We start from the raw sequence: 72,089 nt of genomic DNA on the forward strand, positions 1-72,089 counted from the left end.
TTTCATAGGTCTTGTCTGATACTAGTCTTCCCAAAGTAAGTATCTATGCAAATGATTATGACATTGCCATGTCCACATAGTTCAAGAAACAGAACTACTAGTCATCTTGCATTCTAATCGTCTAACGTTTTGTATGCGTCCAATTTTATAGAAAACTCCGACTAGGGACCATTTTCAACCTTTGACATTCAAGTTCACTTGATAGACATTTCTTAGTCACAGGACTGGTCCTGACAGTCTATCTTGAATATATCGCCAAATTGAAGGGACTCATCATTTAATAAACCACAAATTAAATGGAAAAATGAATTCTCTTCATTTATTGTGAATGATTAACCAATAATGTTTTACAAAGATTTAAACTCTAAAACTTTAAAACATTAAACAAGGATATCAAAGCCATTCTCCAATATGCTTGATTCCCATAGCTGCAGTGTGCGAGTTGTGCTTCGCCTGCGGCAGAGGTTTAGTCAATGGATCTGATATGATTTCATCAGTTCCAATTTTGCTTATTTCGACTTCCTTTCTTTCAACGAACTCTCGTAGAAGGTGAAATCTACGAAGTACATGCTTGACTCTCTGGTGGTGTCTAGGCTCCTTTGCCTGTGCAATAGCTCTGTTATTATCACAATACAGGGCTATTGGTCCTTTAATGGAGGGGACTACACCAAGTTCACCTATGAACTTCCTTAGCCATATAGCTTCCTTTGCTGCTTCATGTGCAGCAATGTACTCCGCTTCAGTTGTAGAATCCGCAATGGTGCTTTGCTTAGCACTTTTCCAGCTTACTGCACCTCCGTTGAGGCAGAAGACAAACCCAGACTGTGATCTGAAATCATCTTTGTCGGTTTCGAAACTTGCGTCCGTATAACCTTTAACAATTAATTCATCATCTCCACCATAGACCAGGAAGTCATCTTTGTGCCTTTTCAGGTACTTCAGAATATTCTTGGCAGCAGTCCAATGCGCCTCTCCTGGGTCTGACTGGTATCTGCTCGTAGCACTGAGTGCGTACGCAACATCCGGGCGTGTACATATCATAGCATACATTATTGAACCAATCAATGATGCATATGGAATCCCATTCATTCGTCTACGCTCATCAAGTGTTTTTGGGCACTGAGTCTTGCTTAGAGTTATTCCATGAGACATGGGTAGGTAGCCTCGCTTGGAGTCTGCCATCTTGAACCTATCAAGCACCTTATTGATATAAGTGCTTTGACTAAGTCCAATCATCTTTTTAGATCTATCTCTGTAAATCTTGATGCCCAATATGTACTGTGCTTCTCCTAGATCCTTCATCGAAAAACATTTCCCAAGCCAAATCTTGACAGAGTTCAACATAGGAATGTCATTTCCGATAAGTAATATGTCGTCGACATATAATACTAGGAAAGCAATTTTGCTCCCGCTGACCTTCTTGTATACACAAGATTCGTCTGCGTTCTTGATGAAACCAAAGTCACTGACTGCTTCATCAAAATGTATATTCCAGCTCCTGGATGTCTGCTTCAATCCGTAGATTGACTTTTTTAGCTTGCATACCTTTTTAGCATTCTTTGGATCCTCAAAACCTTCAGGCTGTGTCATAAACACAGTTTCTGTTAAAACGCCGTTTAAGAAAGCAGTTTTGACATCCATCTGCCATATTTCGTAATCGTAATATGCAGCGATTGCTAACATTATCCGAATAGACTTTAGCATTGCAACTGGTGAAAAGGTTTCATCGTAATCCACACCGTGGACTTGCCTGTAACCTTTTGCAACCAATCTAGCTTTGAAAACTTCAAGTTTCCCATCCTTGTCCTTTTTCAGTTTGAAAACCCATTTGCTTCCAATGGCTTGGTAGCCATCTGGAAAATCGACCAAATCCCATACTTGGTTTTCAGACATGGAGTCTAATTCAGATTGCATGGCTTCTTGCCACTGCTTGGAGCTAGGGCTCGTCATAGCTTGCTTGTAAGTCGCAGGTTCATCACTTTCAAGTAATAGAACGTCATAGCTCTCGTTCGTCAAAATACCTAAGTACCTTTCCGGTTGAGATCTATATCTTTGCGATCTACGCGGGGTAACATTTCTAGATTGACCATGATTCTCACCAGATTCTTCTAAAGATATCTGAGTTTCATCCTGAATGTCATCTTGAGCATTCTCTAGAGTTTGTTGTTCGACTCGAATTTCTTCGAGGTCTACTTTTCTCCCACTTGTCATTTTGGAAATGTGATCCTTCTCCAAAAAGACACCATCTCGAGCAACAAACACTTTGTTCTCAGATGTATTGTAGAAGTAATACCCCTTTGTTTCCTTTGGATAGCCCACAAGGATACATTTGTCAGATTTTGGATGAAGTTTGTCTGAAATTAATCGTTTGACGTATACTTCACATCCCCAAATCTTAAGAAAAGACACATTTGGAGGCTTTCCAAACCATAATTCGTATGGAGTCTTTTCGACAGCTTTAGACGGAGCTCTATTTATAGTGATTGCAGCTGTATTTAGTGCATGTCCCCAAAATTCTAATGGAAGTTCGGCCTGACCCATCATTGACCTGACCATGTCTAGCAAGGTTCTGTTCCTCCGTTCCGACACACCGTTCCATTGTGGTGTTCCAGGAGGAGTCAATTCTGATAGAATTCCACATTCTTTCAGATGGTCATCAAATTCATAGCTCAGATATTCACCGCCTCTGTCAGACCGCAGTGCCTTAATCTTCTTGCCTAATTGATTCTCTACTTCACTCTGAAATTCCTTGAATTTGTTAAAGGATTCAGACTTATGCTTCATTAGGTAGACATAACCATATCTACTGAAGTCATCAGTGAAAGTGATAAAGTAGCTGAAACCACCTCTAGCTTTTGTACTCATTGGTCCACATACATCTGTATGGATTAAACCCAATAGTTCATTTGCTCTTTCTCCAACTTTAGAGAAAGGTTGCTTTGTCATTTTTCCAAGTAAACATGATTCGCATTTACCATAATCCTCTAAGTCAAATGGTTCTAGAATTCCTTCCTTTTGAAGTCTTTCTAAGCGTTTCAAGTTTATATGGCCTAATCGACAATGCCACAGATAGGTGAGATCTGAATCATCCTTTTTGGCCTTTTTGGTATTTATGTTATATACTTGTTTGTCGTGATCTAATAAATAAATTCCATTGACTAATCTAGCAGATCCATAAAACATCTCTTTAAAATAAAACGAACAACTATTGTCTTTTATTAAAAAGGAAAATCCCTTAGCATCTAAGCAAGAAACAGAAATGATGTTTTTAGTAAGACTTGGAACATGGAAACACTCTTCCAGTTCCAAAACTAGCCCGGAGAGCAACGACAAATAATAAGTTCCTACAGCTAATGCAGCAATCCGTGCTCCATTTCCCACTCGTAGGTCGACTTCACCCTTGCTTAACTTTCTACTTCTTCTTAGTCCCTGTGGATTGGAACATAAGTGTGAGCCACAACCTGTATCTAATACCCAAGAAGTTGAATTAGCAAGTATACAGTCTATAACGAAAATACCTGAAGATGGAACGACTGTTCCGTTCTTCTGATCTTCCTTTAGCTTCAAGCAATCTCTCTTCCAATGCCCCTTCTTCTTGCAGTAGAAGCATTCGGATTCAGAAGTGGGTTGACTGACCTTCCTCTTTACAGATTTGGCGCCAGTTTGCTTAGTTGGGCTGGCCTTGTTGCCACCTTTCTTAGCATTCCTCTTCTTTCCAGATTTCTTGAACTTGCCCCCACGCACCATAAGCACATCCTGCTTATCACTTTTGAGCGTCTTTTCAGCGGTCTTCAGCATACCGTGAAGCTCAGTGAGCGTTTTGTCCAGACTATTCATACTGTAGTTCAGTTTGAACTGATCATACCCGCTATGAAGAGAATGGAGGATGGTGTCTATAGCCATTTCCTGAGAAAATTGCTGATCCAGCCGACTCATATTCTCAATGAGTCCAATCATTTTGAGAACATGTGGACTTACGGGCTCGCCTTTCTTAAGCTTGGTCTCAAGAATTTGCCTATGAGTCTCGAATCTTTCGACTCGAGCCAGATCTTGGAACATGTTCTTCAACTCACTGATGATTGTGAAAGCATCTGAGTTGATGAACGTTTTCTGCAGATCTGCACTCATGGTGGCGAGCATTAGACATTTCACATCCTTGTTGGCATCAATCCAACGATTGAGGGCTGCCTGAGTGACCCCGTCGCCTGCGGCTTCGGGCATCGCCTCTTCTAGGACATACTCCTTTTCTTCCTGCATAAGAACTATTTGCAAGTTCCTTTGCCAGTCAAGGAAGTTTTTCCCGCTCAACTTCTCCTTTTCGAGAATTGATCGAATGTTGAATGAATTGTTGTTTGCCATATTTAAAACTACAATTGAAAAGAATAAAAAAATAAATAACCATTCACTGTTTCTCTTAATAAACTTAAATTCTAGCATACATGCATAATTCAATGTTCATTAAGCATTTTATTCAAGTTATGTGTTCCGGCAGGTGTGAATAAAATGATTCCAAGATCCTAAAATCATTGAAGAACTAAGCACAGTTTGTCGACTTAATCCTAAAACATCTTAGGTAAGCAAAAGCCTTTTGCTAATAGTCTAGAAACTATTCTTGGTTGATAGGTACGTCTAAGAACTTATTAGGTAAACCTATCGATTTTGCCACGACATAAAAGGACTCCTTACTTATATCGTTGAGTTTCACCAAACCTAACATGTACTCACAATTATTTGTGTACCTTGCCCCTTTAGGACCAATAAGTAACACCTCGCTGAGCGAAAACTATTATTAGATTGATGTAAAGGATATCCAAGCAAGTGTATATTTTGGCATGGCACCTTTTAACTCAATTTTTAAGTTTGGAACTTAAGGCTCTTACTATGTTGGTTAGATTTTAAGTGAACTAAAATCCTTAATCATGCAACATAATCAAGCTTTTATCTCATGCATTTTAAGACATATTTAAAAGCAATAAATAACTTAAAACATGCATAAGATAAATGTGATCTAGTATGGTCCGACTTCATCATGAAGCTTTAACTTCAAAGTCCGTCTTGAAAATCTCCGTGGGAGGCACCATTTTCTTCAAATAGGATAAGCTATAATTAAAACTAATTACAACTATTTGATGGTACGCAGACCATATTTGAATTGAAAAACAACTTTGGTACTTTAGACCAATTACATTCAAATTAATGGTACGCAGACCATATTTTCTATCCTATTTGGGCCATACTAGTCACTTCATAACCTGCAAAACAGTACATATACAATATATACCATTCACCCATTCATTATCATGAATGGCCCACATAGCTGGTTAGTAAAACACATTATGCATCACATAAACATTTGCAGCAATTAATCAAGGGCACCAATAATCTACAAATTATTCAGTCCTTATTAATTCTAATCAAGTTGTTTTAACCTTAAGGATTTGTAGACCTAATCAAGAGTATATGACTAAAAAGGGCTCCCACTTAAACCAATAAATTCATATGATTTACTAAATTTAAACATAAAAATGTATTTCTAGTCTAACCGGAAACATACAAATTTAATTAAAATTTAAAGCTCATATAAATTTATAATTGAATCCATAAATTTAATTTAATTTCAGTCGTATTTAAATTAATTCACGATTTTAATTTTAGTAAAATAATTAGAATAAATAAAATTTATTATAATTACAATATTCAAAATTAAAATCCAAGAAAATAATTTAAATTATTAATTTTAAAATTAATTAAAATTACGTAAACTGAAAATCTCAAATTAAAATTTCAAAACGATCTAATCGCAACGCAACAACCCCACGCAACGCACGCCCATGGGCCACACGCACACAGCCATCGCTGGCCATGTGCGCGCAGCCCATGCGCTGCGTCGCATCGCTGCTGCCCCCATTTCAAGGCATCAATCGAACACGCGAGACAGTGCTCGCTGCGCGCGCCAGCGCTCGACGCAACAAGCATGCTGCCGCAGCCCATCGCTGGGCCCAGCGCTCGTCGCACGTCGCAATAAGCAAGCTGCTCGCCATCGCTGGGCGCAGCGCTCGTCGCACGTCGCAACAAGCACGCTGCACGCCATCGCTGGGCGCAGCGCTCGTCGCACGTCGCAACAAGCACGCTGCACGCCATCGCTGGGCGCAGCGCTCGTCGCACGTCGCAACAAGCACGCTGCACGCCATCGCTGGGCGCAGCGCTCGTCGCACGCACACATGCGCTTGATGCGCGCGAGGCTCCGTGCGCTTGCGCGAGGCAGTGCGCGCTGTGGCGCAGCACGCTTGCTGCCCACACGCGACTGCTCGCTCCTTGCTCTCGCCCTTGCCCATGCGCCCATTGATCACAGCCCACGACACAAGGCAGGGCTGCTGCCTTGTGCTCGTGCACCATGCCCTTGCTCGCTGCATTCGTACCGCATGGGCGACTAGCTCCCTTGCTCGTCGTCGCATGCCCGCACAATACAACACCCCTTAAGGGTAACACGTAGCGTCCATTGCTTTGTGCGTGCAAGTTATATGAGCGAATCGCATAAAATTAAAAATTATATTCAAAATTAATGACAAATTAATAAATAATATTAATTTCATAATTTTAGGGCGAAAAATCGAAAATTTATTATTTAATTGATTTCCGATTAACATGGATTCAAGTCTAGGTCATAAAAATTTAAAATTTAACATAAATTTACAATTTTTATGGTGGTTTTTAATCATAGGTATCTAATTAAATTATAACTAATTATGAAAATCAAATTAATTCTAAATTATTCCAATTTTCAACAATTTAATCATAATTACAAATTAGATTGCATAATTAACAAGGCTAGGCATTCAAACTTGTTAAACATATACAGTAGGTCAATCAAAAATTCAAGATTTATCAACAAGAATCGCAAATATTTAATTTAACATCTTAAATTTACGAAATTTTGCATTCGAAAAACTAAAACCTCCGAAAAGTCATAGTTAGGCTTCGAATTTGAGAATTCTGGGTTCGGCCGACAAAAGTTATTTTTGTCAAAATTTTAGAATGCCTTTTACATGCGTAATTGACACAAAAATCACTCGATTTGGATGAGTAACGAAGAAACTGCCGAAAAACTGCGTACGTATAATTAAATAAACGCAATTTGCAATTAATTAACAATTACGAAAATTAATCACCCCTTTTTAATTCTTGCAAATTTGTAATATTTAACCATGTTTATGCAATTTAGATTATGAAAATAATAAGAGGCTCGTGATACCACTGTTAGGTTATGATTCATATGACAATTCATAAATCATGCGGAAAAACCATAAAGCCAGGAAAGCATATTATATTCACATAATCATTTAGCATAGAATTGATGCATACATGTTGTAGCGTGCCTTCCCTAGCTGCGCCCGAACCGAACAAGAACAAGTCTTTAGGACTCCAAATGTCGTCCCTCCGTAGATAGTCCACAGTACGTCCGGATCCGCCTCAAGTTAGACCAACTAGAATCGCCCTTAAGGTTACTAGGAATTTCGGCTAGTGTTTGCAAGTGTATGATTAATTTTATTTCAAAAACTTACCCTTTGAATACTTCAATCGTTCCTGCAAATAATGACCCTAGGCCCTTATTTATAGAGGTATGGAAAAGGAACTGGAATCTTATTAGGATACTAATTAGTTAAACTAGAATCCTAGTAGGACTCTAATTAATTAATTTTATCCTTTTAGGATTAGGAATTTAATCATCAAACAAATCCTACACAATTTAGGTTTCGTATGTGAACACAAACTCTACACGAGCATGACCCACGAGCGTGCAGGCCATGCCCGCGCACAGCCCACACGGCCGCTCGGCCCACGCGAGCCGCAAGCCCACGCGAGCAGCAGCACAGCTCGCAGCCCATCGCTGCGCGCGCTGCCATGGCCTGCTGGGCCTGGCCTTGCGCTGGGCCTGGCGTGGCCTTGGCTGTTCGTGTGGCGCGCTTGGCTTGCTGGGCGATGGCCTGGCTTCGTGATGGGCCCTCGTCCGGCAGGCCTCGTCCGATGCTTATTCGTACGATACGCTTCCGATTAAATTCCCGGTTCTGGAATTCATTTCCGATACGAACAATATTTAATATTTCCGATTCCGGAATCAATTTCCGTTTCGAACAAATATTTAATATTTCCGTTTCCGGAATTATTTTCCGATTCCGATAATATTTCCGATTCTGACAATATTTCCGTTTCCGGCAATATTTCCGATTCCGGCAATATTTCCATTTCCGATAATATTTTCCGATACGTACCATGTTTCCGTTTCCGGCAACATCTACGACTTGGATAATATTTATATTTCCGATACGATCCATATTTCCGTTTCCGGCAATATCATTGTTTCCGGAGTATTCATTTCTTGCTTGTGACGATCTCAGCTCCCACTGAAACCAAGATCCGTCGATTCCGAATATCCATAGATAGAGTATTTAATGCCATTAAATACTTGATCCGTTTACGTACTAGTTGTGTGACCCTACGGGTTCAGTCAAGAGTAAGCTGTGGATTAATATCATTAATTCCACTTGAACTGAAGCGGTCTCTAGCTAGGCATTCAGCTCACTTGATCTCACTGAATTATTAACTTGTTAATTAATACTGAACCGCACTTATTAGACTTAACATAGAATGCATACTTGGACCAAGGGCATTATTTCATTCAAATCCTTGCCATCAATTTGCTTCATTTTTAACTTGTAGCAGTAGTTTAGATGATCAATCATCGTATGACCAACACAGTCGTCTCCGCCAGTTTCTGTTGACATATACCTATAAGACTCCATTGGTCTTAGACCACATTCTGACATTGCCTCAATAGCTTCTTTTTTAGGTTCTGTCATTTGTCGTTCCGATCGGTGGAGATAATTACTTATTTCTCTTGTCAATGGATGATTATGTACCACTACATGCTTTTCTATTTCAAAATCTCCATTTTCATTTTTCTTTGCAAATATTTGAGCTTCACATTTTGTTCTTGTTATCATAACCCTCTTTCTCCTTTCTTTCTTCTTTGCATCTGATTGATCATCTTCATTTTTGAGTTCTTTGTTTTTAGGAGGGTCTCTTATTCCAGCAGCAGAACAGTAGAAGTATTTTCCATTAACAATTGTAGTTCCTTCTTTATATCTATTCTTCCCTTTTCGTACACTAAAACCAATAATAGCAGCATGTTTGCAATATAGATCATAAATCTCATCGGTTGTTTTCCTTGCTTCTCCAATTAAACTGCCATCTAATTCTTTATCAATGTTTTCTTCCTGCTCATTATTTGGATTTTCAAAGATGTTGTGGTTTGTATCAATTGAATGTATTATTCAACCTGTACAAATACAAATATAGTTATCATTAAATGTGATAGTTACTCTTCATTTTTATATAGTTATTCTTTATATGTTATACTTATTATATATTTAACATGGTTACTTAAGACATATTGATTGTTATAATTACTTTATTTTAAATATAGTTATCATTATATGTGATAGTTACTCTTCATTTTATACAGTTACTGTTTATATATTATAGTTACTCACTGTTAATATAACTCCTTTTTATATGTGATAGTTACTCTACAGATATAGTTCCTCTTTATATGTGATAGTTACTCTTCATTTTATATAGTTACTTTTTATATGTTATAGTTACTCTATATTTAACATTGTTACTTAAGATCTATTGATTGTTATAATTACTCTACAGTTCATATAGTTACTCTTTATATGTTATAGTTACTCTATAGTTAACATACTTACTTAGGATCTATTATTTGTTATAGTTACTCTACAGTTACTATAGTTATTCTTTATATCTTATAGTTACTATAAGTTAAATGTAGTTTATTTCTTATATAGATTACTTCGTTATGTGAAGTTACTTTATAATTAATATAGTTACCTTTCATAAATTATAGTTACTTTATTTTAAATATAGTTATCATTATATGTGATAGTTACTCTTCATTTTAAACAGTTACTGTTTATATATTATAGTTACTCACAGTTAATATAACTCCTTTTTATATGTGATAGTTACTCTACAGTATATAGTTCCTCTTTATATGTGATAGTTACTCTTCATTTTATATAGTTACGTTTTATATGTTATAGTTACTCTATATTTAACATTGTTATTTAAGATCTATTAATTATTATAGTTACTCTACAGTTCATATAGTTACTCTTTATATGTTATAGTTACTCTTCATTTTTATATAGTTATTCTTTATATGTTATACTTATTATATATTTAACATGGTTACTTAAGACATATTGATTGTTATAATTACTTTATTTTAAATATAGTTATCATTATATGTGATAGTTACTCTTCATTTTATACAGTTACTGTTTATATATTATAGTTACTCACTGTTAATATAACTCCTTTTTATATGTGATAGTTACTCTACAGTATATAGTTCCTCTTTATATGTGATAGTTACTCTTCATTTTATATAGTTACTTTTTATATGTTATAGTTACTCTATATTTAACATTGTTACTTAAGATCTATTGATTGTTATAATTACTCTACGGTTCATATAGTTACTCTTTATATGTTATAGTTACTCTATAGTTAACATACTTACTTAGGATCTATTATTTGTTATAGTTACTCTACAGTTACTATAGTTATTCTTTATATCTTATAGTTACTATAAGTTAAATGTAGTTTATTTCTTATATAGATTACTTCGTTATGTGAAGTTACTTTATAATTAATATAGTTACCTTTCATAAATTATAGTTACTTTATTTTAAATATAGTTATCATTATATGTGATAGTTACTCTTCATTTTAAACAGTTACTGTTTATATATTATAGTTACTCACAGTTAATATAACTCCTTTTTATATGTGATAGTTACTCTACAGTATATAGTTCCTCTTTATATGTGATAGTTACTCTTCATTTTATATAGTTACGTTTTATATGTTATAGTTACTCTATATTTAACATTGTTATTTAAGATCTATTAATTATTATAGTTACTCTACAGTTCATATAGTTACTCTTTATATGTTATAGTTACTAGTGGAAAAAATACCTGTTGAGGTGGGCATTTTGGGTTTATTGAGGCGAACAAGGCCCGCTGCGACAGACGTAGCTTCAACAGCTCAGTGATCTGTTGAGGCGGGCTTTGTTCGCCTCAACAGGTGATCTGTTGTGGGGGGCTTTCAAAAGCCCGCCTCAACAACCTCTACAGAAACGCGAAAAATAAGGACCTGTTGAGGGGGGGCATTTAAGAAGCCCGCCTCAACAACCTCCTCTGTTGAGGCTCACTTCTTAAATGCCCCCCTCAACAGGTCCTTATTTTTGCGCCAATACCTGTACATTGGCGCCATAAATTCATATGTTGTTGAGGCGTACATTAAAAGCCCCCTTCAACAACATTAATTTTTTTTTTCCAAATTCTTTTAAAATATAAAATAGGCGGCAATAACCACAACTAGATATATACTCCATTGAGTATTGAAACCTGTACCCAATCAACACCAAAATAGCAAAGGTATGAATCTGCTTATCTTTGATAAATAAATCATTACATTAACTTCATTTATATTAACCCAACAGAGCAAAGCGTATATATAGTACGTATGTTTACAATTTTTAAACACCTAGCTAGTCTAACAAATTACAACTAATATTAACAACTAAAGACAAAAGGCTAGAGAGCTAATCTAACAAATGTCTCTAATCCAGCCACTTAGGTCCCTTTAGATCATGCATTACAAACCTTAAGTAAGGTCGTGTTGACTTTCTTCCAATCGACTCGATCCCTAGCCTGCAAGTTGCATGGAAGGAAAATATATATGAGTACCAAAGTTTACACTCACGATATTGTCTTTACATTCCATTGAAGCATAAAATTAAAAGATATAGTTGCAGACTATAGAGATAATTAAGTACGTTGTTGACCTATAACGACCCAATGAGCCTTAAATGTGCATACGTAGATTAGAATGAGTTTTAGAAAGTTAAAACTATGTATATTAGTCATGTAATAAGAATCAAATGAGTCCTTAGGTTCTTTAGTTCAAAGTTGGGAGCGGAAATGTCATTTTAGCTCTAAACATGACCTATAACGACCTAATGAGCCTTAAATGTGCATAAATAGATTCGAATGAGTTTTAGAAAGTTAAAACTATGTATATTAGTCATGTAATAAGAATCAAATGAGTCCTTAGGTTTTTTAGTTCAAAGTTGGGAGCGGAAATGTCATTTTAGCTCTAAACATGACCTATAACGACCTAATGAGCCTTAAATGTGCATAAATAGATTCGAATGAGTTTTAGAAAGTTAAAACTATGTATATTAGTCATGTAATAAGAATCAAATGAGTCCTTAGGTTTTTTAGTTCAAAGTTGGGAGCGGAAATGTCATTTTAGCTCTAATCATGACCTATAACGACCTAATGAGCCTTAAATGTGCATAAATAGATTCGAATGAGTTTTAGAAAGTTAAAACTATGCATATTAATCATGTAATAAAAATCAAATGGGTCCTTAGGTTCTTTAGTTCAAAGTTGGGAGCGGAAATGTCATTTTAGCTCTAAACATGACCTATAACGACCTAATGAGCCTTAAATGTGCATAAATAGATTCGAATGAGTTTTAGAAAGTTAAAACTATGTATATTAGTCATGTAATAAGAATCAAATGAGTCCTTAGATTTTTTAGTTCAAAGTTGGGAGCGGAAATGTCATTTTAGCTCTAAACATGACCTATAACGACCTAATGAGCCTTAAATGTGCATAAATAGATTAGAATGAGTTTTAGAAAGTTAAAACTATGTACATTAGTCATGTAATAAGAATCAAATGAGTCCTTAGGTTCTTTAGTTCAAAGTTGGGAGCGGAAATGTCATTTTAGCTCTAAACATGACCTATAACGACCTAATGAGCCTTAAATGTGCATAAATAGATTCGAATGAGTTTTAGAAAGTTAAGACTATGTATATTAGACATGTAATAAGAATCAAATGAGTCCTTAGGTTCTTTAGTTCAAAGTTGGGAGCGGAAATGTCATTTTAGCTCTAAACATGACCTATAACGACCTAATGAGCCTTAAATGTGCATAAATAGATTCGAATGAGTTTTAGAAAGTTAAAACTATGTATATTAGTCATGTAATAAGAATCAAATGAGTCCTTAGGTTCTTTAGTTCAAAGTTGGGAGCGGAAATGTAATTTTAGCTCTAAACATGACCTATAACGACCTAATGAGCCTTAAATGTGCATAAATAGATTCGAATGAGTTTTAGAAAGTTAAAACTATGTATATTAGTCATGTAATAAGAATCAAATGAGTCCTTAGGTTTTTTAGTTCAAAGTTGGGAGCGGAAATGTCATTTTAGCTCTAAACATGACCTATAACGACCTAATGAGCCTTAAATGTGCATAAATAGATTCGAATGAGTTTTAGAAAGTTAAAACTATGTATATTAGTCATGTAATAAGAATCAAATGAGTCCTTAGGTTCTTTAGTTCAAAGTTGGGAGCGGAAATGTCATTTTAGCTCTAAACATGACCTATAACGACCTAATGAGCCTTAAATGTGCATAAATAGATTCGAATGAGTTTTAGAAAGTTAAAACTATGCATATTAATCATGTAATAAGAATCAAATGAGTCCTTAGGTTCTTTAGTTCAAAGTTGGGAGCGGAAATGTCATTTTAGCTCTAAACATGACCTATAACGACCTAATGAGCCTTAAATGTGCATAAATAGATTCGAATGAGTTTTAGAAAGTTAAAACTATGTATATTAGTCATGTAATAAGAATCAAATGAGTCCTTAGGTTTTTTAGTTCAAAGTTGGGAGCGGAAATGTCATTTTAGCTCTAAACATGACCTATAACGACCTAATGAGCCTTATATGTGCATAAATAGATTCGAATGAGTTTTAGAAAGTTAAAACTATGTATATTAGTCATGTAATAAGAATCAAATGAGTCCTTAGGTTTTTTAGTTCAAAGTTGGGAGCGGAAATGTCATTTTAGCTCTAAACATGACCTATAACGACCTAATGAGCCTTAAATGTGCATAAATAGATTAGAATGAGTTTTAGAAAGTTAAAACTATGTATATTAGTCATGTAATAAGAATCAAATGAGTCCTTAGATTTTTTAGTTCAAAGTTGGGAGCGGAAATGTCATTTTAGCTCTAAACATGACCTATAACGACCTAATGAGCCTTAAATGTGCATAAATAGATTCGAATGAGTTTTAGAAAGTTAAAACTATGTATATTAGTCATGTAATAAGAATCAAATGAGTCCTTAGGTTCTTTAGTTCAAAGTTGGTAGCGGAAATGTCATTTTAGCTCTAAACATGACCTATAACGACCTAATGAGCCTTAAATGTGCATAAAGAGATTCGAATGAGTTTTAGAAAGTTAAAACTATGCATATTAATCATGTAATAAGAATCAAATGAGTCCTTAGGTTCTTTAGTTCAAAGTTGGGAGCGGAAATGTCATTTTAGCTCTAAACATGACCTATAACGACCTAATGAGCCTTAAATGTGCATAAATAGATTCGAATGAGTTTTAGAAAGTTAAAACTATGTATATTAGTCATGTAATAAGAATCAAATGAGTCCTTAGGTTTTTTAGTTCAAAGTTGGGAGCGGAAATGTCATTTTAGCTCTAAATATGACCTATAACGACCTAATGAGCCTTAAATGTGCATAAATAGATTCGAATGAGTTTTAGAAAGTTAAAACTATGTATATTAGTCATGTAATAAGAATCAAATGAGTCCTTAGGTTCTTTAGTTCAAAGTTGGGAGCGGAAATGTCATTTTAGCTCTAAACATGACCTATAACGACCTAATGAGCCTTAAATGTGCATAAATAGATTCGAATGAGTTTTAGAAAGTTAAAACTATGTATATTAGTCATGTAATAAGAATCAAATGAGTCTTTAGGTTTTTTAGTTCAAAGTTGGGAGCGGAAATGTCATTTTAGCTCTAAACATGACCTATAACGACCTAATGAGCCTTAAATGTGCATAAATAGATTCGAATGAGTTTTAGAAAGTTAAAACTATGTATATTAGTCATGTAATAAGAATCAAATGAGTCCTTAGGTTTTTTAGTTCAAAGTTGGGAGCGGAAATGTCATTTTAGCTCTAAACATGACCTATAACGAGCTAATGAGCCTTAAATGTGCATAAATAGATTAGAATGAGTTTTAGAAAGTTAAAACTATGTATATTAGTCATGTAATAAGAATCAAATGAGTCCTTAGGTTCTTTAGTTCAAAGTTGGGAGCGGAAATGTCATTTTAGCTCTAAACATGACCTATAACGACCTAATGAGCCTTAAATGTGCATAAATAGATTCGAATGAGTTTTAGAAAGTTAAAACTATGTATATTAGTCATGTAATAAGAATCAAATGAGTCCTTAGGTTCTTTAGTTCAAAGTTGGGAGCGGAAATGTCATTTTAGCTCTAAACATGACCTATAACGACCTAATGAGCCTTAAATGTGCATAAATAGATTCGAATGAGTTTTAGAAAGTTAAAACTATGTATATTAGTCATGTAATAAGAATCAAATGAGTCCTTAGGTTCTTTAGTTCAAAGTTGGTAGCGGAAATGTCATTTTAGCTCTAAACATGACCTATAACGACCTAATGAGCCTTAAATGTGCATAAAGAGATTCGAATGAGTTTTAGAAAGTTAAAACTATGCATATTAATCATGTAATAAGAATCAAATGAGTCCTTAGGTTCTTTAGTTCAAAGTTGGGAGCGGAAATGTCATTTTAGCTCTAAACATGACCTATAACGACCTAATGAGCCTTAAATGTGCATAAATAGATTCGAATGAGTTTTAGAAAGTTAAAACTATGTATATTAGTCATGTAATAAGAATCAAATGAGTCCTTAGGTTTTTTAGTTCAAAGTTGGGAGCGGAAATGTCATTTTAGCTCTAAATATGACCTATAACGACCTAATGAGCCTTAAATGTGCATAAATAGATTCGAATGAGTTTTAGAAAGTTAAAACTATGTATATTAGTCATGTAATAAGAATCAAATGAGTCCTTAGGTTCTTTAGTTCAAAGTTGGGAGCGGAAATGTCATTTTAGCTCTAAACATGACCTATAACGACCTAATGAGCCTTAAATGTGCATAAATAGATTCGAATGAGTTTTAGAAAGTTAAAACTATGTATATTAGTCATGTAATAAGAATCAAATGAGTCTTTAGGTTTTTTAGTTCAAAGTTGGGAGCGGAAATGTCATTTTAGCTCTAAACATGACCTATAACGACCTAATGAGCCTTAAATGTGCATAAATAGATTCGAATGAGTTTTAGAAAGTTAAAACTATGTATATTAGTCATGTAATAAGAATCAAATGAGTCCTTAGGTTTTTTAGTTCAAAGTTGGGAGCGGAAATGTCATTTTAGCTCTAAACATGACCTATAACGAGCTAATGAGCCTTAAATGTGCATAAATAGATTAGAATGAGTTTTAGAAAGTTAAAACTATGTATATTAGTCATGTAATAAGAATCAAATGAGTCCTTAGGTTCTTTAGTTCAAAGTTGGGAGCGGAAATGTCATTTTAGCTCTAAACATGACCTATAACGACCTAATGAGCCTTAAATGTGCATAAATAGATTCGAATGAGTTTTAGAAAGTTAAAACTATGTATATTAGACATGTAATAAGAATCAAATGAGTCCTTAGGTTCTTTAGTTCAAAGTTGGGAGCGGAAATGTCATTTTAGCTCTAAACATGACCTATAACGACCTAATGAGCCTTAAATGTGCATAAATAGATTAGAATGAGTTTTAGAAAGTTAAAACTATGTACATTAGTCATGTAATAAGAATCAAATGAGTCCTTAGGTTCTTTAGTTCAAAGTTGGGAGCGGAAATGTCATTTTAGCTCTAAACATGACCTATAACGACCTAATGAGCCTTAAATGTGCATAAATAGATTCGAATGAGTTTTAGAAAGTTAAGACTATGTATATTAGACATGTAATAAGAATCAAATGAGTCCTTAGGTTCTTTAGTTCAAAGTTGGGAGCGGAAATGTCATTTTAGCTCTAAACATGACCTATAACGACCTAATGAGCCTTAAATGTGCATAAATAGATTCGAATGAGTTTTAGAAAGTTAAAACTATGTATATTAGTCATGTAATAAGAATCAAATGAGTCCTTAGGTTCTTTAGTTCAAAGTTGGGAGCGGAAATGTAATTTTAGCTCTAAACATGACCTATAACGACCTAATGAGCCTTAAATGTGCATAAATAGATTCGAATGAGTTTTAGAAAGTTAAAACTATGTATATTAGTCATGTAATAAGAATCAAATGAGTCCTTAGGTTTTTTAGTTCAAAGTTGGGAGCGGAAATGTCATTTTAGCTCTAAACATGACCTATAACGACCTAATGAGCCTTAAATGTGCATAAATAGATTCGAATGAGTTTTAGAAAGTTAAAACTATGTATATTAGTCATGTAATAAGAATCAAATGAGTCCTTAGGTTCTTTAGTTCAAAGTTGGGAGCGGAAATGTCATTTTAGCTCTAAACATGACCTATAACGACCTAATGAGCCTTAAATGTGCATAAATAGATTCGAATGAGTTTTAGAAAGTTAAAACTATGCATATTAATCATGTAATAAGAATCAAATGAGTCCTTAGGTTCTTTAGTTCAAAGTTGGGAGCGGAAATGTCATTTTAGCTCTAAACATGACCTATAACGACCTAATGAGCCTTAAATGTGCATAAATAGATTCGAATGAGTTTTAGAAAGTTAAAACTATGTATATTAGTCATGTAATAAGAATCAAATGAGTCCTTAGGTTTTTTAGTTCAAAGTTGGGAGCGGAAATGTCATTTTAGCTCTAAACATGACCTATAACGACCTAATGAGCCTTATATGTGCATAAATAGATTCGAATGAGTTTTAGAAAGTTAAAACTATGTATATTAGTCATGTAATAAGAATCAAATGAGTCCTTAGGTTTTTTAGTTCAAAGTTGGGAGCGGAAATGTCATTTTAGCTCTAAACATGACCTATAACGACCTAATGAGCCTTAAATGTGCATAAATAGATTAGAATGAGTTTTAGAAAGTTAAAACTATGTATATTAGTCATGTAATAAGAATCAAATGAGTCCTTAGGTTCTTTAGTTCAAAGTTGGGAGCGGAAATGTCATTTTAGCTCTAAACATGACCTATAACGACCTAATGAGCCTTAAATGTGCATAAATAGATTCGAATGAGTTTTAGAAAGTTAAAACTATGTATATTAGTCATGTAATAAGAATCAAATGAGTCCTTAGGTTCTTTAGTTCAAAGTTGGTAGCGGAAATGTCATTTTAGCTCTAAACATGACCTATAACGACCTAATGAGCCTTAAATGTGCATAAAGAGATTCGAATGAGTTTTAGAAAGTTAAAACTATGCATATTAATCATGTAATAAGAATCAAATGAGTCCTTAGGTTCTTTAGTTCAAAGTTGGGAGCGGAAATGTCATTTTAGCTCTAAACATGACCTATAACGACCTAATGAGCCTTAAATGTGCATAAATAGATTCGAATGAGTTTTAGAAAGTTAAAACTATGTATATTAGTCATGTAATAAGAATCAAATGAGTCCTTAGGTTTTTTAGTTCAAAGTTGGGAGCGGAAATGTCATTTTAGCTCTAAATATGACCTATAACGACCTAATGAGCCTTAAATGTGCATAAATAGATTCGAATGAGTTTTAGAAAGTTAAAACTATGTATATTAGTCATGTAATAAGAATCAAATGAGTCCTTAGGTTCTTTAGTTCAAAGTTGGGAGCGGAAATGTCATTTTAGCTCTAAACATGACCTATAACGACCTAATGAGCCTTAAATGTGCATAAATAGATTCGAATGAGTTTTAGAAAGTTAAAACTATGTATATTAGTCATGTAATAAGAATCAAATGAGTCTTTAGGTTTTTTAGTTCAAAGTTGGGAGCGGAAATGTCATTTTAGCTCTAAACATGACCTATAACGACCTAATGAGCCTTAAATGTGCATAAATAGATTCGAATGAGTTTTAGAAAGTTAAAACTATGTATATTAGTCATGTAATAAGAATCAAATGAGTCCTTAGGTTTTTTAGTTCAAAGTTGGGAGCGGAAATGTCATTTTAGCTCTAAACATGACCTATAACGAGCTAATGAGCCTTAAATGTGCATAAATAGATTAGAATGAGTTTTAGAAAGTTAAAACTATGTATATTAGTCATGTAATAAGAATCAAATGAGTCCTTAGGTTCTTTAGTTCAAAGTTGGGAGCGGAAATGTCATTTTAGCTCTAAACATGACCTATAACGACCTAATGAGCCTTAAATGTGCATAAATAGATTCGAATGAGTTTTAGAAAGTTAAAACTATGTATATTAGACATGTAATAAGAATCAAATGAGTCCTTAGGTTCTTTAGTTCAAAGTTGGGAGCGGAAATGTCATTTTAGCTCTAAACATGACCTATAACGACCTAATGAGCCTTAAATTTGCATAAATAGATTCGAATGAGTTTTAGAAAGTTAAAACTATGTATATTAGTCATGTAATAAGAATCAAATGAGTCCTTAGGTTCTTTAGTTCAAAGTTGGGAGCGGAAATGTAATTTTAGCTCTAAACATGACCTATAACGACCTAATGAGCCTTAAATGTGCATAAATAGATTCGAATGAGTAGAAACAATAACATACAGAGCAGCAACAGAAGCAAATAGAGGAGAAACACACAGATGGAAGTGAAATTCTAAAGACCACCAGATCAGAATTCACATGCAGCAGCAGCAAGACCAGCAGATTAGTATTCAAAGCAATAAATTAGCAAATCCAGCAGACTTGTAATTATGGAAAAATTAAAGAACTTTACCAAATCCATGAAGATATAAACGCTTCCATCTTTGTGTCTAAACAACCTAAGTAAATAAATACTCGGTTGTAAAAAACTTAGCCCATTGCTCACGAACCACATCTATTTCCTCATCGGTATAAGGCGCATTTCTTGGAGTGTAAGCCTGAAATAAGTAACATGATAAGTAATGCTACTTGTAAATTAAGAATTCTACTACGTAAAAGTACTAGTATTAGTAGTTCAACTAACATATGGTAAAAGAACGAACATTGTCTAACCGCTCATCAGTGTTATGGTGTAACGTGACTATTTCATGCATGAACTTCATAACGTAATAGCCACACTCGCGGGCGCCGACTTGTTGAGCACACTGATTTGGAGATAAATCATAAATTATATATCCAAGTAGTTACCCAAAAAAAAAGTAAAGCTAATTAGTAAGCATGATATACCTTTACATGGAAGCCTTTCAACCCCTGCATAGTCGCTCTATTCGGACAAATCCCATCATTAAACTTGTACACTTGGTATGCCCTGGAAGTTGAGTAAAACTTCATGAATCTGATTCGGCACGAAAAGAAATAACTTAAAAAGAATTGAAAGTAACTTACAAACACAAGATTCCTCATGCACTATTTTCTCGGTTGGAACCTATCGCAGAGTCGAAAATATACGCACAACCTCTACGTAGGTCTAACACGTACAAAATCCAATGATTTCTGCATTATATATAAATGTTATTGCAACCTTATGCATGAAAATAACAATAACATAGCTATTTACCAAATATCGATCAATCTCTAACACTTACTCTTGATGGTATGGGATCAAAAACCACTTGGTAATGTTAGGATCACCCTTCTTCTCCTTTTCAATTTCAGCATTGAAAACTACTTTCAAATACATTGATGCAGCCTGAGGGTTGGCCTTGATTCTAGAGCTTGACATTGCCTCGGGACAAACAAACCCAATCTGAGAGTTGTCAAATGCAAAGGTGTGTTCGTGGAATAAACACCTACAAAGTAAATGTATAATGCAAAAATTTCAAAAACTATTATAGTTGACAAAACCAAAAACAAAAATATCGATGGAAAAGTTTACATCATATAGACTTGGATCACTGAAATGTTGAGGCACGCCCCTCTAAGGAACTCTTCAACGTCAACCTCATTTACATAAGTTTGTCGATCTTCGTCATAATGCCAAACCGAAGCGGGCAATGGGATTGAAGTATTTTTATATACATCACCGGGCGCCGTATTGATGATAAACTTCAAATAATTTCATGATGGGCCAAGACCTTGAATTGTGTCGTCTGCCAAATTTTGCTTCTTACTTTTGGCGGCTGATTCTTCAGTTTTACGATCACAACTACCTACCATCTCTTTGGATTTCTTAGAGTTCTTCGACTTCGATTTCGACTCCAACTTATTTGAGCATGAATTTTCCTGTAACAATAATGTTAAGCTAGCATGAAAAGTTCAGTTTTGATTTCAGTGTTGAAGCACAGGGGAGTGGGAAGCATATGGTTTACCTTGGCCGTTAACTTCAGTGTTGTCTTCTCTTTGGACCCTAAATCAAGTGTTTCCTTCTCTTTGACAATTAATTCTGTTGTCTTATCTTTGACAACTAATTCTGTTGTCTTCTCTTTGACAATTAATTCGTTTTTCTTCTCTTTGGAGCTACCAACCACCTCTTCAAAAATCTGACTCCTGGACTTCTTTGTTGGGCGTGGAGTAGAGTACTCCTAAACAGAGGTAGAAACCAAAGGAGTTCAAGGCTCTGAATCTAATTCTAAACAGATGCATAACGCAATGAATGACAATTAATAATAAAAAAGTTATACCTCGTCTTCTTCGAAAATCACCAAGTGAATTGGCCATTGCACAAAACTAGCAAGAGCCCTGCCTAAGTTATTGAATCCATCTCCAGTAGGTACCGGAAGAGTGTCATCATCATGTCCGTCGTGAATACAATCAACTTGGACCTTATAATGACTAGGCTTCATCGATCTAAAGTGTTGGTGCAACGAACCATCCAATGGGTACGCCATACCATCTGCCACTATCACTTTGTTACCCAAAACTTTATCCTCAAGGGCAAGACGACATGGAGTTATGGCCTTCACAAATAAATTTACAAAATTTCAGAAATCACTACAAAGTACAATATTAAAAACCTAGCTAGGGGTATTTTGAGTGTATGCACTATAGAGAATATATACCTTCTGCTCGCGTGGTTGCTGCGATGAACTCGGACAACAGGTTACGAGTGCACGGTTAACATCAAACTCATCACTTACAAGAGCAGAATCAAGTGCAGGGGTAGAGAGGGTGTTTAGTTGACCGGTTGCTTTCAATGTGGCTAGTTGGTTTTGGAGGGCCTCCGCCACCTTTCTCTCTAATTGATCTTCAAACTCCCTTCTCACCGAAGCTCTGATTGATTCGATAGCCTCCGGTGATGGTTCAATATGGCCACATCTACTACTTCGGTCTATTGGACCGAAAGCAACTTTGTAACCGACATTAACTCCACCTGTTGCCTTGACACGCCCACGGTGATCCTTTTTTCCCATAGCCTTGGTGAGGGCATCTTCTCCCTGGGTGAATGAAATATTTCCTTTTCCCTCTTCTTCTATGTACTCCAACTATAAGAATTAGGAAAGTAAAAATTAGATGGTATACATGATGGAAAGGAGAAGCAATCTTAGCAATAGAACTAGGAATTAGGAAAGAAAAGGATATAGAACGTAAAATTTCATATGCACTTACAGCCATCTTAGCAATATTTACGGCTTCTTTATCATTCGGGTCAACTTCCCACTTTCCCTCTTTGTTTTTAACTTGATGAGCCAAGATCCACTCTACTGATCTAAACTTCTTAAATCTATCTGGCGCTGTGGTGAGTGATGAGGTCACTGAGGAGGAGCCACTTGAGAGGGTTAAAGCTGCCTCTGGCGGTAGTCGCCCATCATTTATCCACTCTGGTCTCTTTCTAACATAACCCTTTTGGCCTGTGCGATGTGGGTGCTTGTTTTGTAATGCACTTTTACTTGCTTTTTCTCTACGAACCTGTCAAAAAACACATAAAGAACATGTCGAACATTTAAAGATGGCAACAACAAACTAATCATATAATTATATAAAAAAATATCTAGCAAAGTAAATTCATTATTACCAACATCTCCGGCTTGTTTCGTTCCATCACAAATGTTTTCCAATCATCCTCTGTGATTTGATGGTAGATGTCCCAAGGCATGTCATTTGTCTGATGTTTCGGCATTTTTTCTTTCTTAGTTATCCAACGCCGCGTTAACCTGGACTTGAAAGCTCCAAAGCGTTTCGCCACACACATATGAAAATATTTTTCTCTCCTTTTAGCCGGATCATCAATAATGTGGAACAGAAGCTGTTAATTTTATGGATAAGAGATTGTTAGAAACGTATGCTACACAAATAGATAATCTAGGAGAATACAAATCAAGTTTTTATTCAATGTTTACCTTGGTCTCCTCCCAAAACCCCTTCTTTGTGTGTTCATCTAACGTTGAATATTCTTTCACATTAATGTTAATTCTAGCAGCACAAGACCCAACTTGCTTCCCGTATTCTCCTGACCATTCTCCATCGGGGATTCCATATTGATTATACTGAAGATGCATAGGCTTTTTGGCTTGAACTCCTTTTGACGGACCACGGAATTTGGTCTTTTTACTAGTGTTGGTACCTTGTGATTCCCCCGTAGGATGACTAGCTCCATCAATTCCCTGTATTTCATTATCACGATGATCATCCATGGTAGCTACGGTCCTGCAACAAAGAAAAGAGAGCAATACTTAGTAAAGGGAGCAATACTTAGAAAAGAGAGCAATACTCAGTTTTCAGTTATAATAAAATTGATACATGTTTCAAATGAAGACTATGAAAGTCTGCCTACAAACGGGTAGGTTGTGTATACATTATGTCTTGTTTTTTTATATTAAGGGCAAAATGCTACAATTGGCCATTTACAAAGCTATACCTAAAATAATGGCCTTATGGTATTACACCTAACATGCAAAACAATCCCAAATCAAACCTCACCTAAAAAAACAACCCAAAAAAAAATCATAACTCACCAGTTCTACGCACTGATCTGCACAGCTCAGATCAGAACTGTGCAGATCAGTGCACAGAACTGGTCAGTTCTGATCAGTTCTGTGCACTGATCTGCACAGTTCTGATCTGAGCTATGCAGATCAGTGCACAGAACTGATCAGAACTGACCAGTTCTGTGCACTGATCTGCACAGTTCTGATCTGAGCTGTGCAGATCAGTGCACAGAACTGATCAGAACTGACCAGTTCTGTGCACTGATCTGCACAGTTCTGATCTGAGCTGTGCAGATCAGTGCACAGAACTGATCAGAACTGACCAGTTCTGTGCACTGATCTACACAGTTCTGATCTGAGCTGTGCAGATCAGTGCACATAACTGCACAGTTCTGATCAGTTTTGTCCACTGATCTGCACAGTTCTGATCTGGGCAGTGCAGATCAGTGCACAGAACAAAACTGATCAGTGCACTGAGAAGCTAAAACAGTACTTCACTGAGTTGATTAGTGCAATTGGCCAAAGAATCTCTGTTTATGTCTTGTTTTTTTATATTAAGGGCAAAATGCTACAATTGGCCATTTACAAAGCTATACCTAAAATAATGGCCTTATGGTATTACACCTAACATGCAAAACAATCCCAAATCAAACCTCACCTAAAAAAACAACCCAAAAAAAAATCATAACTCACCAGTTCTACGCACTGATCTGCACAGCTCAGATCAGAACTGTGCAGATCAATGCACAGAACTGATCAGAACTGACCAGTTCTGTGCACTGATCTGCACAGTTCTGATCTGAGTTGTGCAGATCAGTGCACAGAACTGATCAGAACTGACCAGTTCTGTGCACTGATCTGCACAGTTCTGATCTGAGCTGTGCAGATCAGTGCACAGAACTGATCAGAACTGACCAGTTCTGTGCACTGATCTGCACAGTTCTGATCTGAGCTGTGCAGATCAGTGCACATAACTGCACAGTTCTGATCAGTTTTGTCCACTGATCTGCACAGTTCTGATCTGGGCAGTGCAGATCAGTGCACAGAACAGAACTGATCAGTGCACTGAGAAGCTAAAACAGTACTTCACTGAGTTGATTAGTGCAATTGGCCAAAGAATCTCTGTTTATTTTGATGAATTTCAGTTGCATTGGAAAGAACTGATCAGCCTCTTTAATTTCAGTTGCATTGGAAAGAACTGAGAAGCTAAAACAGTACTTCATGCTGCTTTTCTGGTTATGGATGACACAAGTTACAATTTTTGTAAGTTTTGAAACTTCAGGAACAGGACAGTTTCTAGACATCACTCAGATTTCTATTCCTGGTCTAATTTGATGATTCTGGAGTTCAAATCTTCACCTTCAAACATGTAAATTACACCATACTGTAAGCAAAGTATCAAATTGTAAACAAAGTCATCTTCAAAACGGTTTTTATGTACTTATCCATCATCAACCACCAGAAAGCAAACATCAGAAACTAAGTTACCAATCCCAAAGCCATGCAAACAAGAACAGGTAATTGATATTATTAGACAAAATGTACTGAAAACTAACCTAGGAAAATTCAACTGCAATTTCTGCAACCTGTGCTTGGAACCTGGCTCACATAAGAGGATACGACATTCACCAAGTTTACACCTGTGTGAAAAAACCAGATAAAGTTAGTCAAGTTATTAGAAGTATCAGACTCTCAGTAACTTAAATAGGAGGGATAAAGTAGGAGACTATCACTGCAATTCCTCTTCACAATACAAGTGGCAATTGATTGGGGTTGAATTTTTAGAAAAAAAATATGAATTAATATCCACAAGTATCCTTCACTATTCAAATTTAAGTAGTCAAGATAACAAAAATTCCAAGGCGCACAGGCTTTCAGATATGAATAGAAAGAACAAAGTCAAAAACTTCAACAATGCATCAGAAGTGAAGCCCGAACTTACACATGTATGTTTCAATTACGATTCGTAACCCATATTCCTTCCGTATGATCTGTACGCATATGATTAGTATTATTTGCATCCTCCTCTTCTGGCAATGGTTGAACAACCATTGGTAACGGAGGTGTGTCATCATACTCATCATACTCATCTTCATCTACAACATCATCAATACCCAAAATATGTCTTTTTCCTTGGGCAACAACACGCCATCTAGGATCAATATTGTCAACCACATAAAAAACTTACTTAGCTAGTGATGCTAGAATGAATGGCTCGTCACTGTCACTTAGTCGATCAAAGTTCACCAAGGTTAAACCCGGGAAAATTTCATCTCGCTTCACACCATTTTGGTTGTTAGCCCACTGACACCGAAAAACAGGGATCACAAAATAGGTATAATCAAGCTCCCATATTTCTTCGATAACACCATAATATGATTGTGTTGAATCAACCGGCCTTTTATCCTTAGCGCTTGCATAGACCCTAGATGATGCAACAACCTTTACTCCACTATTTTGCACTACACTCTTTTCATCTTGCCTTCTAGTGTAGAATGTGAACCCATTGATATCATATCCTTCAAAAGATCGAACACATAGTCGAGGACCTCGAGATAACCACTTGATCGTATCAGAAACATCATGGTCTTGTTTCTTTCCAACTTCCTTCTTAAACCATTCAATAAATGTGCGATTATGTTCCCGCATCAACGCTCTTTCCTTCAACTTAGGATTACAATGTTGCAATTCAAGCAGATGCTTTTCTAAATAAGGATGAACCTCTGTAAGATGCTGCAACACACAAAGATGTGCCTTCTTCTTCCTCTCCGATGGAGGAGATATCACATTTTTACCAATTACTCCCTCCCCTGCGAGCCTACCAACATGTCGAGATTTTGGAAGTCCTATTGGTTCAAGGCTTGACAAAAACTCAGCTAGATATCCAGAAATCTCTTCTTTAAGGACTCCCCGAATGATACTACCCTCTGGATTAGCCGGATTCCTTGCTTTGTCCTTTAAAGTCTTAAAAAATCTCTCAAAAGGATACATCCATCTTAAGAACACCGGACCACATAACTTGACTTCGCGAACTAAATGGACAATCAAATGCACCATTATATCAAAGAAAGAAGGCGGAAAATACATTTCAAATCGACATAGAGTTTCAACAACATCATTGTGCAAAGCATCCAAAGTCTCCGGATCAATCACCTTAGCACATATGGAATTGAAAAACAAACAAAGTTTTGTTATAACATGTCTCACGTGTTTCGGCAATATCCCACGAAGTGCAATTGGCAAAAATACATTAATCAGTGCATGACAATCATGAGACTTCATACCAATCAACCTAAGGTCCGAGAGAGACACTAGGCGCTTAACATTCGACGAATATCCCGAGGGAACCTTAATGCCATGTAAGCACTCACAAAACTTCTTCTTCTCCTTTCTCGACATTGTGTAACACGCTGGAGGCAGAAAGGTCTTTGTACCATCCTTTTTTTTAACAGGCCACAAATCTGGTCGAATATTCTTCTTTTTCATATCTTTCCGCACATTCTCATTGTCCTTGGTCTTTCCTGGTATGTTTAGCAAAGTCCCGATGATAGCATCGCACACATTTTTCTCAATGTGCATTACATCGAGACAATGCCTAACCGACAAATCTTTTGTTAGGTTATGATACATATGATATTACATAAATCATGCGGAAAAACCATAAAGCCAGGAAAACATATTATTTACACATAATCATTTAGCATAGTTTAGATGCATACTCTTTGTTGCGTGCCTTCCCTAGCTGCGCCCGAACCGAACAAGAACAAGTCTTTAGGACTCCAAGTGTCGTCCCTCCGTAGATAGTCCACAGCACGTCCGGATCCGCCTTAAGATTGACCAACTAGAATCGCCCTTAAGGTACTATTATTTTCGGCACTTTATAGGCAAATGTGTGACTGAATTTTTCTCTCAAAAACTCACTTTGAATACTTTGAAAACTTGTTATAAATTGTGAGCCCTAGCCTCATATTTATAGGGGTATGGAAAGGGAATCGAAATCCTACTCAGATACAAATTAATTAAACCTAGAATCCTACAAGAACTCTAATTTAATTAATTTATCAAATAGAATTAGGAATTTAATCATTAACCGAACTCTGCATGTTTTAGGAAACGTGCACGAACACAAACACTTGCACACACACGCACGGCAGCCACGATGGGCCCCCATGCGTGCGCGCGAGCAGCAGCCCACGCAGCGCCCGCGCGCGCTGCGCGCTGCGCAGCCTGCTGGGCCTGGCCTTGCGCTGGGCCTGGCGTGGCTGTTTGTGCGGCGCGCTTGGCTTGCTGGGCGATGGCCTGGCTTCGTGCTGGGCCTCGTCCGGCAGGCCTCGTCCGATGCTTATTCGTACGATGCGCTTCCGATTAAATTTTCCGATTCCGGAATTCATTTCCGATACGAACAATATTTAATATTTCCGATTCCGGAATTAATTTCCGTTTCGAACAAATATTTAATATTTCCGTTTCCGGAATTATTTTCCGATTCCGGTAATATTTCCGATTCTGACAATATTTCCGTTTCCGGCAATATTTCCGATTCTGGCAATATTTCCATTTCCGGTAATATTTTCCGATACGTACCATGTTTCCGTTTCCGGCAACATCTACGACTTGGATAATATTTATATTTCCGATACGATCCATATTTCCGCTTCCGGCAATATCATCGTTTCCGGAGTATTCATTTCTTGCCTGTGACGATCTTAGCTCCCACTGAAACCAAGATCCGTTGGTTCCGAATATTCATAGATGGAGTATTTAATGCCATTAAATACTTGATCCGTTTACGTACTATTTGTGTGACCCTACGGGTTCAGTCAAGAGTAAGCTGTGGATTAATATCATTAATTCCACTTGAACTGAAGCGGCCTCTAGCTAGGCATTCAGCTCACTTGATCTCACTGAATTATTAACTTGTTAATTAATACTGAACCGCATTTATTAGACTTAACATAGAATGCATACTTGGACCAAGGGCATTATTTCCTTCAGTCTCCCACTTGTCCTTAGGGACAAGTGTGCATTTCCTAATTCCTTTGTCGCTCGATGCTTGCTCTTGAACATAAGGTAAGAGTTGTCATCCTTATTACGTCCAGAGGTGTTCCTCGGTTTCAGAGTTCAACTGATCAAATAAACAGATAATCATAGCCTATGATTCATCCGAGCACGGCCATGCATTTCACAGTTTCTAGCTCTCCGAGTGGCCTTGTACAACTTTTAAGCATCTCATCCCGATTTATGGGAGGACAATCCCAATCTTGCGATCTTGAGATTAGACTTCGTTTGATAGGTGATTACCTGAGCGTTGCCTTTATAGCCTCCTTTTACGGTGCGACGGTTGGTCAACGTCAAAGCAACCAGTTCTCAAACAAGTAATCTCAAATCACTCAGGTATTGAGGATTTAGTGTCTAATAATTTAATGAAATTTACTTATGACAGATTTTCATCTCTTACAGTAAAGTTTCATAGGTCTTGTCCGATACTAGTCTTCCCAAAGTAAGTATCTATGCAAATGATTATGACATTGCCATGTCCACATAGTTCAAGAAACAGAACTACTAGTCATCTTGCATTCTAATCGTCTAACGTTTTCTATGCGTCCAATTTTATAGAAAACTCCGATTAGGGACCATTTTCAACCTTTGACATTCAAGTTCACTTGATAGACATTTCTTAGTCACAGGACTGGTCCTGACAGTCTATCTTGAATATATCGTCAAATTGAAGGGACTCATCATTTAATAAACCATAAATTAAATGGAAAAATGAATTCATTTCATTTATTGTGAATGATTAACCAATAATGTTTTACAAAGATTTAAACTCTAAAACTTTAAAACATTAAACAGAGACATCAAAGCCATTCTCCAATATGCTTGATTCCCATAGCTGCAGTGTGCGAGTTGTGCTTCGCCTGCGGCAGAGGTTTAGTTAATGGATCTGATATGTTGTCATCAGTTCCAATTTTGCTTATCTCGACTTCTTTTCTTTCAATGAACTCTCGTAGAAGGTGAAATCTACGAAGTACATGCTTGACTCTCTGGTGGTGTCTAGGCTCTTTTGCCTGTGCAATAGCTCCGTTATTATCACAATACAGGGCTATTGGTCCTTTAATGGAGGGGACTACACCAAGTTCTCCTATGAACTTCCTTAGCCATATAGCTTCCTTTGCTGCTTCATGTGCAGCAATGTACTCCGCTTCAGTTGTAGAATCCGCAATGGTGCTTTGCTTAGCACTTTTCCAGCTTACTGCTCCTCCGTTGAGGCAGAAGACAAACCCAGACTGTGATCTAAAATCATCTTTGTCGGTTTGGAAACTTGCGTCCGTATAGCCTTTAACAATTAATTCATCATCTCCACCATAGATCAGGAAGTCATCTTTGTGCCTTTTCAGGTACTTCAGAATGTTCTTGGCAGCAGTCCAATGCGCCTCTCCTGGGTCTGACTGGTATCTGCTCGTAGCACTGAGTGCGTACGCAACATCCGGGCGTGTACATATCATAGCATACATTATTGAACCAATCAATGATGCATATGGAATCCCATTCATTCGTCTACGCTCATCAAGTGTTTTTGGGCACTGAGTCTTGCTTAGAGTCATTCCATGAGACATGGGTAGGTAGCCTCGCTTGGAGTCCGCCATCTTGAACCTATCAAGCACCTTATTGATATAAGTGCTTTGACTAAGTCCAATCATCTTTTTAGATCTATCTCTGTAAATCTTGATGCCCAATATGTACTGTGCTTCTCCTAGATCCTTCATCGAAAAACATTTCCCAAGCCAAATCTTGACAGAGTTCAACATAGGAATGTCATTTCCGATAAGTAATATGTCGTCGACATATAATGCTAGGAAAGCAATTTTGCTCCCACTGACCTTCTTGTATACACAAGATTCGTCTGCGTTCTTGATGAAACCAAAGTCACTGACTGCTTCATCAAAACGTATATTCCAGCTCCTGGATGCCTGCTTCAATCCGTAGATTGACTTCTTTAGCTTGCATACCTTTTTAGCATTCTTTGGATCCTCAAAACCTTCAGGCTGTGTCATAAACACAGTTTCTGTTAAAACGCCGTTTAAGAAAGCAGTTTTGACATCCATCTGCCATATTTCGTAATCGTAATATGCAGCGATTGCTAACATTATCCGAATAGACTTTAGCATTGCAACTGGTGAAAAGGTTTCATCGTAATCCACACCGTGGACTTGCCTGTAACCTTTTGCGACCAATCTAGCTTTGAAAACTTCAAGTTTCCCATCCTTGTCCTTTTTCAGTTTGAAAACCCATTTGCTTCCAATGGCTTGGTAGCCATCTGGCAAATCGACCAAATCCCATACTTGGTTTTCAGACATGGAGTCTAATTCAGATTGCATGGCTTCTTGCCACTGCTTGGAGCTAGGGCTCGTCATAGCTTGCTTGTAAGTCGCAGGTTCATCACTTTCAAGTAATAGAACGTCATAGCTCTCGTTCGTCAAAATACCTAAGTATCTTTCCGGTTGAGATCTATATCTTTGCGATCTACGCGGGGTAACATTTCTAGATTGACCATGATTCTCACCAGATTCTTCTAAAGATCTCTGAGTTTCATCCTGAATGTCATCTTGAGCATTCTCTAGAGTTTGTTGTTCGACTCGAATTTCTTCGAGGTCTACTTTTCTCCCACTTGTCATTTTGGAAATGTGATCCTTCTCCAAAAAGACACCATCTCGAGCAACAAACACTTTATTCTCAGATGTATTGTAGAAGTAATACCCCTTTGTTTCCTTTGGATAGCCCACAAGGATACATTTGTCAGATTTTGGATGAAGTTTGTCTGAAATTAATCGTTTGACGTATACTTCACATCCCCAAATCTTAAGAAAAGACACATTTGGAGGCTTTCCAAACCATAATTCGTATGGAGTCTTTTCGACAGCTTTAAACGGAGCTCTATTTATAGTGAGTGCAGCTGTATTTAGTGCATGTCCCCAAAATTCTAATGGAAGTTCGGCCTGACCCATCATTGACCTGACCATGTCTAGCAAGGTTCTGTTCCTCCGTTCCGACACACCGTTCCATTGTGGTGTTCCAGGAGGAGTCAATTCTGATAGAATTCCACATTCTTTCAGATGGTCATCAAATTCATAGCTCAGATATTCACCGCCTCTATCAGACCGCAGTGCCTTAATCTTCTTGCCTAATTGGTTCTCTACTTCACTCTGAAATTCCTTGAATTTGTCAAAGGATTCAGACTTATGCTTCATTAGGTAGACATAACCATACCTACTGAAGTCATCAGTGAAAGTGATAAAGTAGCTGAAACCACCTCTAGCATTTGTACTCATTGGTCCACATACATCTGTATGGATTAAACCCAATAGTTCATTTGCTCTTTCTCCAACTTTAGAGAAAGGTTGCTTTGTCATTTTGCCAAGTAAACATGATTCGCATTTACCATAATCCTCTAAGTCAAATGGTTCTAGAATTCCTTCTCTTTGAAGTCTTTCTAAGCGTTTCAAGTTTATATGGCCTAATCGACAATGCCACAGATAGGTGAGATCTGAATCATCCTTTTTGGCCTTTTTGGTATTTATGTTATATACTTGTTTGTCGTGATCTAATAAATAAAGTCCATTGACTAATCTAGCAGATCCATAAAACATCTCTTTAAAATAAAACGAACAACTATTGTCTTTTATTAAAAAGGAAAATCCCTTAGCATCTAAGCAAGAAACTGAAATGATGTTTTTAGTAAGACTTGGAACATGGAAACATTCTTCCAGTTCCAAAACTAGCCCGGAGGGCAACGACAAATAGTAAGTTCCTACAGCTAATGCAGCAATCCGTGCTCCATTTCCCACTCGTAGGTCGACTTCACCCTTGCTTAACTTTCTACTTCTTCTTAGTCCCTGTGGATTGGAACATAAGTGTGAGCCACAACCTGTATCTAATACCCAAGAAGTTGAATTAGCAAGTATACAGTCTATAACGAAAATACCTGAAGATGGAACGACTGTTCCGTTCTTCTGATCTTCCTTTAGCTTCAAGCAATCTCTCTTCCAATGCCCCTTCTTCTTGCAGTAGAAGCATTCGGATTCAGAAGTGGGTTGACTGACCTTCCTCTTTGCAGATTTGGCGCCAGTTTGCTTAGTTGGGCTGGCCTTGTTGCCACCTTTCTTAGCATTCCTCTTCTTTCCAGATTTCTTGAACTTGCCCCCACGCACCATAAGCACATCCTGCTTATCACTTTTGAGCGTCTTTTCAGCGGTCTTTAGCATACCGTGAAGCTCAGTGAGCGTTTTGTCCAGACTATTCATACTGTAGTTCAGTTTGAACTGATCATACCCGCTATGAAGAGAATGGAGGATGGTGTCTATAGCCATTTCCTGAGAAAATTGCTGATCCAGCCGACTCATATTCTCAATGAGTCCAATCATTTTGAGAACATGTGGACTTACGGGCTCGCCTTTCTTAAGTTTGGTCTCAAGAATTTGCCTATGAGTCTCGAATCTTTCGACTCGAGCCTGATCTTGGAACATGTTCTTCAACTCACTGATGATTGTGAAAGCATCTGAGTTGATGAACGTTTTCTGCAGATCCGCACTCATGGTGGCGAGCATTAGACATTTCACATCCTTGTTGGCATCAATCCAACGATTGAGGGCTGCCTGAGTGACCCCGTCGCCTGCAGCTTCGGGTATCGCCTCATCTAGGACATACTCCTTTTCTTCCTGCATAAGAACTATTTGCAAGTTCCTTTGCCAGTCAAGGAAGTTTTTCCCGTTCAACTTCTCCTTTTCGAGAATTGATCGAATGTTGAATGAATTGTTGTTTGCCATATTAAAAACTACAATTGAAAAGAATAAACAAATAAATAACCATTCACAGTTTCTCTTAATAAACTTAAATTCTAGCATACATGCATAATTCAATGTTTATTAAGCATTTTATTCAAATTATGTGTTCCGGCAGGTGTGAATAAAATGATTCCAAGATCCTAAAATCATTGAAGAACTAAGCACAGTTTGTCGACTTAATCCTAGAACATCTTAGGTAAGCAAAAGCCTTTTGCTAATAGTCTAGAAACTATTCTTGGTTGATAGGTACGTCTAAGAACTTATTAGGTAAACCTATCGAATTTGCCACGACATAAAAGGACTCCTTACTTATATCGTTGAGTTTCACCAAAACTAACATGTACTCACAATTATTTGTGTACCTTGCCCCTTTAGGACCAATAAGTAACACCTCGCTGAGCGAAAACTATTACTAGATTGATGTAAAGGATATCCAAGCAAGTGTATATTTTGTCATGGCACCTTTTAACTCAATTTTTAAGTTTGGAACTTAAGGCTCTTACTATGTTGGTTAGATTTTAAGTGAACTAAAATCCTTAATCATGCAACATAATCAAGCTTTTGATCTCATGCATTTTAAGACATATTTAAAAGCAATAAATAACTTAAAACATGCATAAGATATTTGTGATCTAGTATGGCCCGACTTCATCTTGAAGCTTTGACTTCAAAGTCCGTCTTGAAAATCTCCGTGGGAGGCACCATTTTCTTCAAATAGGATAAGCTATAACTAATTACAACTATTTGATGGTTCGCAGACCATATTTGAATTGAAAAATAACTTTGGTACTTTAGACCAATTACATTCAAATTAATGGTACGCAGACCATATTTTCTATCCTATTTGGGCCATACTAGTCACTTCATAACCTGCAAAACAGTACATATACAATATATACCATTCACCCATTCATTATCATGAATGGCCCACATAGCTGGTTAGTAAAACACATTATGCATCACGTAAACATTTGCAGCAATTAATCAAGGGCACCAATAATCTACCAATTATTCAGTCCTTATTAATTCTAATCAAGTTGTTTTAACCTTAAGGATTTGTAGACCTAATCAAGAGTTTATGACTAAAATACGCTCCCACTTAAACCAATAAATTCATATGCTTTACTAATTTTAAACATAAAAATGTATTTCTAGTCTAACCGGAAACATACAAATTTAATTAAAATTTAAAGCTCATATAAACTTATAATTGAATCCAAAAAGTTTAATTTAATTTCAGTCGTATTTAAATTAATTCATGATTTTAATTTTAGTAAAATAATTAGAATAAATAAAATTTATTATAATTACAATATTCAAAATTAAAATCCAAGAAAATAATTTAAATTATTAATTTTAAAATTAATTAAAATTACGTGAACTGGAATTTTCAAATTAAACATTCAAAACGATCTTTAATCGTAACGCAAACACCCTACGCGTTGCACGCCCATGGGCCGCACGCACACAGCCATTGCTGGCCATGTGCGCGCAGCCCATGCGCTCGTCGCATAGCTGCTGCATCCCCATCGCAAGCCTCCGCACGCATTGGTGCTCGCTGCGCGCGCCAGCGCTCATCGCACGCGAGCTATCGCTCGCAGTGCGCGCGCGACATCGCTCGCTGGGCGCGCGACATCGCTCGCTGGGCGCGCGAGCCATCGCTCGCTGGGCGCGCGACATCGCTCGCTGGGCGCGCGACATCGCTCGCTGGGCGCGCGAGCCATCGCTCGCTGGGCGCGCGACATCGCTCGCTGGGCGCGCGAGCCATCGCTCGCTGGGCGCGCGACATCGCTCGCTGGGCGGGCGACATCGCTCGCTGTGCGCGCAAGCAATGCTGGGCGCAGCGCTCGTGGCACGCGAGCTTGCGCTCGCTGCGCGCGAGGCTGCGCGCTCTTGTGCGAGGCAGCGCGCGTTGTGGCGCAGCTCGCTTGCTGCCCACACGCGACTGCCTTGGCTCGCCCTTCGCCCATGCCCATTCGTCCATTGCTCGTGGCACACGACACAAGGCAGGGCTGCTGCCTTGTGCTCGTGCACTACGCCCTTGCTCATTGCATTCGTGCCGCACGGGCGACGAGCTCCCTTGCTCGTCGTCGCATGCCCGCATTATACAACACCCCTTAAGGGTAACACGAAGCGTCCATTGCTTTGTGCGTGCAAGTTATATGAACGAATCGCATAAAAAATTTAAAATTTATAAAATTAATGACAATTTAATAAATATTATTAATTTCATAATTTTAGGGCGAAAAAATCGAAAATTTATTATCCAATTGATTTCCGATTGTTATGGATTCAAGTCTAGGTCATAAAAATTTAAAATTTATCATAAATTTACAATTTTTATGGTGGTTTTTAATCATAGGTTTCTAATTAAATTACAATTAATTATGAAAATCAAATTAATTCTAAATTATTCTAATTTTCAACAAATTAATCATAATTACAAATTAGATTGCATAATTAACAAGACTAGGCATTCAAACTTGTTAAACATATGCAGTAGGTCAATCAAAAATTCAAGATTTATCAACAAGAATCGCAAATATTTAATTTAACATCTTAAATTTACGAAATTTTGCATTCGAAAAACTAAAACCTTCGAAAAGTCATAGTTAGGCTTCGAATTTGAGAATTCTGGGTTCGGCAGAAAATAACTATTTTTGTCAAAATTTTAGAATGCCTTTTACATGCGGAATTGACACAAAAATCACTCAATTCGGATGAGTAACGAAGAAACTGCCGAAAAACTGCGTACGTATAATTAAATAAACGCAATTTGCAATTAATTAACAATTACGAAAATTAATCACCCCTTTTAATTCTTGCAAATTTGTAATATTTAACCATGTTCATGCAATTTAGATTATGAAAATAATAAGGGGCTCGTGATACCACTGTTAGGTTATGATACATATGATATTACATAAATCATGCGGAAAAACCATAAAGCCAGGAAAACATATTATTTACACATAATCATTTAGCATAGTTTAGATGCATACTCTTTGTTGCGTGCCTTCCCTAGCTGCGCCCGAACCGAACAAGAACAAGTCTTTAGGACTCCAAGTGTCGTCCCTCCGTAGATAATCCACAGCACGTCCGGATCCGCCTTAAGATTGACCAACTAGAATCGCCCTTAAGGTACTATTATTTTCGGCACTTTATAGGCAAATGTGTGACTGAATTTTTCTCTCAAAAACTCACTTTGAATACTTTGAAAACTTGTTATAAATTGTGAGCCCTAGCCTCATATTTATAGGGGTATGGAAAGGGAATCGAAATCCTACTCAGATACAAATTAATTAAACCTAGAATCCTACAAGAACTCTAATTTAATTAATTTATCAAATAGAATTAGGAATTTAATCATTAACCGAACTCTGCATGTTTTAGGAAACGTGCACGAACACAAACACTTGCACACACACGCACGGCAGCCACGATGGGCCCCCATGCGTGCGCGCGAGCAGCAGCCCACGCAGCGCCCGCGCGCGCTGCGCGCTGCGCGTGCTGTGCGCGCTGTGCGCGCTGCGCAGCCTGCTGGGCCTGGCCTTGCGCTGGGCCTGGCGTGGCTGTTTGTGCGGCGCGCTTGGCTTGCTGGGCGATGGCCTGGCTTCGTGCTGGGCCTCGTCCGGCAGGCCTCGTCCGATGCTTATTCGTACGATGCGCTTCCGATTAAATTTTCCGATTCCGGAATTCATTTCCGATACGAACAATATTTAATATTTCCGATTCTGGAATTAATTTCCGTTTCGAACAAATATTTAATATTTCCGTTTCCGGAATTATTTTCCGATTCCGGTAATATTTCCGATTCTGACAATATTTCCGTTTCCGGCAATATTTCCGATTCTGGCAATATTTCCATTTCCGATAATATTTTCCGATACGTACCATGTTTCCGTTTCCGGCAACATCTACGACTTGGATAATATTTATATTTCCGATACGATCCATATTTCCGTTTTCGGCAATATCATCGTTTCCGGAGTATTCATTTCTTGCCTGTGACGATCTTAGCTCCCACTGAAACCAAGATCCGTTGGTTCCGAATATTCATAGATGGAGTATTTAATGCCATTAAATACTTGATCCGTTTACGTACTATTTGTGTGACCCTACGGGTTCAGTCAAGAGTAAGCTGTGGATTAATATCATTAATTCCACTTGAACTGAAGCGGCCTCTAGCTAGGCATTCAGCTCACTTGATCTCACTGAATTATTAACTTGTTAATTAATACTGAACCGCATTTATTAGACTTAACATAGAATGCATACTTGGACCAAGGGCATTATTTCCTTCATCTTTCCAGTAGGGAAGATCCCATAATGGAGACACTTTCTTCCATAAAACACCCTTTTTAGACTTGGACTTGAAGCACTTACCGTATTTGGTTTCAACATTTTTGATACGTTCATAAACTTGTGATCCTGTCAAAGGTGTACGAGCTACTCCTTCCTCGGTGAACCCATTGAATTCCTTCTTCTTCTTACGATAAGGATGATATCGACTAAGGTGCTTCCTGAAATCTGGGTAGATATTTTTCTTGAAATGATCCAACCGTGTGGGCTTCATGTCCTCTTCACATATAGGGCATGCTTGTTCTCCTTTGGTTTTGTACCCAGACAAGTTTCCATAGGCCGGAAAATCATTTATGGTACAGAAAACCATTGCCCGCAATGTAAAGTTTGAGTTGGTGTGAGCATCGAACATTGGAACACCTTCATTCCACAACAATTTCAAATCATCTATGAGTGGAGCGAGATACACATCTATATCATGTCCTGGCTGCTTAGGCCTTGAGATGAGGAGTGAGAACATGATATACTTGCGTTTCATACACAACCATGGAGGAAGATTGTAAATTGCAAGAAGAACCGGCCAAGTGCTATGCTGACTACTCAGAGAGCCGTATGGATTCATCCCATCTGTACATAGAGCAAGTCTCAGATTTCTAACCTCCTTGCCAAATTCAGGATACTTCTTATCAATAGTTCTCCATTGAGGAGAATCAGCCGGATGTCTAAGGAATTCATCTTTCTTCCTCCCTTCCGCATGCCACCTCAGATACTTAGCATTCTTCTTTACGGAGAACAAGCGCTCAAACCTAGGTATGATCGGAAGATACCACAATACCTTGGCGGGCGGTCCCCTCTTAGCTGAATTGGCCCCTTTACGCTTGTAACGCGACATAGAACACGTTGGACACTTATCCAAATTTTCATACTCTTTTCTGTAAAGAATACAATCATTTGGGCAAGCATCTATCTTGACGGCCTCTAAGCCTAAGGGATTCGTCAATTTGTTGGCATAATAGGCAGAGGTGGGAATGTCATTGCCATCGGGAAACCAAAGACCTAGTCGTTTCAATAATTTCGTGAAACTTTCTTCGGTCCAACCACTCTCCGCTTTCAAGTTGGAAAGTGATGCCACACATTCTAACAATTTGAATTTTGTACACCCAGGGTACAAAGGCGTCTCAGCAGCCTTTAATACCTGCTCGAGTATGTGAGGTCGTCCATTCAAGTGATCTTTCACCGCATCCATCATTTCATTTATTTCATTATCTTCTTGCTCATCATCATCCATCTCATTATTCTCAGAAATATCAGAATCACTCTCATCACTCTCATCACTCTCTGCCAGAACATCAAATTCATTCACACTAGAACTTGGACGATCAAGTATTTTCTCACCATGCCAAAACCAGACATGGTAATCTTGCTTAAACCCACGACGAAATAAATGATCCTCAATTTCATCAATATCACCTAACCGCCTTACATTGTTACAATCACGGCAAGGACAATAGATCTTTGCGGCTTTCGTATTCCGTTGGTGTGCTAAAGCACATCTAAGGAACTCCTCAACCCCACTCAAGTATTCCACCGTAGTATGGTCACCGTACATCCAACGACGACTCATTTCTAATAACACAAGGTTTTACACAGAATTAGATAAATCAAGCCACAAATTCTTAATTTTGACACAAGAACTATACATCAGAAAAATGGTAAGACCTCATCTCAATTTTAAAACCAAACAAAACAGGAATATGTGTCAACATTAACATTTATTAGCTTCACATAAGATTTCACAGGAATAAACTAAAATCGATTTAAGTATAAACTAGCTTGGCATAAGATCTTTGTTCTCTAATGATGCAATCTTATCCAAAGATAAAATATCAGTAAAAACCATCCTCCAGTACTCAATCAATAGATCCCAGCGATGCTCATGTTTAGGTTTTAAATTAGTTACGAAACCTGCATTCAGTGTAAATAAACCCATTTGCACATTAGGTTAGCGGAATTGGGAGACTACACTTTGAAACACTAACAGGGTAGCAGAAAAAAGGCAACGTATTCACTTGGATTGGGTCCTGTTCGGGTTAATTCGGTTTACTTCATATTCATTCAGCTAAAATCAGATCAATCTAGCGATATCCTCAAACTCTGACTACCTTTTTTCAAGTACAATACAGGTCCAATAAGAAATCTTGAAGTAAATAATCCAGTGAAGGCCAGGTTTATTACCACCAAGTCATATACAAGTAACCTCGTAGGTGTCATTTTAGCATAATATCAAGGCAATCTGGCAGACAGTCAGTCAGCTCTAAGTATCAGAGAATAGTGATAAACAAAAGAAAGGTGCTACCTCATAAACAAAAGAAAGTATCAGAGAACCTCATAACCTACCTCTACAACGGGTGCTATAGCATTTGAGCCACTATTTCCTCCCTTCCCAACATCAAGTTGAATTGAGATGTTGGCCTAAGACAAATCCACCCCAAATTCAGTCGCTCCTGGGTACTTAAGTCTCTTTAGTAGTCTGTCCAATGCCAAAAGCCAGACATTAAATCAAATGGCATTTCACCAAAAGCCATGTATTCCAAAACAGAAAACTAACCTAGCACGAGAAATTCAAACAAAAATGAAATTCAAGCAGGAATTCAAACAAAAAACAGATGAGCCAATGAGCAAAGATAATGGCCAATGTGCCATGTAATCTGTGCCTCAAATAATACTCAGTCAACTCAAGCCTATAAAGTGCACGAAGGACAACAAAAATCAACCTAACTAGAATTTAAAAAACATAAACTATCCTTTTTCTTTATTTGAAGCTACGTGAGGAAGTTTAAGGATAATTGAAGTCTGTTTAAGACTTGCTATAAATGCTCTAGCATCACCTGGGAAGTTGTTACCTTCTGTTTAATAAATTGGATTTTTGAGCAATTTTTCCCTAGCTTTTTTTAGTACTGTATCATGTCCTTGGATATCTTAATTCATAATAAAGGATATGAAGAGGGAAGGCTCTCCCCCTTACCCATCCACAAACAGGAATTCAAACAGGAATTCAAACAACAAACAGGGGCAATTAGGTCGATGAACAAGGGAAATCAAACAAAAATGAAATGAAGTGGAAAATGCACGAGAAAAAAGAGGATTATTACCCAAATAATTGCAAATAAAAACTAACCTAGCTTCACAAATCGATTGTGTGAAACAGATGGAGTCGCGCGAAGGTAGGAAAGACGACGGTGGGGAAACTCTCCTTCAGATGGTGGTGGTGGAGCCGCGCGGTGAGGAAGGTGGTGGTGGTGGTTATGGTGGTGGTGGAGTCGCGCGGTGAGGATAGGTATGCGTTGGAAGAGATGTGAAGTACGACGACGAGATGTGAAGAGAAGAGAAGCTTATCTGTTTGGCGGTGGTTTTATTTTTTTTAAATTAATGTAGCCTATTGAGGCGGGCAATTAAAAGCCCCCTTCAACAGAAAGACCCTATTGAGGCGGGCAATTAAAAGCCCCCTTCAACAGCTTCTCTCTATTGAGGCGGGCAAGGAAAGCCCCCTTCAACAGCTTCTGTAGAAGCGAACACCAAAAAAGCCCGCCTCAATAGAATAGTAAAATATTTGACCCGCGTTGACTAAGTAGCTATTGAGGCGCGCTTATGTATGCCCCCCTCAACAAGGGGGCTACAACAGGGGTTTTTTCCACTAGTGTCTTCATGTTATATAGTTAGTCTCTATAGTTTATAGTTACTCTTAAGTCCTGTCTATATGAGATAGTTACTCTACATTAAACATAGTTTCTCTTTGTATGTTATAGTTACTCTACGTTAAATATAATTCCTCTTTATATGTTAGTTACACTACTGCAATTATAATATGTTAACTATATCAACATAACAGTTACTATATATATATTAAGAGATACTATATCATACCTTCTTCAATACATTGATTTGCAACCATAACTTGCTGAGATGTGCCTTCATCTTCATCTTCAACGTCATATACTTCTCTATGATTCTCTAAATTTTCTAAAATAATAATAATTACTCAATGAGTATGAAAGTTACTATAATTCTTCGTAGTTAGTTATTAGGATTCGAATATTACCGTCATAATTATACAATTTTTCTTCTATTGCGCGATTTAAATCGATATTCAAATCGATTAAATCGTCGTCCATTGTTGAAGCTCGAAGAGAGAGAAGCTGTTGGAGGAGAGAGAAGCTGCTGGAGGAGAGAGAAGCTGCTGGAGAATAGTGATTTTAGGGTTTAGTTGGGTCGCGCGTTCTGTTTTTTTGGATCACGTGATTTCCTAACGGTATATGCGCTGCAAATTACCTAATTACCCTGGTCCATGGTAACCTTATGGTGGACCGGGTCCATGCAAGCGGAATTGTCATTTTTAAGTGATATTTCTACATTTCGTTAAAAGGTGTTATTTTTTATCTTCACACTTTTACTTATTATTATTTTTATTTTTTTTGGTGTTAGCATCCCGTTCACCCTTAGGGCTAATCCGGATTCGGGGCGAGTTCTAAATGGTTAGGTTCCAGTCCCCTTCCAATTGCTGTTGCAGGGGATCGAACACAAGTTTTCCCTATCAAGTTCAGCCCCAATCACCACTTAACCAACAAGCAATTGATAATTCTACTTAATTCTCTTTATGACAAAGAAACTTCTTCCTTTACTATTCTCTAAGCAAGTACCCCTCCACATGAATATCAATATAAGAAACTTTCTTTTTCTGCTTCTCTTTAATTCTCTTTTTCATTTTCTAATTTTCTGATTTATGCCGATACAATAAATATGAAAATCATTTAAGAACGGATGAAATACTGAATTACACAATGCTTCTCTTATGATCGATCTTATCCTAGGGGAAAAGGGCACAAATGCACAATGCATTTCAATACGTCATCTGATTTACAACAATAATGATCGAGAACGACATGATTGATATCCACATATCTATTAAGGTTTAGAGAACCAATTTTTTAATATTAAACTGCATATATCGCTTCTTCTTAAAGAAAACAGAATAATATATTTTAACTATTGCGCATAATATTTTGATTGATTTGCATGGTGACGTAAAATTCCTTAGCAAAATATAAGAATCTGTAATATATTCCAAATTTTCTAGTGGGGGGAATTTGGCTTACGCATGCATCAGAAAACAATTTTGCTTCCCCACACTGATAACATATCTTTGTAAAAGAATATTATAAGAATTTCTCTTTTAAATACGTGCAAGGGCTATGTGAGATTGGCTGACAAGTTCAGAGAGAGTCCACTTTATAAGACCGAATGAGGTTTTAGCGAAATGGTTATTATAAAAGAATATTATAACGCACTGTTTGGAATGGTTTTTTTTTTGGCAAATTTGTCCAAAACTACCTTATAAATTTAATTATTTGTAAAAAACTACCTTATAAAAAAAATGTTGCAATTAACTACCTTATAAAAAATTTATGTTGTAAGAAACTACATTTTCCCGAATTACGAACGTTTCATCGAAATTCCGGGATTGACTTTACCATATATATGTCACGTGCCATTTAATTACGTCTTTCCCGTTAGATGTCGCGTAATATGCACCTAGTAAAATTAACGTCGTAATTTTGAATTAATGCTCATAATCTAGCCAAAGGTAGTATTTAACAACATAACATTTTTATAAGGTAGTTTATTACAACATTTTTTTTATAAGGTAGTTTTTCGCAAAAATCATATTTTATAAGGTAGTTTTTGACAAATTTGCCTTTTTTTTTAGCAAAAAGAGTTGTTTGTGAAAATTAGCTTGTGGGGCTATTTTAAAATATAGTTTAGGTGTTAGGTTAGAAACTATTTTAAAGAGTTTTGTTGGAACAAAAATCTTATGAGGAGCTTCTTAGAAAAGATTTTAGCATATTGGTTATCTTATAACTGAAACATTATATCTAACAACTACTTCGTATTTAGCAAACATTTTTACATAAATATATAGCAAAATATTTTCTTTACAGTGATCAGTAGAGATGCGGTCCCGATTCCGATGTAGGATACCTATTCAGAAGTTTTCGCAACTCAATACAACCAGTTAGTCAAACAATCTTATAAAATTAACTAATCAAACCAAGTCGTACAACCAGTTAACAACTTTTAACCAAACAGGCCTTAAGAATGTTCCATTTGTAAATTAACATAAAAAAATTGACATATTTATTTTTATATTACATCACGATCTTAGATTAGATGTATACATTGAAGTGACAGAATCCCTTATTACACTTTAATTTGGAACTTAATACTACGTACAATATGATGATGATGCACGCAATACATAATTGCAATTTCACCTAATTAAACGAATTTTTCTTTTGGAAAAATTATACTCCTATGAAGGAATTGGACTGGTGTGTGTCAACCTTATATTCCATTGTGCCCTACAAAAAATTTGAAGCGAGATAAAAAGACAACTTTTGACATACACATACGTACGTATTGAATGGTTAAAACACATGATATATTTGGAGTATAACATCTATTGTTGCTATATACTAAAAGAGACACCAGGAATGACACGTGTCATTTCCTGGTGAAAAATTTTCCCGCCAAAAACTCTTTCCTAAAAACACATATTTATTTTATTCTTTTTTTATTTTCTCTCCTTTTGTATAAATGTTTATATATGGAAAAAAAATATAGGATTATGGAATATGCCATTATTAAAATTTTGGTAAAATTTTAGTCAAACTGTCATGTCAATAACAGAAAATATTCTTACTCGATATTTTGGTCAAATTAGCATATTAAATATATCAAATATTTTAGTCAGATCATCATATTAAACTTATAAAATATATAATACGTAGTATGTTAAAATATGATAAAAATGAGTACATTCGAGATTATTAATTACGCAATAGATTTAAGGGATAAATAATTCAATTAAAAATTTCATAAAAAAGATGGTCAAATAATAATTTTTAACCTAGTCTAGTTAGTTTATAAAATCATACTTAGATACCGGGACTCTTAGGATTCTCTTTTTTTCCCCCGAAAAAGGACAATTAGATAGATGATACGGATAACAAGTAGACGGGTGTTGTTTATTGGTTATTACTCCGTAACAAACTAGATAGATAGATCTAACTCATTTAAGCCAGATCGGCCTAGGTCTATTTCTATTCTTCCAAACATCGACTTACAACGTATATTAGGAACACTTTTTTTTTTTTTGGTTAGATAACACAAAACTATTTCGAAAAATAATAAACAAATAAAACTAAATTAAGAAATGTATACGCACTTATATGTGTGGTTATCTAGTAGAGAATATGCTAATTCTCTCAGATCATGTACATATGATCGACTATATGAGAGTGTTGATTTGATACATGCATATTGAGAAAACATATCATGAGTAATTTTGGAACTCATGACATGACTAAATATTCGATCTCCTGCCAACCTTTCTTTGTCTTTTTGGTAATTTTTTTAGGATGTTAATTTCATTAAATCTTTTTTTGGTAATTAAAGTTACTATAGTACTGTATAAATTAAATAAAATGCTTTTATTCATTTTTTTCTATAGTATATGACATATTTGATTCTTCTTTGAAGATTTTATTGTATGACAGAAGATCTGTTTTGGGCCAAACACAAACCCGGAGAGAGATCAAAATCAAGGCTATTCTCCGTTAAATTATCTCCAATTATTTTCTTGCAATTCCTATCTTTAGGTTAAAATCATGTATCTAAACAAGTAAAATAACTGAAGATCACGATACCATACTTCTTTAACGAAAATATTGTGGATCCAAAATCGGAGAGATATGAGAATTACGTCTAATCATCTGTACCCCACATACACACACAAAAATAACTTGGAGAAGTTGATCAATGAAAAACAAAATATACGTAAACCCTTTTACAACCATATCTTAAAAAGAAGCACACATGTGCACTTTTCTTAGCTACACATAATCACATATAATGTGTCCAAAACATTAGGAACACACAAAATATGCACCCAAATGATTTAAACCAATGATCAAGTGCCAATTTCTTGGATGCTAGCTTAAAATATCAACCTTGTAATGACATAATCAATCATTAAAAAATAGATTATGAAAATGACCAAAATGTCCTCATGTATAGTTCCAAAGAGTGTACAAGTGACAATGTATGCTAGCTAAGTGGGCATCTAATCACACCCCAATCATCAACACAACTTCTAGTCATGTCATTGCATGTAGCTAGTGCCAAGATTCGTGGATTTACCCTACTACAATTGGTTGGATAATCAGCCAAGTCTCCCTCTTTTTTTTTTATCCATAAACATAACATGATAAAGTTGTGATCTGATTTATGTGAATAAAACGATCCCTCAATATTAATGTTTTAAATCACTGATACACAATCATAAAATAAAAAATGGCGAAACATAAAATGAGATATAGAATAAGACTAGAAGAGGTAAAAATGTAGAAGCCAAGGCATGAGATCACACTCACAAATCATTAAGTGAAGAGTGGGCCTTAATGGGCCCTATGTGGACTAGACTTTGTGTATGAAAAAACAAGTGAAGAGACAGCTCCAGGAGGCAGGCACAAGTGATACTTTGTCCTGGGCCTCTTTAAAATGTTTAAGATTCCACTAGGAAAGTTTGGGCCTGCAACTTGCTCACAACATTTTCTTTTTGTCTTTTAAATATGACCATAATAAATACTAATTCCTTCTACATAAAAAAATTAAATAAAAAAAAAAGTCTACTTCGTACTATCCACCAATCAATACTATATTATTAGTTCATTATCATAGTCAATAAGAAATTAACTATGAAGTGCTCCACCAATCCACCATAGTATATTGTTAGAAGCATTCCTAAGTACAAGTATATATAAAAATTAAAGGTATTAAACTATTAACCCATGCTTTTAAGTTCTAAAACATAGCGTTTATGGTAGTCTCGAGTGTACGGATAATTAAGGAGGGTGCGACGTGCACACATATAGTTCTCTTAAGTGTTACATTCTTTTCAAGTTTTTTTTTTAAAAAAAAATAGAAGAATAACTATTTGAGCGGAGCCTATCGTACTACCCTATCTCAACCTTAGCTAAGGTCAAGCTCTTGGGGATAGGAGGAAGGATAAAGAATCTCATTCCTAAGAACACAAGTAACAGAGTACTCCCTCTATTCCTGAATATTCTCCCCATTTTTTAACACATTTGTCAATGTACATTTTACATTGTTAATTAATATCTCTAATTACGTGTTACTAAAAAATTATAAAATTTTTGTATTGTTAAAGTACTCAGTGAAACAAATCAAATAAGATCCACATATGTTTTTTTTCTTATATATTGAACATACTTTCAAAGATTTTGTTCCATTATGAACGGCGTCAAGATTCCAAATGAGAATAACAATAAGGAATGGAGGGACTAGTACTTTATAGTTTTACTATATTATATCCCGTGCACGCACGAATATGAACTGTTTTTTATGAAATATTTAATCGAATATCCCCAAACTGCTGCATAATTATAAAATTTTGAATATACTCATTTGAATGTATTAATCTAATATGCATATAATATATGCTAATGTGACTAATATATCAAGTGAATATTTTTTCCGTATTAACATACCGATATGACTAAAATATTACCAAAAAATATTTAGCAAAATAATTATTACGTACTACCTCCGTTTCAGAAAGTTCTTTACGTTTTGGAAAATGTGTCCAAAGTATAAAAACTTTGACCGTAAATTCTCGCCATTATATATATCAAAACATTACATGTAAGATCTTGTTATTTTGGTCTCGGGATGTATTTTCAGAATATCAAATTTTTATAATTTTTTCACTTACGAAATTGGATATATTATTAGTTAAATATTGCATTGGAGTCCGTGCAAATAGTAACTGTAAAGATCTTTTTGAAACAGAGGTAGTAGTATTTATTATTGCCATAATTTATAAACTAATATTTTTTCCACACATAAATCTAATATATATATATAAAGGAGGCATATTTGCTGAAATATTAGAGCGCCACGTAGGATTAGTAATGTTTTCGGCCAATAAAAAATAAGATTTCTAATTTATTTTAGAATTAAAAAATTCAAGTGCCACGTAGATAATTAAATGACACGTGGATATATTTAATTAGATGACACGTAGATAATTAGATAATTAAATGACATATGGATATATTTAAATGCAAACAAAAAAAAAACTTAGATCTAACCTAAAGTTTATCATTGATACATGCACATGAGCTACGTGTAGTTTATCGTATAATGAACTAGATTTTAGCCCGTGCGATGCACGGATTTTAATAATTGCTAATTTAAAATAAAACTCATAAATATACCAACTTCTATATTTTATATATTATATTATATTAGTTTTTTTTATTTTGGATTGAATTTCATTTTAGATTTATTTTTTTAGTTATTAGAGTGTTTGTTTTTGGACGAAGTTGTATATGCGTAATATCAGTAATTAATTAAAAAATATCTATATATTAGTAATTAATTAATTAAAATATCTACGTGACACCTAATTAATTATCTACGTGGCACTCGATTTTTTTAATACAAAAATAAATTAGAAATCTTATTTTTCGTTGGCCAAAATCATTAGATTTCCTACGTGGCGCTTTAATAAATCTGAAAATATGTCTCCTATATATATATATAAATATAATTTCGTAATCTTAATTTTCATTGCCCGAAACCATTAGATTTCCTATGCGGCGTACAATTATTGGATTAGTGTTTGACTTTGGCCAAAATTTTATTTTAGATTAGTGTTTGATTTTGGATTAAATTTTATTTAGATTTATATTTTAATTATTAGAGTGTTTGATTTTGGGTGGAGTTATATATATTATTAATTAATTAATTAATTTAAATATATTATTAATTATTAATTAAAATATATATTAGATTTTATCATTAACAAATTAATTACTATTGGCATGAGGTACGTGTAAGCTTGAGTTAGATAAAGACAAATCCTATTATATGGATACATTGAAAACTACTACTAGATAAATTAGATAAATTGAAAATTCTAATCAAATAATTATTCCAAGTTAAATACTAATATTAATGCACTACAACTCTTCAAGATATGTATTGGAAGTTCTAATCATATTCAAATTTATAATTGATTAAATCCTATATATTGGTCGTATTGTTCAATTCATAACTCATACACAATCACATCTTTTACTTTAAAGTTTGGTTATCAATGGCTACTTCTTTGATCCATGATTTAAATTATTCCAGTAGAAACGACTGGAAAATAAAAGTTCGTGTTTCGCGCTTGATTGATGTGAAGAAATTCCGCAAACAAAAATAATTTAATTAGTTTGGACATGGTCTTCATCGATCTGTTCTTTATTTAGCCCATAATAGTGACAGTATATGGAACTTGCTATCAAGCATACACTTTCATTACACCATGATTATACCAAAAACCTGCACGCAAGATGGATTCGTGTCTCAGGCAGAACATGTGCATAACAATTGTGACAATGTTCCAATTTGGTGAAGAACTGTTCGAAGTGGAAGCCATAACAATTGTGACAATGTTCCAATGCTCCAACATGTGCATAACAATTGTGACAATGTTCCAATGCTCCAACAGGCATATTTGCTGAAAGATTAGAGCACCATCTATGATTATTTATGGTTTCGTCCAATGAAAAATAAGATTTCGAATTTCTTTTTGAATTAAAAAAATCAAGTGCCACATATATATTTTAATTAATTAATTATTAATATATACAACTCCATCGAAAATCAAACACCCTAATAATTAAAAAATAATTGATTGCCACGTAGATAATTAATTAGGTGCCACATAGATATTTTAATTAATGAATTAATTACTAATATATACAACTCCATCTTAAAAACAAACACTCTCATAATAAAAAAAAATCTAAAATGAAATTCAATGCAAAATCAAAAACTAATATAATCTAATATATAAAAGTGGTATATACATAGGATTTTTATTTAAACAATAACAATTTAATAGAATTCGTGTATCGCACGGGCTAAAATCTAGGTATATATATAAAGGAGGCATATTTGCTGAAATATTAGAGCGCCACGTAGGATTACTATTGGTTTCAGCCAATGAAAAATAAGATTTCTAATTTATTTTTGAATTAAGATAATCGAGTGGCACGTAGATATTTTTATTAATTAATTACTAATATATACAACTCAATCCAAAATCAAACACTCTAATAATTAAAAAAAAATCTAAAATAAAATTTATCAAAAATCAAACACTAATCTAAACTAAAATTCAACCCAAAATCAAACACTAATCCAATTAATGCTAGAGTGCCACGTAGAAAATCTAATGGTTTCGGCCAATAAAAAATAAGATGTCGAAATTACTTATACAAAACCACACACTCTAATAATTAAAAAATACATCTAAAATGAAATTCTATCCAAAATAAAAAAACTAATCTAATAAAAAAATATAAAATATAACAGTTGATATATGTAATAATTTTATTTTAACTACACAATTTAATAGAATCCGTGCATCGCACGGGCTAAAATCTAGTAGTTTATAAAAGAGGATATAGAATAAAAATAAAATAAAATATATATTTTTTTAGGAAAATGATTTTTGACAGAAAAATTTACACCAGAAAGTGACACGTGTCATTCCTAGTATATGTTTTAGTATAAAATAAAATAATAGATAGATATTCATATGCGATTGGATACGTAACAAAACTTTGATCCAATCAAAGAGATTCTTATTTTGCGTTAAAAAAAACACAAGATTCTTACTTCTCGTCTACAGTCATCATCTCAGATGATGAAACAAATCTTTGTGTCAAAGAAAAAACAATTGGGGCAGTGGCGGAACCAGAAATTGAAGTTTGGGGGGACAAAGGTTAACGTACGATCGAATATATTATATTTGTCTAAAAAATAATACGAATGAAAAATTTATTGCACATAATATTTCAAAGGTTGAAGTAATATTCCTTCGATTTTCTTTAATTTTATTCAAAGCAGTAGAAAATAAATTAAGGATATGAATATTTTTACTGATAAGAGAATAGAGATAGAAATTAACAGATTTATAAAATATCATAGAGTTCCACAATATAGAGAAACACAAAAATTGTTCTAAATACATTAAACACATTGTACATTTAAGTATAACATATTTGTGAATTTTAGATAAGAGGTATTGAATATATGAACCTCTACCCAATAAATTTAACTAAGATGTACGTATATTTTCCAAAAAAGTTGTAATACGGTTGTATAAGTAAGGTAATAGCACTATTATAACCCCTCAAATATAAAAAGTACAAGTGAAAAAGAAAAAAAAATGAAAAAAAAGGCTACTAGCAAGCTTCGAACTCAGGAGCATTGGATAATTCCCATCACATTCAAACCAGCTACGCTACTTATAACATGTGGTCTATAACTGCAAAGTCTATATTTATCCTAAATCATAGGGGGGCCATAGCCCCCGCCAGCCCCCCTTAGTTCCGCCCCTGAATTGGGGGTGTCATCAATCATAAAAGATTGACCACGAAATAATAGAGTCGGCAATTAAAAAACAAAAAGTTCAAATTGCAACTCCTTTTTCGGCAACACTTGCACTCTTCTTATAAATGTTTATCCCGTAAAATAAATGTGCTTTATTAAAAAATAGTTGAGGGGATTGAGAAAACACAAAAGTGGTGTACGAATTGTATTTTATGTGATAGTAATGTTTCTGCGAAGAAAATGTTAAGTATATAAATGGCCGAAGCTTCGTTAACCAGACGAATTGTTTCCTTTCATAGGGCTATTGTTTCTGAGTATTTGGCTGTTGTTTTTCAGTATTTGGCTGTTGTATTTCCCTATAAAAGGACAAACATAAACTAGTTTTGGGGTTCTCAAGAAAACTCTCTCCAACGCTGTCAGTTATAGTAGAAAGAAAGAGGAGAGAGAGAATGAGTTTATGAATAATTGCATACTTGAGTAATGATTATGTGAGTCATATTTATAGTAATGCCGGAGGACATTCTTAGTAAATATGAGCAAGTGTATGGGTACGAATGGGTCTGTTGGAGGCTGAGATTTGAGCCTGAGATTTTGATTTGAGCCCATCGGAGGATTTTCATTTAGGGGTATTTTAGTAATTTCCTTGTAAGAGAGGGTCCTATTAAGGGGTCCGAATAAGTAAGTTGTGGTCCCATGACCCATGAACATTTATAGTAAAAGGGCAATCTTTTAAGACAAATTTAAATGACAAATAGGGCAAACAAATAGGGACAGAGTCACGGAGGGAGTAATACATAGTACATAGTAAGAAGTTTCTCTATCTAGCTTCCCCGGGAAACGTATGTACTGTGTGTTCATTCCAACATCGCCGTGTTCTCCCTTCGTCTGTCACATACTCACATTGTTCCACCCCTTGTAACTTAAAGATATGACATGCTCGGTATCTAATAAAAACATGTGTATTGTTCTCTAGTAGATGTACTTAGGGGTGTGCAAAAATTAGTTCGGATCGAAAAAATAGACCGGACCGGATCAACCCAGACTGGACCGGACCCGACAGAAGACTATCGGTCCGGTCTTCGGGTCGTGAAATATCAAATTTCGGTCTTCAGTCTGGTCCGATATTTCCTTAATAAAATATAATATAAACTATTTAAACATTTAATTCTCTCCTTTACTATGTTGTAAACATTATTATATTGTGATATATTTTTATTTTATCTTACAAAAAAGGCCTTAAACAATTGATTTTTTTATATATATTTTTTTCTTTTTTACCATAATTTGTAGAAAAAAATAAAAAATATATAGAAATAGGTCTACAACCGGTCCAAATCGGTCCGGTCCGGGTTTTAGACCGATTTTTCGGTCCGGTCCGGGTCCGGTCCAAGCATAATTGGTCCGATTTTCGGGTCTTGAATATCAAAATTTTAGTCTTCGGTCCGGTCCGAGTTGGTCCTGTCCAGTCCGAGTTTGGACCGATGAACACCCTTAGATGTACTTGTTTCTATCCCCATCCTGCCCATGATACTTAATCTAATGGGTGACATACTAACATATTCACTTAAATCTAGTCCTAAAACAAAATTGCTTCAAGAAAAGGTGACAACTTTCTAGACATCCTTCAATGCGAAGTGATCATTTTAAATAGACAAGAGGATTAGAAGAAAAGATGACAAGAAAGAGAGAAATCAAAGCACAAATTTTCAACTATACGTAACTGTGTCACGCAATTATTTAAACAATACACCATTATAACCACATCAATAATTGCACTATATTACTGTCAATTTTCGAGTTCTTCGATTGATCATCAACATAATTAACCAGACTCATTCCTGGATAGAATATTGTGGAAAAAAAGAAGTTGGAAATGGTTGATAATAACCTATTTGATGGAACAAACGTAGCTTTCTTTTTCATAAACTTTTATAAAAACAATGACTGATAAATTATTGATGAATCTTGGTCTCTAATTTAACAAGTAACCATTCTTTTTCCCTTATCTTCAATCAAACTTTTTAGTCAAAGAAGAAGCTTTTTTAAAATAGCAACTTAACACAAAATGCATAATATATGCTCATCTTTCTGTACATCATAAACATCGAAAATTCGAGAAAATAAAAATTGCTCTTTTTTTCATCTCTTTATACATTCCTTCCCACTTAAAAATCTTTTTGTTTTAAGAGAAAAATCAAACCAAATAAAACTAAAACTTGTCATTTTCTTTTCTCCAACCAGAAAACTCTTCTTTACACAAGTATTATCATAATAATTAAGTATTGTAGCTTTCATATTTATAACAAAAAACATGCATTTATTATCGATATGTCTAATTTTGGAGGCTCCATTATTGAAGCTTAAGGAAGAAAAAGATCAGTTAAGCGACATTGATCTCATCCTTAAAGTAGTTTTTAGTCAAAGGTTGAAAAGATTGAGAAATTGTATTATTGAAACTTTAGCAAACAATCGTTTTACCTACTATGGAGTATATCATAGCTTTTGCTTACGAAAGGAACTTTCTTAACGTGTCGTCTGGCAAATCAGCTTCTCATTAGGCACTAACTAGAGTTTTAAAAACGCTTAAAACTTTACACTTTTGTCTCCATTTTAAAGCAGATGGTTTTGGTTTGATATAAAGATATGACGACAAAATACAATCCAATCAGTGTTGCAGAACCACCTCTTGTTGCTTCATGCTCTCATTGCATATTCAAGAAGACTAACACACTGTAGTTTCATCTTAGTCTTTTTTTTTATGTTTTTCTTGAAAAAGCGACCGTGAGACTAGACTTGTAAAACTGACTCGTATCCAACAATTCTGTTGATAGAGTATAAAACTGATCTTGGGGTTTCAACCATCTTAGTCTGTTTTTTTTTATGTTTTTCTTGAAAAGGCGACAATGAGACTAGACCTTGTAAAACTGACTCGTATCCAATAATCATGTTCATAATTAGGCCCTTTTTAATTCACATGACCTTATTACTTATTTCAGATCAGAAAAATATAGATTCAGTTCAGATCAGAAGAAATAAGGTGAACTAAACGAGGCTTGCGATCAAAACAATATGTTGGCTACCTCCAGGTGAGATTTCATGATGTTAGGGGTGGATCAATAAACAAATCTAATCAATTGTGTTTGAAAATTGAACATTTTTTTTACTCATTTCCTGTGCACTTCCCTTATCCTTTCGGCTTTAGAAGCTTTTTATTTACAACAAACGAATGAATTTTCTTCCTTTCAGTAATTTTTGGTAAAGTAAAAAGGTTCAGTATCTTGTTAGAGCGTAACAGTATGACAGTAGTTGAGTTATTTTTAGATATTTAGGGCGTGCAATTTGGGCATAATAATGCATAAACAGATCATACATGATTTTTTTCAGTCACAATCTGAAAGCATTCTGTAATATTAAATTCACTGAAAAGTGAAAACAAACCAAAAGAATGCAAGATTCATATCAACTTACCTGCTGCACTAATACATCTTTTCTTCATAATAATAATAAGGATCAAAACAGAGGTCTGACGTCTGAAATCTGCAAGATAGTTTTTATGATCATTGTCAGTGTGAGGGTTCTACAACTAACCATAATAACTTTGTTTCAAGAAATGCTCTGTAGTGTGTAGTTTAGTGGCAAGAAAATACAAATAATACTCCGTACATGTAATATAAGATTATTAGATGAAATGCAAAGAAAATAAACTTGTTACGTAATGGATTAGGACAGTAAATATACATGCAGTCAGAAAAGCAGCAAAATGCCTAAAATCTGTTCAACAGTTGTTCAGTTATCCACCATTGGTCATATCAGCACAAGATTACACGAGACTGGAATCCTTGAATTTGATGTGCATTTTCCGTGAGAGTGATATCTGATATGACCCTCCGACATTGTGAATCAGGAATGATTCCATCAAAGGTTTTTGTCAAGTTCTTCTAAACAGTAATAAGAGACGTCCCAATTCAAGGAAATTATAGTCTTTTCACTCAATTTCTTGAAACTGACCTTGATCAAATTAATTGTGGTCTATTAATTACTTAAGGATGGAGGAAGGCTTAACAATTAATTAACTATTCACCCACCATGTAGAGTTTTAAACACTAATTCATCCGAGTTCATGTGTAAACCACTTATTCATTTGGGAGACACCTCAATCCGACTCTAAACCCAATTAATATCCGTAATAATTATGAATAAAGATGATGATAAAGGTCGCAAGTTGCCACAACATTTAGTTGTCGCAATCTTACGTGTCGCAATTTAATTGGTACATATAAGTGACACGTGGGCTAAGAGTCATCATAATATTTTTACTATCAACGCAATATTTTTACTATGAAAATAATGTAAATAAGGTAGTCGGTATAAATAAGGAAACAAATTAGAATATTAAGATTTTCCTAGCTTTTTTTGAAATATTTAAAATAGAATATATAAATTAAATATTTTAGTTTCCAGTTTAAATCATGACACATAAACATGCCATGTCATCATTGTGACACGGCTTAAAGGTCGCATGTTGCGAACTTTATCATTTTCGAATAATTATTACATTCTTGAATAACTTTTCCCTCCCTCCGTACACTGAGTAGAAAATCATGATATACAGTAAGTAAAGCTTACCATAAGTTCATTGATTAATGATTATCTCTCTCTCTATGGAACTAAATAACTAATGGAAGGGGTAAGACATGAGTATGACGAGGATAAACCCAATAAAACCACAAAGTGGAGCTTCACCTATCAATTTTACTTTTGGTTGCCAACAACAACAACTACTACCTCTTATGAAGTTATGAACCCCCCACTATGTTGAAGCAAGCCTTCCCAAACAACACATTTGAGTGTCCCACATTGATAAAAGATGATAGAGTTAATCACTTAATAAAGCCAAGGGGCTACTCCCCATATTTAACACACTAAAGGCACTAATTAAGGAACCCTTCAAATATATGGAACCTTAATGAGCTCCGGTTTAGGTCATACTCGGGTGATGAATCATTCAAATCAGTTGCGGACCTGTTTAGTTTGCTCAAGTCGGGTCATATTTTAATCTATTGTCTATTAGCTTACACCGATAAATCATCAGTATTAGGTTATGTTTGGCAAAACTAACTGAAATAGAGCTGAAACTGATAAGTTAGCTGAAACTGGAAAAATTGTAGCTGAAACTGATAAGGTGTTGAAACTAATAAGGTACCTTATTAGATGAGTTGTTTGGTAGAATTAATTATTTAAGAAGCTTAAATTTAGAAAATAATTATTTTAAATTTGAGTAACGTCTCAATTTAAGTCAATTTCAAAACCTTATATTCTATTTAAGGTGCTTGACAAATAGCTCTAATAATTTAAGGTGACTTAAAATTTCAGCACCTTATTTCAAAACCTTATATTCTATTTAAGGTGCTTGACAAATAGCTCTAATAATTTAAGGTGACTTAAAATTTCAGCACCTTAATTATCATTTAAGATGTCCGAAATGGTGTATCAAACAGAGCCTTAATCAAACAAATTTCAGATTTGATGAGTTTAGGTAAAGCCCAATATGGATAGGATAATCAGGTAGTTGCATAAAAAACATTTTCAATAATCAAATAATGGCTCTCTAATGGAACTATTCAATTACAAGCAAGGTTATAAAACATAGACAAAGTATTAGAATATGCATAATCAAACACAAAATAAGCGCATGTACTAGACTCGTATGAACCTTTTTTCTATACGTCAGTGTTCTGTAGGAAAACCTACAGCCTACAGGTTGTGAATGTTGGTAGCAACCATTTTTTTTAAAAAAAGTACGGAGTATTACATCATCAATCACACTTCCACTCTATGCATGATTTTAATTAACAAGTAGCAGAAATTTGCCAAAATTAAAACAAAATTCTCCTCCTTTACAAAGTGGACATTAGACATTTCATAATCATAAACTCCTCCTTCCTTCAATTTGGATAACTACATGCGTCAGCTTAAATCCGGCCAATGGCAGAACAGGAAGAGTTTATAATGGCAGGACAAAAGGTAAATTACAACTTAGTTTATTTTTGTTATATGGACAAGAACAAAGCCAGAAAAACATAGGCAATCTTGATGATTAGTAACTTTTTTTACATTTTGATAATGCTCCTAACAAAATGGACTAGCCTAATTTTCCATGGGAGTAATCAGAAAGTAAGAAGGCTTGTTAACAAGTTACACGGCATCTTAAAGATGTTATTTACAAATCTTGTTTATTTATTTTGATTCAAAGGCAATAATTGAATCTGGCAAGTAATTCTCTGCTTTGTTCCACTTACTTTACAAGAACATGACAGTTTGAAACACAATTACTTGAACGTATCAAATACAATTTGTAACAGCAAAACAAATTAATGAGCTCATAAATTGGTGAGATGAACCTTTTTTAACAAAAGAAGATTATAATTACAAAGAAGTTGGAGAATGACCTCCTGTTTTGGCCTGTTACACAGGCAGTTCAATGGTATCAAATGGTACGTTCTATTTACCTGATTTTCACTTATTTTTCATGAACTTATCATATCGTAACTTATTGTTTATCCTGAATTTATCTTATCTGAAATTATTTGAACTCATTTTCCCTGAAATAAGGTGAACAGAACAAAACCTAAATACTTAACATGGATAGTAAGAGTAAGTCTTTAAGACACTCTCTCACTAACAAAGTAACAAGTGTAAGTGTACATAACTGACTGATACCCTGTTTCACAATTAGAGGTTAATACCCAGACTACCCTTTTACGAGTAGTTCTCGGAAAACGGAAATACCTCCATTATCCATAATGGCATAACATCAGCAAGGGTTGTTTAAAATTTCATAAAGAATCAAGATGAAAAGCTAATAATTTGGGTATTAAAGTGACTAACATTGCTGGTGTCATCCCTCGCTGCTGGTCCATGGCAAATGATGACAGTTTCCTCTATTTCTCTCCTTGTCTATAGTAAACCCCACTTTATAGCTGAACTTCCTTCCTGCATATCATTATGAACGCAACGGTTATAATATCTCATGGAACAGCTAGTGGATTCCACAAACGCAGAATCCTGCTGCTTAATCCAAGCACACGATAACGACTTGCCAAAACTTTCACATTATGTGGTGAAGAATACATCACCTGATTAAACTATAACAAATCACTAAAACAATCCCATTAATTCATTAATTATCCAAACAAATTTATTCTACTTAGTTTTCACAGACATTAAAGAAGCCTCTGGCTGTTTATCTATCTGCCACTGCTAACCGCACTTTCATTAGTATAACAATATCTGATATGCAGATATGCAAATGCAACTTCCACTAACACTAACTGCGTCTTATTACCACATAAACTTACTTTAATCATACATAGTATCAGCTAAATGTTCAGTAGTCTGATTGTAGAGATCTGATATTTGAGACTCAAATGTTTAGTAGCCAAATATTTAAGGCACTAATACAACCTCCACTAACATTAACTGCATCGTGTTTCCACATAAACATACTTTAAATCATAAAATCTGTCGCATTTTTAGTAGTCCTTTTGTCAAGATATGAAGCCAAATCAATGCCCTTGACGCAGATGAAAGACAGACATAGAGAACCCAGTAACTGCAGGATTTCAACATTCAGACATTCTCCCGTAACTGATGTCAAATGCAGCTATGTACCAAGTATGTGTCTAAAGTGTCAGATTCGGAAATTATTATGAAAAGTTAAAATGTCAACTGGACAAAACCATGTTGAGTGTCAAAATGTCTACACAAGCCCTTGAAATCAAATGTAGTCTGAGTAACATATGTTACGGATTTACTTTGGACACCATGTCGGTATCTACTATCTGGGCCATATATCCCATATGCAACCCAAGTTTTTACAGCACCAATTGTTGGACTGTGCAACTTGATGTTGTGCTAAGCTGAGTCGAATTTCTAGGATCAGGAAATTCATTGGATCTGATTTCAACTAATAACATCATTATTTTTCGCCGTTTAGTGCAGGTCTGCAGGCTGAAGAAAGAAAATTTTCTGACCAATGGTTTGCTATAATCGAGTTTTCAGTTCATCTTGCATAATAAAGTTTTATAAGCTGATCAGCATTTCTTTCCATGTCGAAGTTATTGCATAATTGTGTTACAAAAAACTTCAACATGGAGAATGTATCTCAAATGATCAAATACAGAAAGGAACTTTGATCAGTTTAATGGGTTCATTACACACAGGATTATGTTTATCCATATCATGTTGGATTCTTAAGCACTTTCCTGTGTGTAATGAACCCATTAAACTGATCAAAGTTCCTTTCTGTATTTGATCATTTGAGATACATTCTCCATGTTGAAGTTTTTTGTAACACAATTATGCAATAACTTCGACATGGAAAGAAATGCTGATCAACATGATCAGTTATTCCATGTCCTGTAACTGTATTATGTTTATGTACTAGAATGGCATCAAATCCTGTAGCTAAATCAACAACCTTGTCCTAGAATGATGACCATTCTTGTATCTCTAGCCTCTAGGGCCTACCGTCTGAGCATAACACCCGAAAGTGACGCATAATTTTCCCCTGAAAAGAGATATAGAGATACTACCCTTTCCTGAAAAAATCTCATTTCTTTAAGGGTCAATAACCGCATTTGTTGTTCCTACAGGAGAGACAAGGAAGCATGGAACTTGAATGGTGTCATTTCCTACAGTCATGGCGATTATTTTACCAATTATAGCTATACATATACTTGGATTAGACCTCATGGAAGATTGTTAGAAATAATGGTGAATGTCCAAATTCCATACACGAAAAATAGCACTATATTTTCTCGGACCAATGAGAAAAGTACTTCATATTATGATGTTTACAAGTTGAAACATAATGGAAAGCACCAGCATTGTTATTTGCCAAATTCTGTTTTTATTAAATTCCTATGCAAGTAACCAAGTATAGTATCAAATCAATCAAACAAAACAGTGATCAAACATTAAAAAAAAAAACCCACCAAATTCCACAAAGCAATGATTTGGAAGCCAAACCTAAAAACACACTTTAATAAAAGTGTTTGGAATTAAACGCAACTTAGTTAAGTCGACAAGAATACGAAACGGACTTGGAGTCAAATATGAATTTTGTTTGTTTAATATTTTGTTTCCTAGTTTAATTAGAATTGTAATTAGAAAACTAAATATATTTTGGTATATATCAATCTCTAAAATTATTTAGACTTCGGGAGCAAGTATAATTTTAGTAGACGAGGGATTCTAGTTGGGGGTCCTTTATTATTGTTTTTGCTATCTGTTCTACATTGTATTTGCAGAGTTTGTTCCCAATTGTTAGTGGCACGTATTTGGCTATAACAAGAAGTTAAAACATGATAGAGTATACCTTTGGAAGCATTTAGTTACCTCATAGTGTATTACTCGGGTAGTAATTAGTAAACCCTTGTTTACGAGTCTGGTCAACAAAGAAGTGTGTATATTAGTTCCCTAAACAACATGCGGTGGTTGCGGAAACATAGCTTCATCTACTATCCCCAGATTTCATTACTCCGAAATTCTTTGGCTTCTTTCTCATCACATAATCATTCCATTGAAGATCATCACCATTACTCTTACCGTTTTCTCTCTCTTCTGAACAACTTCCCTTCGTCGCGATGTGTTACCCAGCAAATCCACTCTCAATTAACAACCAATGGCTCACTGAATCAATTCTCAAATACCCAGATCATAATTTTGTTCAACACCCTTTTGAGGCGCTATGCAATAGGTGAATTTCCACAGGAAGCTCTCTCTCTGTACAAACAGGCACAAAAATCAACAGCATTGTATCTCAACTTTGATAGCTTCACGTACTCTTTTCTCATTAAAGCGTGTGCTAATCTGAATCAAAGATCTACGGGTTTTCAACTCAATGCCCTTGTTTTACAATTGGGATTTGAACGTGATGTTTATGTGCAGACTGCATTGCTGAACATGTACATTGATTTTGGTTCGTTCATAAATGCAAACAAGGTGTTTGATGAAATGCCTGAGAGACATTTGGTCACTTGGAATGTGATGCTCACTGGATTGGTTAAATGGGGTCACCTCGAGAAGGCTCTTGCTTTATTTAAGAACATGCCCAGAAAGAATATTGTTTCTTGGACTGGTATGATTGATGGGTTCGCACGAATGAAGAATTATCTTGGAGCTTTTTCTTTGTTTCAGGAAATGATGATGGTTGAAGGCATTATGCCTACTGAAGCTACACTGTTAGCCATTTCTACTGCTATTGCTGAGCTTGGGGATCTAAAAAATTGGCAAACATTACATGCCTTTGGCGAAAAATGTGGTTTCATTGTAAATGGTAGTCAGGTCACACACTGTTTCATTGATACTTATGCCAAATGCGGTTGCATTCAAAGTGCATTGAAGATATTCGAGAAGATATTTCCAAGTAGAAGAAATGTTGTGTCTTGGACATCGATCATATCCGGTTTCGCTATGCACGGCATGGCCAAAGAAGCTGAGGAGTTCCTTGAAAGAATGGAGAGGTCAGGAATCAGACCAAATCGAGTTACTTTCTTGGGTATTCTCAATGCTTACAGTCATAGTGGATTGGTAGAAGACGGGCTCCGATTCTTCAGAAAAATGGTTGATCATGGCTTTGTTGCACCAGACGTAAAGCATTATGGGAGTGTGATTGATATGTTGGGACGAGCAGGCAAGCTAAAAGAAGCAGAAGAAATCGCCTGCGAGATTCCTAATGACATTGATAATATCATAATTTGGCGAACTCTTTTGGGTGCCTGCAACTTTCATGGTGATGTTGCAATTGCCGAACGTATATCAATGAAGATGCAGGATATGGAGAGAGAATATGGAGGAGATTACGTTTTGATGTCGAATATATTGGCAGGTCAGGGTAAGTTCAATGAAGCTGAGAACGTAAGGTCATTGATGGATAAAAGGCAGGTTCTGAAATCTCCAGGCCATAGTTCAGTTTAAGGTCTTAGCTTCATGTGTCAGTTTAAGCACAGCAAGCCTAATGCAGTAAAAAGAATTTATCAGCCGTTGTATGCTTTTTTTTGTAATGGACTTTTGCTCTCAGCTCTTTTCATTTCAGTTCAAGCCTTCCAGGCGATGCATTATAACGAAAGACAGCAAATACAGAAAGGATACATTTCATTACAGAACAAGGAAAGTGATGAAAAACATTCAGATCGCATCTTACAATTTGGTTAATGATACAAAACTAAGAGAACAAAAACCTTATTAATGTATGTGTGTCTGTATAAATATAAAAATCTATGGAAAAAGAGCCAAATGATATGTTAAGATTGAACGGACTTATCTTTCTATAGAGTTACCTCCTGTCATTAACAAAAGAACGTACTACTACTTCTTAACTTTATGTACAGCTGGAGAATCTCTGGCAAAATTGGCCTTATCCATGTAGGCTATGTGAGTATGATGATCATTGAGAGTAAACTCTAGGTCAACATATGCAATGACAGACCTCTGGAGTTGTGCAACTGGGAAGAACAAAATTCAGAGCAATAAGCTCACCAGTTGTGCAACTGTGACGTTATGCTTTTCACCACAGGATGGTATTGTGTGTGCAAGTATTTCTTAGCTTTATCTGAGCCCGGTTGCTCAAGCCACTCATCATATAGTCCTCTCGCTATGGGATTTTGGAAAGGATCACTGACCATAACCTGTCACATAACAAAGGGCAGCCAATCAGAGAAGTAACCAAAATTTAACCACCGAGTTTCTCTTTCGGTTACTAAACAATCTGCAGAGAAGATTTTAAAAAAGAGGAAACCAGATTCAAAAAGTGCTATATCCAATTATAGTATAGCAAAAGACAAATTTCAGAGAACAGAAGGACAAATGTGTCTCATAAAGTATCCTCCGGTGCCCAATTCTTCCAAGCAATGCTCAAAGATGATTAGTTTAGATAGGTTAAATAGGTTAATTTCTTTTCATGATAGGTTTTAAGCTACTGTACATACAGACAGACCAACTAATACGACGGATGTTCGCATTAAGAAACAAGCCCTGCATCCATAGAAGACCCTTGTATCAACTTGGGGGGCCAGCACCCCAAAAACAAAAATTAAGGCACTATAACTAGGAGTGTAACTGAGGCAGCAATTCAGAAACATGTGAGGGGCTGAAACATTTATGTTTTTGGAGTCAGCTATGAAAGGTTGAAAGCAATTTATCTTTATTATGGCTTACTAACTTGAACAGAATTTCAGTGTTGAAAGCGGTGTATTTTGCACTTTCCCACACTGCAAAGACACATGCAAGGCATTCAAGAACAGTTCAAATAGCCACAGATTCCTTACGTTCTCCATGTAAACACTTTCCAAATGCTGGATCAAATCCTTAGCGGATTGCCCCGGCTTCGGCTTGATTTGACCACCACCATTCAAGCAACCTGTAACCCAAAACATTCCAGTTTTATCTGTTTCCACATCAGAGGTAATAGAAACAAAATGTACAGGGAACACCATTCTGACCTGAAGGGCATGCCATGATTTCCAGAAAGTCATAATCACATTTTCCGGTTTTTATTTTCCTCACAACATTCTGCAGATTTCGGAAGCCATAACATAAGGCAAATCTTAAGACGGTTTTTCCCTCAACCTGCACAACAAAACATTACCGTCACATCTTTTATGCCGAACGAAAACTTCTAGGATGGAAAATCAGACCTCAAGATCCCTGCTCCACAGCAGGGAGATGAACAAGAGTACATAAAAGTTAACCAGAGTGTAGATGAAGGAAATACTTGTCGCAGCGAATGGGAGAATATAAAAATTCCATAAGTCAGAATATAAGGACAAGACACAAAATGAAAAGACTAGACTGAAGTCTGGACAATAGGACACCAATTTTACCTAATTGGCTAATTCCCTAAACCGTAGCTAGTGTCATACTAGCGAATTAGGGAGAGGACCAGAAAAATCTTGGTATTGTCTGAGGCTTCCAAATTTAGACACTGTCTTGGTCCAAAACCAGAGAACCCGTGAAATTGACCAACGAACCAATTTCTTAGTATCTGTGTGACCCAAGTTCAGCAATAACAAACATGATGGCATCTCCATTGGAGAAAGAGAGAGAAAACCAGAACAAAACGAAGAAATGACAAAAACTTGACAGCCAAAAGATAAAAGAGGATTGACGAAGGAGATAGGCGAGAAGATAATCGAGGGAAAAAGTACATTGGAAAGGAAAATGTGACTTCATTATCTCATTAGGAAAATAAGTTCCATCCTAGGGGAAGTTTAATCCCTTGCAAAGAAAAACAATCCTCCTAAGGAGCCTAAAAAAGTATTTTACACTTTCCATTGTACATCGTATAAAATTTCCGTCTACTAAAGCACACACATTAACTATTGCAGAAAAAGAGAGATAATTGCAGGCTATTCAAGTTTTTCCAGGAAACCCCTCATGCATCCAACAGATTTCAATGTAGTTGAATAAGTTAGCGTAAAGATTCCTCAGATTAGAAAGAGGGGTCTTACTTCAAGAAAAACTTCGCGGAAGTCTGAATTCCTTATCATTCTGAACTCTAGGGGTCCTTCAATATCTCTTTCAAAAAGGGCTTTTGCAGCATGCCTAAAAATAGTTTCAGCATAGCCCCCAGAACTTCCATCGACTCCATAAAGGTTTTCATCATCGGTAACATTTGTTAACCTGAAGGTGACATGCTTTATAGGTTATGACGACCAATAAAAATATTAAATTGAAGCATGAGCCACAGAAGTTAGTTGATTCTTACATCTTGTCTAGAGGAGACTGGTCCAAGGAACTAAAATCCACTGATTTTAACTGCAACAGAAAAATGAAAAAGAAAAAGAACAATTAATTCTAGGAGCCATTAGATTATACAAATAATTAAATGATCTTATTGACTGCTAGAACCTACGATCAAGATGTTGCTTAATTCAGACAGATATTTTCCTTTTACCTGTATGAGTTCCAAAACCTCTCCGGAGGTCAACACAGAATCCACTTCTGCTACCCTTAGATCACCATGTATATTATTTCCATCTGAATATTCCATTTCAAATTCAAAGTCTTCTCTGGAAGCCTCAAGCTTCTTGTCATAACAGGGCATCACAGTGACATGATAAACTTCATCTGGCCTGTTTATAACCTCATTAATCCACTGAGAGAGAATGACAAGAAAATTAAGAGTCCCTATAATTATGTTCCATCCGACTAGAAGAATCTTGGTTTCTTAACATGAGGCATTAGATAAAGACATTAGGCCTACAGTTCAATGTACCTCAGACACATTTTCTGGCAGAGGTAACGCTTGAAGATAGCCCCTATAGTTTGCTGAGGGCTCTTTACAGAAGAGATGTAAGGTAAGATGTAAGATCCAAGAGTCTTTTCCGCATAGCAGATCCACCCTGGGTTAACAGGAAAGGTAAATACAAATGGTAAAAGCCTTCAAAGTAAAGACCGTCCTTTCACTTTCTTTTGTTCTGCTCCCCTATTTTAATTTCTCTTTCTTTTTTTTCGGGGGGGTAATCAGCATAATGTTTACCTGGACAAGCGGACGAAATCATTGGCAGTGATGTCTTACACCCGTCATCTTCACTGGACTTCCTTTGGTTATAGCGTACCACAAATTCGTTACATGCTTCTATAAGCGCTAAATCTCTACTGCAGCTGGTGTCAAAAACGGCCTTCACTCCAATTGACTTAAAAAATGTTGTGAGTTTCTTGAAAGCCTGAAGGGAAGAAGAAATATGACCTATGCAATGGTGAAAATGTATGGAATTCCACAACTCTGCAATCAATCATATCTATAATTTCCTAGAAATAGCCAATGAAAGCAACAACAAAATTCTGAGCTACAAGCAAGACACTTACTGGTAGAAACACTAACCAGTCCTTCCAAGTACTAACCAGTAGAAAAGTTAAATCTACAAAAAGAAACGATACCCACCCATTTTTTTAGGAGACATGTTGGTGAAATGATGAAATCATAGTGGATATGAACAACCACCCTTACTTATAGAAACACTTGTACCACCAACACATCACAATAACTTCAATTTACATGAACAAACACCAGGATACATCACACTTCTCAATGAATGGCCACGTTTACAAAAGAAGCAATAACCAAGCCATCATGAGAAATGACTACAAGAAGTACGTCTGTTCTATTCTGTTATGTCAAGCTTCTAAGTGAGTTTTCCAGAAAATCTAGCAGTTCAACAACATAAAAGTTTAAGAGAATAGAGCAAGAAGAATTTGGGGATAAGCCGATAAACTGAAAGCTAGGACAAATGATTTTATTGAATACCCAGGATGACCAGAGCAATTACAACCTACCCGAATTTCAAGGGATAGGGTGGGAGCAATCCTACTGACGGTTTTCTCTGACTACATTCTGTATAAGTCTATTATAAGGTTTCCCATATTAAAAAATCAGCAAGCACAACTTGATTGTTCTCCACTGTTCCTGTTAACTATCTTCTGTGAGGCTTTCCTTTTCTATCCTTTCCCTCCTCTGCCAGTAACTAACTTAGCTACACAGTCCCAACTTTACCCTTGGGATTCCTTCTAGACCAAGTGAGCACAACAAGAGGCCTAGGCTGGTTTTCTGCACAAATAACAACTCAACCCTGATCCAGTATCCACCATCATAAACTCTAATCCTAAAACAAATTTCCATTACCTTGCTGTATATGTACCCACAACTCCAGACATTTATCTCTGCGTGTTACTAACTAGAGAGCTTAGTCTTGAAATAGAAATTGAAGTACCTGGACTTTCAAAAACAAATTCTCCTTTTTCTTTACAAGAGATGCTTCCTGCTTTTAGACTAAGATAGTGTTTGGCCAAGCTTCTACAATAGTTTCTCAACAAAAAAACTGAAACAAGGCCAAATAAGGGTATATGGATAAGTAGTTTCTGTTTCTCAGGAAGCTCAAAGCAGCTCCCAAACCCCGTAGAAGAAGAAGCATCAATTTGTAGTTTCTTATTATGGTTTCTCATGAGCTGTTTCACTCATTTAATTTTTCTTGCAGACGTTAATACCCTTGTGAAATCACAAAATGACACTACATAATACAAAAATCAGAACTGTCACCCATATGCCCACCTTTGCTTTCTATCTCCTCTGACCATAAGGCAGTTCTAAGTTCCGACCCTTCTTTCACCTCCTCAGGAAATCACCAACGTTCCACGCAGCCCGATCCTTCTTCCACCCTGCTTGTATATTATTGACCCTTCATTTTTTGTTGGTCTCTCACGAAATTTTAGATCTAAAGTCCTGTGTAAATGACAGTGTTGGCGGCCATGGAAAGAATAGCTCTCCTCCGCCCATGGTTGGCGCCTTTGTCGGTTTGCGGGGTGGTTACGTTGGGTGATAGGGAGAAGATATATTCAGTCTAGTGCCGTTGATATTCTTTAGATAATTATTAAAACTAACCAACGCTTTTTATTGCTTTGTGATACTTGCGAATTTGCGATGCTGAAGAACACAAAAATATTGTAAACGCATCGATGGTGTAGCCTGTAGGTGACTTCAAAACTTCATCTTTAATTAGCACACTGAAGAAGATGAAGTTGTAAATATGCCTTCTATAAATGCTTAATTAAATCTACTTTGTCTTTTTTTCTAGAATAACTAATTAAGAGATAACTCTAGAACAGTGTTACATGGAACGTGAGGCGGAAGGAACGTGGTACGGGAACGCGGAATGCGGAACGCTACCTCTAAAGTTCTCGGAACGTGGGGTTCTTTTTTTAATATAATTTTTAATTAAATATAATTTTTAATTAAATATAATTAAGATATTTAATTACTTAGTATTTTTAATTATTAGTAGTTGTAATTATTTATATTTATTAACTTTATGTTATAGTTGTGAGCGTAATCACTAGAAAGGGTATTGGTGTATGACTGCTGTAGTCTGCAACCAATCTTATCGAAAAGAGGAAGCCCAAAGTAAATGAATAGTAGAAAAAATGATATGGGATTTTAACCAACATACCATTGAAGACAAACCCTAAAGCATGACAATTAAATTCTGTCATCTACTCACTCCCTGGCTGCATGAAAGAAAGAGGAGAAAAAAAAACATGGTTTTGAAAAAAGATGGAGAAACGTGGAGCAGCCATAGCAATCATTTTTCATCTTCTTCTTCCTTGTCAACCCAATGCCATGATAGCTCCTCTCCTCCTTTCTCAAGTCTACAATTGGGTTCGCCGACCCAGATCACGACCCGGTTAGCGACCCGGATGTCGAACCGCAGTGACCCGGAATGATCAAACCCAGACCCGCGTTGCGCGGAATAGGCCAAACACTCTTTACATTTTTTTTAGAAGTATATCTTAAAATTTTGGGCCAAACACTCTTTACGTTTCTTAAAAGTATTTCTAAAAATTTGGGCCAAACACTCTTTACGTTTCTTAAAAGTATTTCTAAAAATTTGGGCCAAACACTCTTTACGTTTCTTAAAAGTATTTCTTAAACTTGGGGCCAAACACTTCTATTTTTCGAAAGTATTTCTCCATAAACAATTTCTAGAAAAACTACTTCCAAGGAACATAAGTTGTTTTCCAGAAACTACCCTAACAAATTATGTACCCTCAAATTAAATACCAAATGAATTGAGAACGTACCGTAAAAACGGCACTAACTCTATAGTGGCATGCTTGGGAGCAAGTTTCATGGGTGGGAATAATTCATTCACTTCTAACTCAAAAAACATTCAATGTTTCAAACCGCTAACTTGATTAGAGTCCCTTGCATTTTCATCCCAAAAACACAACCTTCAAATCTATGTTACCCGGACTCAGATATCCATACCGAACACGGGTACGTGTCCAAGTGTCCAACACAACCATTTTGTGATAATAATTGCATGGTTTTAGTCTAAAATGAAGGGCCCAAGTGTCCATAGTCCATACCCATGTCCGAGCGTCATATCTTATTTGATGTAAAATGAAGAGTTCAGGTAACGGAGCTTCAAATTGATTTACCATTTTAAAAAATATCATTTAGTCTATCTCACAGACTTCGTAGTTTTACTGTCTCATATGTTAAATTTTTATTTCGCTCAAAAAAAAGTCACAATAATCTATTTTGTACGAAGTACTTGTACAATAGTGTATTAATTATCCAACCAGTAGTTCTTGTATCTACTGAATGTAATTATGGATATGTCATTTACTTGTTTCAGAGCATGTTATGATATAAATCTAAGATATTTTTGAAGCTTTTTCCTTCTGCTTAGTTAAGGAACAGTAGTAACTTCAATGACCGAACCCTTCTCAAAACATAGGAGTGATATGATAGTATTTCCCAAATCTTCACCTTTTCCGTATTATAATAAGAAAAGCAAGGACCTTACATAAGCCATAATGAACAGCTAGAAGCTTTAGATACCTAAAAGGTCCTTCCGGAATGTTTGAGTAGTCCTCGACAACTTAGTTTAAAAAAGCGCGCCCATGGCGCGCCTAGGCTCAAGGCTCACCTAGGCGCAGCCTTTGGCGCCTTCAGATGTCAACCAGGCGCGCGCCTTCGTGCGCCTTTGTGCGCCTTAGGTAAGGCGCAAGGCGCAGCGCCTTGTGCGCCTTCGGTCTTCAGGCATATTAGGGTGACGTGGATCCTTTTATTCACTTTTTTTTTTCTTTCTTAATGATATAAACACACTCCATGTGACCTATCAACAGTCATATCTCTACAACCTAAGCTTTTTGGGTAGTGGCAATAGTATAATATGAGTTAATTTTTATATTTCCAGCTTGTAATTACCATGGAAGATTCTAATTCTAGCATTCCATCGACGGGATCACGCGATGCTTATGAACCGGCAAGAAAATATGGCACTCCAATAGTATTATGTTGCTTTGAGTACAAATTGTGTTAGTTTTGTTTTATATCGAACTTTAAGGTTTATTAGGAAATTATGTGCGCCTCGTATCCAAAGGCGCGCACCTGAGCGTTGCGCCTTGTGTCTAGGCTCCATGACCCTTGTGCGCCTTAGTGCACCTTTTTAAACTAAGCTCGACAATTGAGTCTTTGGTGAAAGCCTCAAGGGTATTTCTAAATAAATAAAAAATTATATAAAGAATTATTTTTATAAATCAGCAACTAGCACAAAGTACAAAAGCAAAGCACAAGTTGTCCTCATAACAGCAAAAATAATTTCAAGAAGAAATTTCTTCTTCATCATAAATTTATCACTTTCTTACAGTTTTGCCGCCTTGGTCACTTGGAAGTTCTAGTACTAGGATCAATACAAAAACTAGCATTCTGTACTTAAATCACAGGAAAACTGTTTCTAGAAGATTAAATTGAACAAAAGTGGTAACAATAATCATCCATGGCCATGTTGTCAAAATTCCGAACATGTTCTGCATAGCATGCATCCCCGGAAAGAAATACAAATGCTGCCAAAAGAAATCAAGAAAGATATCTACCTGAAGTGGTGAGAGGCCAAAATGAGCTGCCAAAGAGGCCCTAGACTGTGGCGAAATAGAAACTACGACTGTCTTCCCTTTATTGATACTGGACAGGAACTCATCTAAACTTTGCTTCTCAAGCATCACTGTCTCTGCTGACGTTATACATCCACTGAATATTACCACAGATAATAAAATAAACATTAAAAAAGAGTATTGCTAAGACTGTACGAGATAATGAAGCCATGAGCAGTGTAAAAACACTGTAATCATTGTACTTCAGTGTTCAACAGACAAACAGAAGAGAGACAAATAAAGAAAGCAAATATTTATTTCAGCATTTAAGCCATTCCATGAATTAACATTCTAAAACTTTGATGAATGATTAGCTAAAGAAACTTTCTTCGTCAGATATGCTTCATCAGATATTAATCATTTGTTTCTTCACTTTTCCACAAAATAGGACTAAAAGAGTAATAGATGATCTGAATTGCCAATAATGAACAATCTTAAAACAAGGACAAGATACCTGTTGCTAGAACCATGTATAAAGACTGTATCACCTAAAGCACTCAGATGACTGATCCAATCAGGAACCTAATTAAGACAATGTTACACAAAAGTAAACCAAAGTAAAATAAATATTTTACAACAGAACCAGTTGGGAACCATGTTCTTCTCATGCCTCCTTTTTTCTTTTATAAAGAACCATTAAAATGATCATCTATAAATACTCTCCAAAGATCTTTTTCTCTCCGAATATATGAACCTTTCTCCACCCTATGTCATTACCCTTTCCGGAATAATTATGATAAACGGTATGAGACTAAATAAATTGACCTTGAAGGTAAAATTCCTTAACTGTGAAGTGGCAACATATTTAACGAATAATCAGGACTTCAAAAACACGTCAAAAGAAATCATAAACACCATACAAGTGATATAAACCCAGGCCCCAGCTTTGCAAAAGTTAAAAACTAGCAACCAAAGGAAAAAGGAAATACAAATAACTAACAG

General features: G+C 35.8%; 4 protein-coding genes across 6 annotated transcripts in view; 1 reads left to right on the plus strand and 3 right to left on the minus strand.

Moving 5' to 3' along the window:
• Window positions 1-19,762: 19,762 nt before the first annotated feature.
• Window positions 19,763-21,945, minus strand: LOC130465780 (uncharacterized). 3 transcript variants are annotated; one of them, XM_056834631.1, is made up of 5 exons: window positions 20,988-21,193; window positions 20,698-20,901; window positions 20,339-20,420; window positions 20,165-20,256; window positions 19,763-20,049 (listed from the first exon to the last, which is right to left on the minus strand). In XM_056834631.1, the coding sequence occupies exons 1-5, from the start codon at window positions 20,990-20,992 to the stop codon at window positions 20,007-20,009; spliced, it is 426 nt and encodes a 141-aa protein (XP_056690609.1). In that variant the 5' UTR covers window positions 20,993-21,193; the 3' UTR covers window positions 19,763-20,006. The 3 variants fall into 3 exon arrangements, 2 of the variants coding, with proteins under 2 accessions (XP_056690609.1, XP_056690608.1); XM_056834630.1 differs by having other exon boundaries at window positions 19,788-20,049; window positions 20,155-20,256; window positions 20,988-21,169; XR_008925795.1 differs by lacking the exons at window positions 19,763-20,049; window positions 20,165-20,256; window positions 20,339-20,420 and adding exons at window positions 20,508-20,605; window positions 21,421-21,633; window positions 21,733-21,945 and having other exon boundaries at window positions 20,988-21,334.
• Window positions 21,946-22,065: 120 nt separating this feature from the next.
• Window positions 22,066-39,012, minus strand: LOC130463436 (uncharacterized). Its single transcript, XM_056832569.1, has 7 exons — window positions 38,956-39,012; window positions 26,165-26,280; window positions 25,533-25,616; window positions 23,389-23,695; window positions 23,064-23,294; window positions 22,658-22,957; window positions 22,066-22,533 (listed from the first exon to the last, which is right to left on the minus strand). The coding sequence occupies exons 1-7, from the start codon at window positions 39,010-39,012 to the stop codon at window positions 22,066-22,068; spliced, it is 1,563 nt and encodes a 520-aa protein (XP_056688547.1).
• A 22,020-nt stretch (window positions 39,013-61,032) lies between these two features.
• On the plus strand, window positions 61,033-62,741 carry LOC110777692 (pentatricopeptide repeat-containing protein At1g09220, mitochondrial). The gene has a single exon (XM_021982282.2). It carries the CDS (start codon window positions 61,140-61,142, stop codon window positions 62,628-62,630), a length of 1,491 nt encoding a protein of 496 aa, XP_021837974.1. The 5' UTR covers window positions 61,033-61,139; the 3' UTR covers window positions 62,631-62,741.
• Window positions 62,742-62,790: 49 nt separating this feature from the next.
• LOC110777693 (protein NAR1) overlaps window positions 62,791-72,089 on the minus strand; it is an 11,948-nt gene continuing 2,649 nt past the window's right edge. Inside the window, exons 3-11 of the mRNA XM_021982283.2 lie at window positions 71,091-71,244; window positions 66,193-66,379; window positions 65,929-66,055; window positions 65,608-65,785; window positions 65,419-65,468; window positions 65,162-65,333; window positions 64,154-64,280; window positions 63,980-64,071; window positions 62,791-63,340 (exon numbers count right to left, since the gene is read on the minus strand). Coding sequence (XP_021837975.2) covers window positions 63,188-63,340; window positions 63,980-64,071; window positions 64,154-64,280; window positions 65,162-65,333; window positions 65,419-65,468; window positions 65,608-65,785; window positions 65,929-66,055; window positions 66,193-66,379; window positions 71,091-71,244 — 1,240 coding nt within the window. The 3' untranslated portion in view covers window positions 62,791-63,187. The remainder of the gene's footprint in view (window positions 63,341-63,979; window positions 64,072-64,153; window positions 64,281-65,161; window positions 65,334-65,418; window positions 65,469-65,607; window positions 65,786-65,928; window positions 66,056-66,192; window positions 66,380-71,090; window positions 71,245-72,089) is intronic.

This window comes from Spinacia oleracea, chromosome 1 (assembly GCF_020520425.1).
Source record: "Spinacia oleracea cultivar Varoflay chromosome 1, BTI_SOV_V1, whole genome shotgun sequence".
NCBI classification, from domain to species: Eukaryota; Viridiplantae; Streptophyta; class Magnoliopsida; order Caryophyllales; family Amaranthaceae; genus Spinacia; species Spinacia oleracea.

Coding starts and splice junctions, on each gene's coding strand:
- LOC130465780 (XM_056834630.1), bottom strand. Junction 20,421..20,697: donor TTGATCCCATACCATCAAGA/GTAAGTGTTAGA, acceptor CTCAACTTCCAG/GGCATACCAAGTGTACAAGT. Junction 20,050..20,154: donor CTGATGAGCGGTTAGACAAT/GTTCGTTCTTTT, acceptor TACTTATTTCAG/GCTTACACTCCAAGAAATGC.
- LOC130463436 (XM_056832569.1), bottom strand. CDS start 39,012: ATGTCGCGTTACAAGCGTAAAGGGGCCAATTCAGCTAAGAGGGGACCG. Junction 26,281..38,955: donor AGAGGGGACCGCCCGCCAAG/GTATTGTGGTAT, acceptor TTTCGGTGTCAG/TGGGCTAACAACCAAAATGG. Junction 23,696..25,532: donor TTGCAGTTGAATTTTCCTAG/GTTAGTTTTCAG, acceptor TCTTTGTTGCAG/GACCGTAGCTACCATGGATG.
- LOC110777692 (XM_021982282.2), top strand. CDS start 61,140: ATGCGGTGGTTGCGGAAACATAGCTTCATCTACTATCCCCAGATTTCA.